We start from the raw sequence: 72,089 nt of genomic DNA, 5'->3' as shown, positions 1-72,089 counted from the left end.
TACTAAAGTAAGATGTGCAGCTGGAGTCACCGAAGAATTCGAAATCACAGTAGGTGTACACCAGGGAAGCGTCTTGAGTCCTCTGCTCTTTATTACCGTTCTTGATTACCTGCTCGAAGGCAAAGTGACGGACCCAAAAGTGCATCAGTTATTCTTTGCTGACGATGGAGCCATCATAAGTGAAGACCCGATATCCCTGCAACGAGCACTTGATGTATGGGTGGATGTTCTAGAAGGTAGCGCGAAAAAGACAGAATACCTATGCTGCCCATTTTCTGATCCACACAGGCCTATTCCTGACATTTATTTGAATGGTGTAGTGCTTCCCAAGTGTGAAAAGTTTAAATATCTGGGGTCTATGATAAATAACGAAGGTACTTGTGATGACGATATCAATCATCGCGTAAGCGTAGGGTGGATGAAGTGGCGGGAAAATTCTGCTATCTTCTGTGATCGAAAAATGCCCCCTAAGCTGAAAGGAAGGCTCTACACCGCAGTTGTGCGTCCAGCACTCACATACGGTTCACAATGTTGGACAATGTACAAAAAGCATGAGAGTAAGTTAACGGCAGCTGAGATGAAGATGCTTCGCATGACAGCAGGAGTAACAAAGCTTGATAGAATTAGAAGTACCTACAAAGATCCGAGGAAGCCTTCATGTTAAAAATACCATCTCCCAAAAAATTGAACACGACCGACTCAGTTGGTATTGCCATGTTCAAAGGAGAGATCCTGAGAACCCCGTCAAAAAAGCAATATCATATAACGTTCCAACACGAAATAAAAAGAAAGGTAGGCCTAAAAACTCCTGGTACAAGCAAATGCAAAAACACCAGCATTCAGAAACGGAACAATACAAAACCGGGAGGCTTGCCGCCGATTTCTGAGGTCAACCCGGCGAACCCCACAGGCGGATCACTAGTGTGAAGCAGTAACGTGGGAAGGTTATGATCCCCTCGACATCGAGATCATAACAGCGCACATAGGGGTATTTAGTCAATTTAGGCGGACAAAACACGAAATTTTAAACTGATCCAAACGTAAAAAATCAACATCCTGCTAAAAGTAGATAACTTGCTTAGCATTTTCTTATAGTTTTAAAATTGATTATCACTTCAGGTGACTAACAGCAGCGGTCTAGAGTTCAAAGTTTTCAGCCCAAAGATTAAATTAATTTTTTTTTGTAATTTTCCGTCTGTGCTTAAGTAAGTACTTTTTTTTTTAAGTGGATTTAGAAAAAAGTTTTTATGGAATATTGATAAGGAGATACGAAACTGTCTACTAGATGTTGTATCTAAATGTTGTATTACTTTATAAATAAAAAAGTGATATGTTGAATCTTAATATAAATTAATCGTAAAAAAAGTAAATTTCTGTGTTAGTAAGGAGATAAGTTATACAATTTCACATTATTGTGTGATAAAATTTTATGTTTTCTAAAGGTTAAACTTTTATTTAATTGAATCTGTAAAAAATAGGTGCAACTAAGTGCAACTTCGACACATTTGCCCTTCTTAAAGGTTTTAGGTTTTGAAAAATGGTTACCTTGTATTAAGTATCCATATTTTAAGTTTTTTTAAAGATTCAACTTTTTGAATTACAGAACCTGAATCCTAATGATTTTTCCTAAATTTTAAGACCTTTATCTTGGCGATACCATTAATAGAACTCCATTTATAAGCGTTTTAACAAACCATTGGGATCCATTCTTGACACTTTTTTGTTTGATCAAAAAGTGGTTTAGGAAGAAAAATGTTTTTGTTGAAATCAACACTTAAAACACTTTATTCCAGTACTAAATACCTTAGTGATGAAGATAAACCGGAAAAATAATTTTGTCCGCCTAAAATTGGTAAATACCCCTATGTGCAGCGCCGAGAAAAAGGAAGAAGAAGATTATTGTTAATTGTGGATATTATATTACAATGTATATATATAATTGTTGATATGATATTACAATGTATATGTAATTTATATAATTTTGTGTTCTTTTTCCGCATGTTTATGTGCAGAAATGGAATAATGAAAATAAATGAGGAAATAAAAAAACTTAATGAAGTTGGGGACCAAAGCAAAATTAAACATGCATGTGGATAACAGAAAGGGTTTTTATGAACCCAACAAAATAATTTTTACAAATACTGAAGTGATCTCAGCGAAAATATTAATAAATAACTTTTTTTTACAATCACTGGAACTATTTTTATTATCCTAGGAAAATAAATGTTCTTTTTTTAAAGTCAATCCAAGTAAAGAAAAAAAAAATAGATTCTTCGTTAATGTCATCTGAAATTCAGATGTTTTTTGCGTTCAACGTCAAAAAAAATCTGAACTTAAATTCAGATGGTGCGTTGAACCCGGCCATTTACACCAGCACCGGCTGTTATTAATAGCTTCTATATTCTATTCTAACCCAAGTTAAACTGCCCACCTGGCAGGAAGTGATTACTTGGTTATGTGAAAATAAATCTGATTAATTTATTATTATGAATGAATCATTACCACTTACTTGGTAGTAGTAAATGTAGCATGTATATCTATTGCATTACATTAACCCACCTTTCATTTAACGGGTTTTACTTTATACTTATAATAGAAGCTATTACCAAAATAATACAAACCTAAAAATGCAAATTTATTCAGTAATTCTATAAAATTCCACTCATAGAAAAAATTCCACTGAGGAACAACAAAATTAAGTTTCACGATTTGTAGCTTCTTCTTACCTTCATCATGTTTATGTATAATTACTTTTATTTAGCCCAACTATAAATTAGCACCTCTTTGCCCTGACCGACTTAACTATTTAACAGAAGTTCTACAATAAAAATATTTACATAGATACATAAATAAAAACAACAACATCGTAGGTACAGAACAACAAGTTGTTAAAAATATAATCATAATCATGTAGGTACAACAAATTGAAAAAAAAAAATATGACATCACCTCCAACAACTATCTGTGATTTAATATATTCCGATTCTACGTCCTCTAAATCTTTTCTATGAAATTCGATTGTTTTCAAGTTAAATGTTTAAGAATATCGTCATCATTATAATAAATGTCTAAACTAAAGTATGACTATGACACGGACACCTCTTTCTAAAATCAAAATATTGCAGTTTCTTTTGACCATTACCTATTTGTACAATTTTTACAATACAAATGAGTGTTCTTTCAAAGCTATGAGTCATAGTTTATCACTTTTTCGGTCTGCAAAAGTTGGCCTATAACCTTCGAATGATTGATTGTAATTATTATTTTTGACCTTACTGCTAAAAGCTAAGAATGGTATTTTCTTGTTTCTGAGGTAATCATTTATTTCCATTGATTTGAATTTTTTTTTTTTTTGTAATGAAGTAATATATATTTCTACGTCACTCTTTTTTTGTATTTGCGAGTGTGATGTCATCTCGTGTTTGGTTCAATGCACAGTGTTGTTATGATATTTTTGTTTTGCTTTTAACTGGAAACAAACCTGGGACTTTTATTATAGGAAAAGTGGTTCCAATCAGATTTGATGAAATTTAGATATGTTGTTTTTCAAAACGTGCTGATTAAAAGTTTTTAACAGCTCAACTCAACTCCTTTTTCAAAAATTATTTTGAGGTTATAATTTGATAAAAGTATTTACAGTTTATTTACACTGAACTCTAATAGCAAAATTTGGTTAAATATCGTTTCGTTTGGAATTTGGAGTTAAGTTTTGTGGTTTAATGCTAAAATTTTTTCAGATAGTTGGCACTTAGTTGGTGAATCAAAAAAATCAGAGGAGGCAATAGATTTTTGTGCATGTTTTTTTGTATGGAAAAGTGGAATTTGAAAATCTTAACCTAAATATTAATATTAAGGGCACACATTTTCGCCGTTTTCGAGGCTATTCTTTGATGTGAGGTAATTTATTATAAACAAATTTGTAACGGTGACAGATAATCTTCTTTCAAAAACTGTTTAAATTTTTCTAATATCTCTTTTATTGCTCGAGATATTTAAAGTTTCAGTTAATAAGCCACTAGTCACAGAATTTTTGCCACAAAAACCAAAATATATTTTTCTATAGGTTTTTTAGTTGCTGAACTCGAATCCACAATCAGAAAAATTCTATTAGCATCCATTCTTGAAATAAAACCGTTATAAAAAAACCTTTTTTTTTTTATTTTATAACGGTACTATTTCAAAAACGAAGGCTAATAGAATTTTTCTGATTGCGGATCGAGTTCAGCACATCAAAAATCTATAGAAAAGTATATTTTGGTTCTTGTGGCAAAAACCTTGTTGACCAGTGTAATTTTTCACTTGTAAGAAAAAGCGAATATTTGATGTGTCTTCAAACTTCTTACTTTAAGTTCATGAACTATGTATAATTAAATGAAGTCTGATGACTAGACGCTTGATCTGTTGCAAGTTATTTGACTGAAACTCGAAGTCCACTCTTTAATTTTTGGTTTGGTGATAACTAAATAAAATATTATTTAACAACTCTGGTATGTAACAACTCTGGTATATAACAACTCTGGTGAATATATAAAAATACAAGCTTATAACAAGATTCGTAATGAACAAATTGACCTTCAAAGTTAAAAATCTTCTATAAAGCGCTAGGATCATTCAACCATAACGATTCTTATTGTTATTGGGTAGTTGTTGTTATTTACATAACAATTTTACTTATTGCTTGTTTATAAAAAATTATTAATTAATTGTGTAAAAATGTGTTAGGTACCTATGTAAAAACATGCTAATTTAAAATCTTTTCTATATAGGTTTTCTTTATCAGCTAATCGTGCAACTCGAATCAATATTGCACGTGTGCAATAAATAAAAATAATAAATAAAATATTATCAGAAGTTGAGGTGCGAAAATATTTCATCATATGGCAATATATCTATTTTAAAATAAAGTACATTCATAAGTGTTTACTTATACTAATTTCTAAACAAACAAATCCTATTATCATACTTTTTTCCGGTGTGAATGACTTCAATTGAGAAAAAAATTTAAGATAATCATGTCAAAAAAAAAAAATTTGATAGTTTTGTTTTTGATTGTATTCAAAATTTAGAAAATATAGGAAAATTTGTTGGTATGTCTTGACAAAAAAAAAAATATGGTAATGAAGACGATAAATTACGATTTAATTTGATAGAAAATTTCATTTGGTATTGAAAAGATAGAAGAGGTACAAAACACAAACATTGAAAACAACAATATAAAGTAGGTATATGCAAAGAAAATGTGGTCATAAGAAATTGAGACTTGAATGAATTTATTATAAACTTATACAAATGTGATAGGTTTTTCATTTCCAATAGAAATAGAAACGATTTTCTACCTTTAATTATGGCAGACATTTAAATAATTCCGGGAAAAAAATTAATTCTTATAACTTGGAATGAATCCAACTCGATGTCTTCTAGTAACGACATAACACAATTGAAAGATACTTTTATAACACTTTTTTTTTTGTATGCATTTTGTGTGTTGTTAGTGTGAGTCATTTTTACAATTTGCGATTTTCACACTTTGATTGACAAAATATTATGAAATTATTTGGTCTCAACCTTAGCTTATCTATTTTACTATTATTATACATGAGTCATCATAAGTAGATTTATATTTTGAATTTCCATGACATTTTAGAAATTATAAACTTATGTCGCTTAAGAAAACTACTAAACTACCAACAGTTAAAATGGAAAAAATGTTTTCGAGCATTCACAAAAATTCGTTTGAAATAAAGACCAACTCATGCAAATTGCTCAAAAGGTATGCTTAAAGTTTTTTTGAGTAAGCTTTTTTTTTCTCTTTTATTTGGTATCAAAAACACAAATTCTTTTCTATAAAAATAAGAGGATCAATGTTCAAAAATTCAGCGATATTCATTCACATTAGATCTACTTTAATAGCATTTTCTGACAAACTATCATTTATGACTTAACCCCTTTGTACCTGGCGGCAAAGAATTTTCATTTATGGTGTTTAAAAAGAAGATATTATGAACGTTGCATAGATAATATGCAAACTTGAGTAAAGAAATAAAGATCAAAAAGCCGGATTTGAAGATAAACTGTTTTGGTTCTTCAAGTTAATGCAACTTTTTACACTGGTGTTATCGCGGTGCAAAAAGTCGACAATTGTATTTGTCGGATTATTTTCTTTTTCTAAACCTAAAATAAAGACGTCGAGACTTCATGATGCTCATTCAAAGAAGTATAATAATGATGATAATTTCTGACTGACCAGCGCTATTCTTAAGAAGAAAAAATCGGTTACCTTTTTAGTTTTTAAAGTTTATCTTGTAATTTGTTTAGAAAAAAAGCGCAGATTAAAATACTTGATAATAGTTGGCACATATGCTTTAAATTTTTTCACAGGAAAACAATATTAATATCAACGCCTATGAAAGAGCGTAAGGCATTTTCGACCACTGTAAGTTTTGATTTTCATACTGATAACAGTACAAAAAATAAACCTCAGAACTTAGCTGAAAACATTCCAGGTTATAAAACCTTACTACGGTCAAAAGCGAATGGATAATTTGTTTAAAGCTTATTTTGTTTTAACCGAAAATCTTTACAGATTTTTGGGACAAAGTTTGAAATTGAAAAAAAAAAAAAAATAAATCTACCTATAGAAAAATAGGTACAAAATATTTTGAGTAAAATTGTTAAAGGTAGTTCATTTAAGACAAAATTTTGAAAAGTTACTAGCTTTTCAGCATTCTTGTTTGTCTAGTTTCAATATTCTGGTACGGGATGAGAATTCTATTCCTTAATTCTCGTTCTCATGGCCTGATTTAATTTATTTTGTTTATTTAATAACAATCTATTTAATGATTCATGAAAGCCATCTCGAATGTTTTTTTTTTTTTTTTAGTTTTCATCAAAAAAAAATTCCATAGTAGCTAATTTGTTTTGACAACACGTCCCTGATTCAACCTCAATAACAAAAAAAAGAAAACTATGCGAACCAAAAAAGCTGCAGAAGAAGAAGAAGAAGAAGAAGAAGAAGAAGAGTAAAAAGAAGAGACAAGTAGATTAAAACAACAACAAAACCACATTCTACCGGCATGTTTTGTTTTAAACAAACAACAATCCACAAAAGCACCAATCCTCAATTTCCACTTCAACAGAATTATTTGTTAAATTGCCATCTTTTTCAAAGCAACTCAAAATTTCGAGATATAATTTACATACATATAAAATTTGACCCCTCTTTCCGATGCTATAGAATTAATTCGAAAATCATAGAAAGTATAAAGTGGAGAAGAATTTATGAGGTATCCGTATAAAACAACTTTAAATGCAAAGAATTCAAACATACGAAAAATATTATTAGGGTGATAAATCAAGAAAAATTACAATAACAATTTTCTTTTATTTCGCTTCTGTATAATAATTCTTTTATTTGTTGTTTTTGGATTATGTCATCGTTCATTTCAAACGGATTTATACTTTGATTCTTTTACATTCAAATTCAATGACGTGTTAGAAAAAAACTGCGATTTTAAAAAAGCGTAACGGAAAATAATGTAAAATGCATTGACAACAATTTTATTATTGTTGATTGGAAATAAAAAAAGCCACACCTTAAATTTCTACACACGAAAAACTTTAAAAAAAGAATTTGTAGTATTTTTTTTTTGCTTTTTCTTTTATTTTTGTTGGAATTAGTCCAAATAATTTCAACACACTTTTTGACAGCAATTATAATTTTTTTATTTAACAAAGTATTGACATTAAGTTAACTTGTATAAAAGCATTTATAATCATTTATTTTTAATTTTATTTTATTAAACTCTACTTACCGAGTGGCATTTTGATTTATTTTTTTATTAAAAACACTTGGTTGAAAAAATAATAAATTAGAGAATTTTATTCCTTTTTTTGTAAGCGAGACACACGTTAACGCTATGAAATTGCTGCAGATACTGATTTTGTAGTTGAATCAAAATCAAAGTCTAACCGGTGTGTTGTTTAGCTTTGATGTGGAAAAAATGCTAGAAAGCTTTGTCATGTCAACGAAATAGTTTGACAGAATGTGTGAGTGTGTCTCATGCCTCTCATTTATCCATGGGGACGCTGATGTTGATGTCATCATATTCTATTTTTGTTTAAAAACAGGTGCTTTTGGATCTTGCGCATGAACGAGCATTTGAATTATTAGAAATTGCGTTACGTTACGTATATAACTGTCAAAGTGTATGTACAGTTTTGATAAAAAATGGGATTGTTTTATTGATTTTTTTTTATTTATGTTACACGTAAGAAACTATCGATGGATACTTTCTTGGTGATTATAATTACATATTAAATTGGCTAGCATATTTGTTCTTAAAGTGAAGGTTTTTAAATTTTAAACTTTAACTACTGTTAATTAAGAACAAAAATAAAGAAAAAAACTTATTAAACTCTCTATGAAAACAACTTATATAATCCTTACATTTAACGCAAATCGTTAATATTTCATAGTTAAAATTTTTTACACGCGTGTCTAACGCGTTTTAAAAATTTATTTTGTTTCCTTTATTTTTCTCAAAAAATAATCAATTTAAAAAATGAATGAAAATGTGTTTATGACTTATAAATTACAAAAAAAAAGAACCATTTTTAATTTTTGTTTTTTCAATTCTATTAAATATACCTACCTAAAATTCTGTTATATAAGAAATTAAATGGCATAGTTTCATCATTGTTTACTTTTTCTTTTGAAAAAGCTGTTATATTCCAGGAAATTTTACAATAAAAGCATGAACTTGCTAGTTCTACAAAGTTTAAAATTATTCGGTCACTGTGGCGTATGCGTAACTTTTTTTAAAATTTTTTTTGTTAATACATTTTTGGGGCTTTGGGGTATGAAAATTTTCTTTTTGAATAGAATTGTCAGGGCCCCACGCAAGATTGTATTTAGGGAAGAAACATGATGTAAATAATAAACAACGAAACAAACAGATACCTATAATGTGCACTCAGTTTCCTAATTTTCACCTCAGATATCTTTCTTAAAGACTTGAATCAACAGAAACAGGATACAAATTAAAGGGTTTTTCGCGTACCGTACTTGTCCTCGGGTCTTGCTTGTACCTAGCATTATTGGTCCCCTGTACAAATAAATGGGTTTTTTAAATTCCAAATACAAACTTAAATTATTTTTATTCCAAAATCATAGGCGATCTTTTGTGAGCTTTTCCACACAGGGGCCCCGAAATAAATAAAAGGGTATTCTTTTGGATGTCTGCAACATGTTTTTTTTTCACCAATTATATTCATAAGGAAAATGAGAGCGAATGTTTCCAGTTTCAAAAAAAAAAACTCTGAATTTCTGAATGCATGCAAACAATCTGAACTAAAATTCAGAACTTTTGGAAATAAAAAAAAAGTTTTTAAAATTAAAGAACAAGTCTCATAAATCTTTTTTTTTTTAAATTAATACAGGATTATTTTAATTAATTCTTTTGTCTATAAGTCTAAAACTCAGGGGCCCTTAGTAATAGACTCGAATCTAGCAAAACTCGATTTTAGCAAAAAAAAAATAATACATATGTAGTAATATTGTAGCTAACTTTTTTTTTGTTTGCGTGGAGCTGTGGCGCGGTGGCCCCTTTTATCACTTTGCCACCCGGGCCTCTATGCCCCAATCCGACCCTGGGCAATACTTGTACATCAGATGAGGTTTAAGTAAATTAAATTTTTAAACAAACTATAAGCAGTAATGTCTTTGGCTCCTCATGTCCTTTATGAAAATATAAATAATTTATTAATAAACATAAATTCAGAATTACATAATTATCTCTTTTTTTAATTTAAGTTGAAACTACAAAGATAGCTCTATTCCCTCAAATAATCCACATTTCTTCAATACTTCTTTTTTTTAACTTAAAATGTTCTTCCATTGCAAACATTTTCATTTAATATTTTGACTCATTGCCCTTAACCTTTTTTTAGATAATTCAAATCACAAGGCTACTTTGTCTTCGGAGCAAATACCACATAGCTGAAAATCTAAGTATTAAAAAATGTTTAACAAATTAGGGATCTTACTGTTTTAAATTTCCATTTTATAGTTTTTAAAATCCTAAATGTATGCAATATCTTGAATTTTTATAAAACAAAAAAATCTAAATGATTCTTAGGAGAAATCTTATTTCAAATATTTTTAAGATTGCATGCTCGACAATTCAATATAAATGTGCCAACATAGAAATTTCCCTTTGGACGGAAATTGGAAACTCCAGCCATTACATGGCAGTGGCACACAAAATGCAGATACGCTTTCCATTATCCCAATTTAATTTTGAACTGCATTTTTTAGTACATAGGTGGTTGTAGAATCAATAAAAAACGCATTAACTAAAGCTTGGGCTTTCCTGTTATTTTGTGTAAAAACTGAGAACAACATATAGCCTTTATGAGGTAAAAATCGGACATTCTATAGGTACCTATATTTTTTATAAATTAAATAAAAATTTTGTTAATAATTTTGTTTTAATTCTTGCAAATTTTTGTCTTATTATGCATTGAAATTTGAAACAAGAAAGTACAAATTCAAAAAAAACTCGATTGATGGGTGTAATAGTTTTTTTTTTTGTAGAAATATATTTTTTTTTTTTTTTGTGAAATGCATAACGTTTTCAATTATTATATAGCCACTTAAAATATGCGTTGTTTCACTTTGTTCTTAAAATTTACTCCATTTTTGTAGAAAGGTTCAATAGGATATTGAAAAAAAAAAATAATAATAATCATGATAATTTCCTTTGTTCAAGCAAATAATTTATCAACATCTTAAACTTTTATTTTGTTGCCGGAACAAAAAAATACTTTTCTGAAGGTTTTCGGTGACTACGAATCCGTAGTCAGAAAAAATTAATCAGCTCCCGTTTTTGAAATATTACTGTTAGAAAATGCAGTACTTCGGGCCTTATTCTTTTATATAAGGTAAATTGTTTGAGCATATTTAATAATGGTTTTTATAATAACTATTTCCACCTTTTTAAATCTGTTTAAATCTTTCCGATATCTTTTTTACTTCTCGAGATATCCTTAGTTGTTTGCATATTTCATAAATTTTATAACGTCATTATCTCCTCTATGATATATGAAGCCAAAGCCACTTACTTCATTTTAAGATATCTCGGGCAATAACAAAGATATCGGAAAGATTTGAAAAGTTCTTGAAAGACGGAAAATAGTTTTTATAGAAACCGTTACTAAATAGCTATCTTCTTAAATTTTCCTTACATTAAAAAATAAGGTCCGAAGTAGTCAAAAAAACGTTTTTTTGTATTTTGTAACGGGAGCTGATCAATTTTTTCTGACTTCGGATTCGAATTCAGCACACCGAAAACCTTCAGAAAATTATATTTTTGTTTCGGCAACAGAATCATTGTTAACCAGTGTAATTCATTGAAAGGTTTTTAGAAAATTAGGTATATTTAAAAAAAGTAAAATTTTTTAAATACATTTTTTAAAATCTTGATCAATAGCAATAGCTTCTTATTTTTTGCTGAAATATCTATTAAAAAAAATGTTCTGCGGAAAATTGTGTTCATTTAAAAAGATTTAATTCATGTTTTAACTTTTAATAAATGTAAGTTATCATCAAATTGCTTAAGAGGATATAAATAAATAAAAAAAAAATTATTTCACATGAAAAAAATCCTAATATAAGCATTAAACTTTTTTAAAGATATAAGAAGATATAAGAAAATTGTTGAGTTTTGGTTGTAACATCTAGGATTTGCATATTTGAAGAGAAGTTTGTTAAAACGGATTCAAAAATATAAAATTGTGAAATCACACAGTTTGTAATGATAAAACATCACCTGTGAGTCAAAATTTGTATCTACCAAAAAATCTGAAAACAAACCCCCAAATAAGATCAATTTTTTGACCCAGAGTGTATCTAGAGTGCATTTATATAAAAAATATTTTTAGATTTGATAAAACCAAAACGTTTTGCCATTGAACCCATATAATCGCAATACCCAATATCATAGCAATCCTTTATCCTTCCTTCCTATCCTTGTCAGCAATCCTAACCTACTCAATAAAATCCATGAGATTCGTCACGCAAACCCAAGCCATTAATATCTTTTGCGATTCATTTGCTCATGTCCAAGTCCAAAGAGTTTAGTTTGTGAAAACATTTTATCTCGGGAGGGTGTTTTTCTGTTCGTTTCTTTTCTTATTTCGAGTTCAGTTTTGCTTAAATATCCATCTGGTTTACGTCAATTTATTAAGTCTAAGCATTAATTAACTTGAATTAACTTGTGTTTTTTTTTTTTTTTTTGTTAAATTAAATTAAGTTCAAAAAGTTGAATGTTTAATTCACTTAAATGTAAAAATTGGTGCAATAGTTTAAGTTTTCATTTTCAGTTTGTTCGTCACCTTCAACAAGAAGCACCACGCCGACGGTTTTTGAGTTGTTCAAGTAAGTTAAGAATTATAGAATATGTGCGTGTGTTGGTTTGTATCTTTCACATGAGTTTGTTTGAGGTTCTTTGTTAGTTGGAAAGGTACAACAAAAAAAAATATTACCTGTTAGCATCATTTAACCTGTCCTCTTGTTGATATGTGCAACAATTTCTAAAATATCAAAATTGTGGTTATGTTTGGATAGACACTAGACTAGAGTTCAAATAAAAGCGGAATCATTGCGTTTGATGGTCAAGAAGGTAAGAGAAGGGAAATTCTATTAAATACACGTTTTACACACACATAATAACAAGTATCAAGGGAAATGCTCTCGCATCAGAAATGTGTGTGAAGTGTGGTGAAATATCTTTAAAGGTTATTTCGATAAAAGAAATAAAATACTCACAATCAGACAACACATACATGTTGAATTGGCAAGTAAACAAAACATTGCCGGCAGTAGGGTTGGTGTTTTTTGAACATTTTAGTTTTTATTTAATTTTGTTTCGCTGTAGGTATGAAATATACCTATTAAAAAAGTTAGTTAGTTACATTGGTCTTTGCAAAAACAGGAAAATATTCTTAATGACCAACCTGCATATATCTACAGGGTATTTTGCATAGTAAAAATTTTTACTTAAAAAAGAAGGAAGTTTAAGATTTTTTTTCGTATTACCTATCAAAATTTTGTAAAGGATTTTTTCTTATGAAATTCTAGCGGAGCTTAATTCAAAAATGTACCTTTTGGTTCTAACAAATATTTAATATCTACTACAAATAATATTAATATCTAATACAAATAGTACAGTGTTAGTACCTACGCGAAAGTAGGTAAAATTAAAAACTAAAAATTGTAGGTATTATATGTATATTTTTTTCTAACATTTCCGCTTGGGCTTAAAAAAATAAAATTAAAATGAATTTCAATTTTGGATGGATTGTTGAAAATTGTAGAAACGTTTTCCGTTTCTCTACACCGAAAAAAAATTTGATAATAACAGCTATCAAATTAACATTTTTGAGTGAAAAATTCCAACAATTAGAGCCCCCGCACACTACGAACTTTCTATCGGCCGACAGTTTAGTCGGTCTCTTAATCAGTATGAAAATGTATGAAAGTGCGCACACTACAACGATTAAGTATCGGCCGATCAAAAAGTTTGTTTGATCGAAAAAAAAGTTTGTTTTGCTACACAATTGAATTCAAACTAAAATATTTCCTAGCGACCCGACTGTTTAGTCGGCTGCCTGTGCGCGCACTAGAAGCCCAACCCTACTAAACTATCGGCCGATAGAAAGTTTGTAGTGTGTGGGGGCTCTTAAAATAACAATTTTGATACTGGATGATGAAAATTCCACTTTGACAATTAAAATTTCAATGTTGACTAGATTTTACGTCAGTTTATTAAAATAATATTTCTTTTTTATTATTTTTATTATTTTAAGTATTTTCTTTCTTTTTTCACTGAAAGTGAATATTCTTTATAAAATAGTGGTGGTATTATTTTTTCGATGATAGGTGATATAATTGTTTTGTTGTTTTCTCCAAACTATGTGAAGTAAAATCTTATTGCCGATCAAATTTTCTCAGTAAATCATACATTTTACTTCGAAAAAACACAAAGTGCCTCTAAACTATTATACATTAAGGCCCAATTTATTCACACCCCATTAAATTTAAATTCTCCATTAAAAACAGGAAATTTTAAAATTTGTATGTGATTTGACAGATTTTTTATTTTTAATGCGAACTTTAAATTTTTTTAACTTTAAGTTTTTTATTTAATATTTCTCAATAATTTGGAATGAAAAATTGATATGATAAATTGATAATTAAATATAAAAAATTTCAGAAATGCGATATTTAAATATCATCCTGATAATAAAAATTTTGATATTTTAATTATATCATAAAAAATGTTAATTTGATATTCAAAAAATGTTAAATTGATATTGGTTTTTTTTCGATGTAATTTATTTTTAAACTCGTTGTTGCAACGCCCATACAATATTTTTACTTGAGATAAAACAAAAAATAACAGATTAACAATACCTCCCAACTTTTTATTCTAATTTTTCCCAAACGATTTGCTAAATTTCAGCCAAATTTTTTTTAAACCAATGCACTTATATTTATAGTTTTTATATATCAAAAATAATATTTTGAAAACAAAAAATTTAATTTTCTTTTTTTTTAATCAAATTTTCGAAAACGTTATACTGAATTGAAATTTTGGTTTCAGATGTTGATTATCAATTGCTGCACAATGGCATACCAACTTTATTTATTTATTTTTTTTTTTTTTTCAAAAAATTATTTATGAAAAATTAGTTTTTTAAAAAACGATTTTAACGTTTTGAAACCTTTTTTTTTTCTAAAAATTCATTTTAATAGAAACATATGCATACGATCTCAAAGTCATTAACGTAGTTTTTACTTAAGCAATTTTTTTATGTTTCTTAAAAATCGCAAATCACATTTAGGTATACAAATCGCAAAATTTTTTTAGATTGTTGTTGACAGAATAAGACGAAAAGATTAAAATAAAATTTTCGACATCTTCCTCGTTTTCGATGTATGGATGTTTGTAGATTATGTTCCATATAATTAAACTGATTTGCCTGAAAAGATTTTAGTGCACATGGAAACACAAATTAAGTTCCGCTATATTGACAATGTATTGCACAATGTGCGCCCCTGCCACAGAAACTTACACAACGAAATTTGAACTCTAATTTTTTAATAGACAACGTCACAACGTGCAGTCAAGCAGGTTGTGGATTACCAAAACCCTACTTGAATACAAAGTAGATAAATGGGTAATAGCATCTCAGATGAGCAATAGTATTTTTTTTAAGAAACATTTTCCCATTTCCAAGCATTTCAAGAATTTTTAAATTTTATAACATTTTCGTTATTGATAAGTATTAAGTAAATATGCCTATATAGAAAAATAAGAATTTATATCAACTCATGTTAAAGAAACTCAAAAACAATTTTTCATTCATAGTATGACGGACCGAAGTCAATGGCATTGAAAAGGTCAAAAATTCGTAACATTTTTATTTGTTCTATTTTACTATACATACATGCTCATAAATTATATCTTCATACATATATTTATAAAAATTCAGCCAAAATAACTCACCTCAGTGGTATTGGCTCTCCTTAAATATTTAAGCGGAACGAAAAATAAAAGCTTTTTTTAAACAAAACCATCTCCCGTCGGGTAGCATTTTTAGATAAACAATTTTTATTTGAAGAACACGAGCAATATATAAAAATACCACGTAGCAATAAAAACTTGTCCGTTGGCTATGATGACTTTGACTATTCACTCTCTGGTTTTCTGTAGTATTAAAATAAAAAAACACGTGAGTTGGCAAAGGCATTTATATTTAACAATGAATGTGACGACGAGCCCCCAAAACAAATACACTTTCAATTTTATACACCCACAAATAAAGTACATTTTATCTATGTCTTTCTATTAAAAAAATGTGCTGAAAAGTTGCTTTCGTATCTATGACGATTGCATCAGACCATGAATAAAGCTATCACAAGGCAAACAAGCTGTGTCTTTAAAGTGGCACCAATATTTACACGCTCCCTTCAACAAACCAGTTATGAGAAAAACCTTAATTGCTTTATGAGTAGATATTTTATCTCTTATTTTTTGCAATTTTTTTTATCTAATTATAAAAAAATAAACAATATTTAGTCTAATTGGTTATTGGATATGGATTTGCTGCGCATATTGATTGGACAAAATCATTTTATATCAATTTCAACAATTACGCACAAATAAAAAAAAATATTGTATAGACATTCGATCAATTTATTTTGTGTCTGGTTCAATTAAAGATTCATTTATTGCATCCGTCAAGCTTAAATACGATTTCAGTATCAGTATCATCATTCAGGGTTCCTTCCATCTCAACATCAGTGTGTGTTGATGATTTGGCGCTAGGTTTTTGGTTTATTCAATTGGAATCATACACGCTTCTAAATTGAGATTTCCTTTTTCACTTTTTAAATTGCTTTTCATAGCTTAGACTTGTAAATTTTGTTGTTGTAAGTAGATGCATGCATGCAGGTACTATTAATACATTGTTGTTTGTTGTATAAAGAAGATGAGAATCTAAATTTTTAAAACTTTAAGTATACAAGATCCAGCCATATGTTTCTTATTTCATTGAATGTGACGCTAAATTTAGCAGGGAGTGCTGAACTATTTTGCTAAAAAAATACAAAATATAAAAATACAAAATATTAAGATGCATTTTTAGAGCTATATTCTCTTTAAACTTGATAGTTAAAAGTTTTGGGTGATTCCTTAGAGGACAAATTTATTTTTTTTTTACCAAAACTAACGATACCTGTCATATAACGGAAATAGAAAAGTTAATTTTTTTCAAAAACGCCTCTTACGATTTTCATTAAATTTTTAGTGTGTAGTGTAACACATAAAAGCTTCCTTTCGAAATAAAAAAATATTTTTTGTACCGTTATTAACGGTACATACCATAGAACGGTTTTTTATGAATATCTCATAAACGACCAAAATTTTATACAGAAATTTTAAAACAATCATTATATATAAAGGACCCCGCACATTTTGTATGGGAAGTGGCCCTCGTTGAAATTGTCTGAAATTTTAGTATGTTGTTCTCTTGAAGCTCTTGATCAAATATGGGCATTTAATATTTTATCCTATCACTTCGAGTTTTTGAGATAACATCAAAAAAGTAACGAAAATCTTTTTTGAAGTTATCTCGAAAACCTGACGTGATAGGACAAAATAGACTTCGAATCTGGTTTCAGCGACCCAAAAAACATGTATCAAACATAGTCGCACTTCCAGATCAAAGAAAAAATTTTTTTGAAACTGTGAAATTTTTTGAGGTTATCTTGAAAACCTTACCTGATGAGGCAAATTGGACTTCGGATTTGGATTCAGTGACCCTAAAAACCTATGAATTCTACTAAAAAATGACGCAAAACACAATATATAGAGTTACTATCCCTTTTAAAAAGTTTGAGATAGTCATCGAAAAAAAATCCGTTATCTTAAAAACTGTCCATTTTTTAACTTTCTGCCCATATCGACTTTTGATCAAGAGCTTCAAGAGAACAACATACTAAAATTTCAGACAACTTCACCGAGGGCCACTTCCCATACAAAATGTGCGGGGTCCTTTTTTAATTTTTCAAAAAACACATTTTTGGATTTTTAAAAAAATATTAAAATTTCTTTTTTGAAAAATCGATTTTTTGAAAATGGGTCGATGAATTTAATCGAAATTTCGTTTTTTTATTCAAAACCAAACTCGGAACTTTGGTCAAAAGATATCGGCTTCAGAATTTAGGAAAAAGAAAGAAAAAAAAATGTTTGGTTGGAAATATCTCAGGAACCAGACCTCCAAGAAACTTTTACTTTTCAGTTATGAATATGTAAAGCTTAAATAGACCTTTTTTTTATGTTTAACTCAATGGACTTGGAATTTTTAAAAATGTATTTTTTCGCAGTGATACAAATTGCTAGTTAAAAAGAAATCGAAGCTTATTATATCCAGAAATAAAAGCCATTTCCTCTATTGTCACGAAGTCTAAACTAGTTGACCAGTGTCGTAATACACTAAGGTCCCTAAACATAACGAACATAGTTACCCTTCGATGGGTCCCAGGACATCGTGATATACAAGAGAATGAAAGGGCAGATGAATTGGCCAAAACAGGATCAACACTTGATCCGTGCCAAACCGTTCCATGGGTGCTTATGCCAATGGAGCATGAAAAAAGCAGAATAAAGCAAAGCTTCTTGAACTCTGCAAACGACAGATTGTCAGCTCTTGAAACCTGTCGTGTTTCAAGAAATCTGTGGCCGACCATTTCTAATAACAAAACTGAAACCATACTTAAGCTAAGCAGGCCTCAGCTGTCCCTATTGATTGGTATCCTTACAGGTCACAACTCAATGGGAACCCACATGAGTAGAATGGGTATTGTCTCATCAGACTTATGCAGAGGGTGTCAAGACGAAGAGGCGGAGGAGGGCTCATACAACTTCCTTTGTGAATGCCCCAGTTTAGCAAAAAGTAGGAAAACAACTCTCGGAGATTACTTCTTCGATGAGTTACATGACGTCTCGTCCTTGCCACTGAAAAACATAATGAAATTTATCCAAATTTCAGGATGGTTCAGGGAGGCCCCTAACAATAATTCCAACACCTAATTCCCAATAAACCCTTCCCTTACCCATCCTCACTCCTGCCCACCCTAACCCTGGGGATCACAATGGATCCATCGAGATCCGAGTGGGATAACTCGACTTGTCGGATTATCACCCCGTTCAACCTAACCTATATATGTGGGAATTTGAATGCTCTACAATACAATTTTGTTGTAGATTTAGCCATTTGTGAAATAACGCCGAAATAAGATCTAAAAAACATAAAAATCATGAAAAAAATGGCTTTGGCGACCTATACTGTCTCACTGGTGGAAGTTAAAGTTACGTAACCTAGTGCATTTTTATATTTCGCTTAGTCTTTTATTTTTGACTCGTTGAAGTAGCATAAAATGCAATGCGCTAGGTGAGTGCTAAATCTTAATTTCAAGGGCCCACATTTTGAGGGAATTTTTCGTTGGGTATTTTCAACAACATTTTTAAATAGGAGTGAAAAATCGTGGTTGTCAAATAAAAAAGTACCATTATACATTTTAGGAGATTTATACATTTGATTTTAAAGATACTTGCTTAACACATTGTAGCAATATCTTAAACTACAAGACAAAACTTTCCTTTTCGTGTTATTTTTTTTTTTTTTTTTAATGAAATAGATTACATTTCTCCATTTAAGATTTTTTTTTCTTAAAACCCATGATAAAAGTTCTGTATATTTATATGAATATTCTTTAGCTCCTCATTATTCATAATTCAAAAAATTGATCAGTCAATCAAGAACATTTTCAAGTTCAAACTAGATCTATTGATTAAAGTCTCTTATGCGAACATAAATTTGCGGTATGACAGTAATTTTAACTATTGATTGTGATATTTGACGTAAATAAGCAAACAGGTGACACAGAGTCTATTAGCATCTTTGTTTAAATTGAGCCTAGAAACAGTTGCTTCCATATAGCTTAATTTCTAATTATTGGTTTATTGTTAGGTACTGTATTATTTTTGTAGTATTGTTCTAAAATTAAAACTCCTTATATTCATAAGAAATATTAGAAAAACGAAATATAATGTTCACTTCTTTATAAACACGCATCCTAAGTATCATAAGATATCATGTGCGTCGTCCTCTGTAAATTGGAATCAATTAAATGATTTTTAACTAAAATATTTTCCTCCGTAAACTTTGAATAAATTGATTAAATGAAATTGTTTTTGCAGTGGCTTTGATAAACATAAAAATAATTCAGTTTAGTTACTGAAATAACAAAACACATTTTATAAGGCAATAATTTGTTTGTTTTTATTTTGTTTATTCAAAAGTATTGATTATACCGGAAATAAGATATAGACAATAACGTTTGCGTTTATACGTGTTTGATGTTCTATATTTTTTGCCAAAAACTTAGCAGTTTTAAATTTTGCACCACAAAATGAATATAAATATTAAGGTATGAGATACGGGTTAGTTTAAATTTTATGTTTGGATGCTTTATAACATTTACATCAAATTTCTCTGATAATAATTAGTTATTATAAAATCCAAAGTATTGGATAGTGCCCACTTTGACTGTTTTCTCAAAAGGATAAATTCAGTGGTATTAAATTCAAACAATTCTATTCAGTTATAAAATAAAATCTCATCTAATCGTGTTTTTCTTTTATTTACCAAATGTCGAAGAGCAGAAATAAAATTTTTCACTTGTCGAATTAAAAAATCTAGGCTATATTTACCATAGTAAAAAAAAGGTATGCCATAAATTTATGTTCGTTTATTTTTTTCTTAGCAATAAAACACTTATTTAGTACTTGTAAACTTTAATTAGATTTAGAACTTTATGTTGGCAATATAAATCTGTCTGATCTTATATAATCCAGTCAAATAAGGGTTTAACCTCGGAATGAATGTTAGTAGAAATTTTTTTTGCTCAATATCTTCCTTTTGCCATTCTATAACATATCTCAAAAGTCTAGAAAAATCTCATGTGCGCTTGTCGCGATTTCAAGGTCAAATCGCGAAATGGAGATTTTCAAAATTAGCAAAAATAGGCTATGGTATTATATACACATATGATACATGATTTCAAGGTATTTTTTAATGCTGATTCCAAAAAATCTAAAATCAAGACAATCTGACGTCTCTGGAAAAAGTTATACCTGTTTTTCATCTGTCAACTCATATTATTATAACAGTTGCAAACTTACTGCCGAAAAACCCTTAAAAGTTATGGTAGATGAACCAAATTTAGCATGAAGATTTTAGAATCCATCATTATTAAAAATCAAAACAATCCATTACAAAAAATATATATACCTACGAAATAATGGTATTTTTTGATGGAGCGGCAAATTTTGGGATATGCACTAAAGAAGATTCTTGTTCATCTTAGGAAAAAGTGATAATAGGCTAATTTTTTCATTTTAATCTTTGTTTGGATATTCTTTAACTACCCTCAAAAATCTAAAAAAAATCTCATGTCCGCAAGTCCTAATTTTCTTGGTTTGAAAATAAGGTGCAGATTTTAAAAAATTAATAAGAAAAGTTTAAATTTTTATATGTATACCAACATAAGCGACATGATTTAAAGGTATTTTTTAACACTTATTCCAACAAAACTCACAAACAAGTCAACCTGACCATCCCTGAAAAGTAATGCACCTTATTCATGTTGATCTGACACAAATATCTGAAGTGTAGTTTTTCAATTTTTTTAAATCTGCAACTTATCTTCAAACCAAGAAAATTAGGACTTGCGGACATGAGATTTTTTTAGATTTTTGAGGGTAGTTAAAGAATATCCAAACAAAGATTAAAATGAAAAAATTAGCCTATTAGCACTTATTCCTAAGATGAACAAGAATCTTCTTTAGTGCATATCCTAAAATTTGCCCCTCCATCAAAAAATACCATTATTTCGTAGGTATATATATTTTTCGTAATGGATTGTTTTGATTTTTAATAATGATGGATTCTAAAATCTTCATGCAAAATTTGGTTCATCTATCATAACTTTTAAGGGTTTTTCGGCAGTAAGTTTGCAACTGTTATAATAATATGAGGTGACAGATGAAAAACAGGTATAACTTTTTCCAGAGAAGTCAGATTGTCTTTATTTTATATTTTTTGGAATCAGCATTAAAAAATGCCTTGAAATCATGTATCATATGTGTATATAATACCATAGCCTATTTTTGCTAATTTTGAAAATCTCCATTTCGCGATTTGACCTTGAAATCGCGACAAGCGGACATGAGATTTTTCTAGACTTTTGAGATATGTTATAGAATGGCAAAAGGAAGATATTGAGCAAAAAAAATTTCTACTAACATTCATTCCGAGATTTACCCCTTTTTTCTCCTTATTTTACTGTATTATAGTTAGTTGATTTTTATCTTATAAGTACCTAATAAGTCAAAATAAACACTATATACTTTATAGGTATAATTCAAAGAAAACTAGGTATACGAAATATCCATCACTCATTCATATCATATCATAAAATATTTTTTTTCAATTATGGTTAAACATAAATTCATGACTATAAACTGAATTAATACAAAATATTGTATTATATTTGATTTAAAGTTGTGAAAAATAAATACATATAACAATATGTTAAAAAAAAAGAACATTAAGTATTTGAATTTTTAAAGGTCACATAACTAAATACACATTATTATTTACTGAACAGTTAAATCTGTAAAGTTATATTAATTATTTAAACATATTTTTCATTTACAATTAATCTCAATCATTTTTCATTTCATTTTAGTAAACCCTTGAAAAAATCAAACAAAACTATTTTTTGTTTAACAAAACAATATTATTTTACTATTTCTCTTAACAAGGAAGTCGTTAAGATTTATTGTAACATTTTGTAATTGTTTTATTTCATATAGAAGATATATCTTATAAACGTGAACCTACAATTATTATTCTTCCACTAGATACGAAAGTTTTTACAATCGAAAAAAATCTTAGATTTTAGATTTAAAATTAAACAGATTATTTTATTTTTTGAAAATGTTATTGAATACAATATTCTGCCAATTTTGACATTAATCTTATTTGGTATTGTTTTTTATTAAAAAATAACCTTCATAGCTTATAATTTTTGCAATTATAATTTAGTTTTCTTTGATTATTTCGGAATTAGTTTTAAAAAAAACTTTGATATTCTTATAAATTTTGCTTAAACTAATTTTAGTACCTATATCTATCAACTGCACTAAATATTTCATCAGAGTAATATAAATCAGAGTATATAAATCAGAGTTAACTCGGTGTTAGTAACTTCAAAATAAATTAACTAGGAATTACTTAAAAACCATTTTCAGTAAATGCTTAGACAAGATTTCTCACGTTAATATCAGTTCACCTGAACCAATTTTTGACTGACTGTGACATGTGTTGCATTCGTTTCGAGTAAGCCCAGAACGAAGGATTTCATACTGAAAAACTGGATCGCTTAAAACATAAAAATACATAAGTGTCCAGTGTCCATTAAATGCACATTGATGAGTTCCTCAGTACCTACTTGCAAATTTCAAAAAAAAATTTAAAGAAGTTAAATTTAATTTCTGCTAGTAAGACTCCTAAAACATCAAAACTCACCGAAACAATGAACTTTTTTAGGAAACCAGAACAGAAAAATCCATCTTTGTAAACACATATTCGTCTAGAAATTAAATTGAATAAACAAATCCTATTAAAAAAACAATTAATTTCTATTTATAATAAAAATAGTATCTTTATAATTAAATATCCCTAATTACGAATAAATAGATCAAAGGCCGACATTATAAATAAAATTTATTCTGTTAATTTGCCCTTGAAATTTCAAATGTCACGTCCGTTGTTGACTTGAATCTTATCTTGTGTCAAATTTTGTCTACATTTTTTATAAATACATACACGTACATACATCTCCCTTCCATCAGAATATTTATCTGTGATTCTCTTGCAATATAAAAAATTATTTGTCTCAGATAAATTCAATTGCGTGACCAATCAAACGTTGGTTTTTCTACGTCATCGATGAAGCTGAACACACACCCTCTGTTTTTTTCATTGTTGAATATTTTTCACTTCTGTTGCTAAAGATATGTGAAAGCTTTTTCTGATACATAAACAGTTTTATGGTGTAGCGGATTAATCATTACAAAAAATTGTGAACTTCTGAAAGGCTCTGAAAATTTAGCGTTTTATTGTTTCAAGATAAGATTCAAGCTAAACTAAAGTCTATTTACACGGGATTGTTTAAAGAAAATTCTTCTTCTTCCTTTTATTCAGCGCTGTTATAATCTCAATCTCGAGGGGATCATAACTCCCTCACGTATCTGCTTCACACTAATGATCCGTCTGTGAGGTTCACCGACCTCAGAAATCGGCAGCAAGCCTCCCAGTTTTGTATTGTTCCATTTCTGAGGCCAACTGAATGCTGGTGTTTTTGCATTTTTCTTGTATCAGCAGTTTTTAGGCCTACCTTTAATCTTACTTCGTACTTGTTCATAGAAAATAAACCATAGGTAAAAACAGTTATGATTTTCATGGTGTTGTGTTAGACATTAATCTATTATGTCTCACACTAACCATAACCCTCCACAATAATTGAATTTAATTCAAGGGCACCAAGAGTAATTCGCTGTGTAAACAAAACAAACGAATACTCAAATTAATTGGGCCAATAATAATTGTAAACACCTGGCCAATGATTCAACTTCAATAATAAGTTGAAGCGACGGCAGGTCGACGATCCGGTGACAAAACATACTGGATCGTCACAATTAAAATAAGCGAAAGAAAACTGCTGATGGGTCATATTGGTTATTAAGTGTTGATGGCTCATATTGCGTCACCAAGAAATTGAGGATGACGCAAAGTAAGGTAAAAAGAAATTAAGTAGGTATAATTTAAAATATAGGTTAATAAATAATAAGCAAAGAATTGCCCAAAATTGCAATGTATGCAATATTAATTTTGTAATTGGGTAATTCTTTGTATTTCAATTTAACAAATAATAAATAAAGTATTAAAGTATTACCCAAGATTGCGATGTAAGCAATCCTAGTTTCGTAATTGGGTAATGCTTTATACTTTACATTGTATACTTTAGTTTTATAAGTATTAGTGAATAATATTAAAAGAAAGTTGTATAAATAGTCTAAAAATAATTAAGAGAGAGTTCAGAAGTTCAGAAGTTCAGAAGCTCAGAAGCATAGAAGTCAGAAGCATAGAAATCAGGAACTTAGGCGATTTCCAGAGGATCACTTTGTAAACTTTAATTCAACCCAAATAAACGTAAGAATATTGTACAAACAAATAATTAATCTTTTATTTTCTTGTTTTCAGAAAGTGGGCCTTTGTTGCCTCTAAATAACTGGCCTCCAGTGTGCCTAATAGCTGGACAATAGGGAAACGATAGGGAAACGATAGGCAAATAACTTTAAAGGGAGAGGAACCCATTTGTCGGGTTCACATCCCCTGCCTTTACGGCAAACCGTTCTCAGTAATATCCGTTACGTATGAAAGATTACGTAACAATGGTAAGAAAATATGCGGTAAGGTTCAACATGATTCAACATTATGTTAAAAAATTTAATTAGAAAAAATATTACACATACACCACAGTGACCTCTTGGTTTAAATTAAATTGAAGTTTGCACTTACGAGAAGAAATTAATTCCACATCGGCCCGAACAGCTTTTTTCAACGTCTTTAAATAAAAATATGTACTTAAGCCTTTTTGTGTCAAAAATTGCAGCATTTGCCATATTGGTTTTGAAATTGAAAATTAGAACTTTGTGAACATACAAATTTTAAATTTCATTAATTAAATGATACCAAGAGATTGCCGATGCTTTTTAAGAAATTCTTTTTAGAAAGTCAGATATTTATTCTTGTCTCTTAAATTAAAATCAATTAAATTGAGTGAATGAAAACTCAGAACTTTGATAAAAAAAATTAACCTGCTTTTTTCCTAATTTTGTACCTTTAAATGTACATATGTATCCCTTAAAAATATACTGAACATATTTGCTTTTAATTGAATTTAGAAGACAAAAAGACCCTTTGTATTAAAGTTTAACAAAAAAAAAAGTCATGTGTGCAATTCACACGTGGTAGAAGTGAAACCTTAAAAAAAAAATTTCTAGCAAAAAAAAAGAAAAAATCTACCTATTTTTTATTCTATCTCCTTTAAATACATTTTTTTTATATGAATACCTACCTATATTAATTTTATATCATCTAAAAGCTTATTGTTTCAACTCAAAATATTTATATCGTCCATGTCTATACAACATCTACAAAAAGAGCTTATTTTTTTTTCAAACCAAATCATTTTTCATCAAAAAAGCAAAAAAATTAATCTTTTTTCTCTTTTAACACCATTAAATATATTTTTTTTAAATGACAACCTATAGTAAATTTTATATCATCTGAACGGTTATTTCACCTTTTATATGACATATGAATCATATTTCTACCATGCCTAGAAAAAAAATAAGAATTTTTTAAAGCCAACTATGTCAAATTTCAAGCTGAGATTACGGTACTTCCTACACTGGTCATCGTCAATAGATCTCCACAGGTATTTTGAGGATTTTTTTAAGTTTTTCAATTTAAGATTGTGTAACTTGTAGAGCTCGTACAGTTAATTGTGATATATATATGTATATATATATATGTATATATATATATATGTGATATATATATGTTATCAGCATGCGTGTTAAAGTTAAATCAAATATGTATGTGCATTTGATCAAAAGATATAACGTGTGTAGAAAAAGAACATCTTTTTACCGTTATATCAGAATTTTGAATATGAAATTAATTGAAATTTTGTGCATTTAGTTTATTATATTACCTATCTACAGTACAAATTTCATTCATCTATCTATTAAAACAAAAAAGTTATAACAAGTTGAATGTTCGTGTCGCGTTTTTGTTTCATCTTGTTTCAAATCACTAAGATACTAAAGAAGTTTTCACTTAAAAAAAAAACTATTCAAACTATTTGCATTTAACCTTCAACAACAGAGGGTAAAATAACGTTATGTTTAAATGTGAAACTTTGGAAAAATTAAGTTTAAATTTTTCTTATAACATTTTTGTAAGAAAAATTCAAAAACATAAAGAAGTTTTCAATTATGTTCTGTTAAACCTGTCTGTGCTTTATAGACTTTAAAAAATTTTTGATGATTTTATTTCTTACTAATATCTTCTTCAAATATGTATGTAGTATGTAGGTACATGTAGAATACATGAGCAGTTTACAAAAAAAATATAACCTCTTAAAGTATCCAATTTAATTGTTTTGTTTTTTTAAGTATTTTTTTTTTTTGAAAACTTCCTATTTTCTCTAGTTTTTTCTCATTTCTAATGCAAATCCTAAACAATTTTTTTTTTTCAAAATCGCGTATGGGAATTCAATCTTTAAAAAAATGATTTTATCAATTTTTCGAAAAACAGGGATAATGATCTTTTCAAATTTGTAGGCAATCTATTTCTATATTTTAATATTACCTAAGTCAAAGTAAGAATACTTTATTTTAAACATCATTATAATAGCTCTAATTTGCCTTAAGGCCCTTTCTTTACTATTACAGCCCTGATCTTATTTCAGTTTATCTTTAAAACTTTTGATGTGTTAAACTTTTTGTATATTTTAAACGAACAAAGTTCAAGCAGTATTCGACGTAAATTTCTCAAATAACTTTTCTCAGCACATGTGGTTTGCTGTAAGTTTATGCACCAAACTTGTATAGTCAACAACTTACTCATGCGCTCAGCTCTAAATTTCAACACTATCTCACTTTTTTGTCACGTCATTTTGTGTGGATATTTGAGTTTGTATCTGAATTTGAAAAGAGAGGCAAAATTATATTTTTTTTTCACCAAAAAGCTATTTATTGCAGTGGCCAGCTGTTAACGCTGAGTATCTTTGACTTTACACTCAGTCAACTCAGCTGTACTAAAGATACAATCATTTTATTTTGTTTTATCGTACCACGACTTTATAGATAAAACTCCGGTTGACAAGAAATTCAGTCAGTTCGAACGGATCGTTTGTGCTAAGAATATATTTCTTTTTAAATACCTCGGAGATTTAATAAAAAAAAAATAATAATAAAAGAAAACAAACTCAAGTGAAAGAAGTGCCTTTTATATTTTAGATTGTCTCGAAAATAAATAAAAACTTTAGTCCTTTTTAACAGGATCTAAATCACCAATAAACGTTCCAAATAATTCTAATAATCTCAACCGGAAAACGCACTTCAAAAGCAACAACAAAATGTCTTCTAGCGGGTAAGTTGAGTTTTTTATTTATTCATAACTTTTTCAGTTTTTAGCTAGTTTTTTTTTTTTTGTAAATTTATAAATAAAATTGCCGTGTGCGAAAAAATGAGGAACAATATAAAAAAAGCTTTAAATGAGGTAGTTTAATTTTAATTTTTTGTTTATGTTTTTTTCTTTTTTACTAAGAAAACTTGCGATTTGTTGCGTAAGGTAAATTTAATTTTTTGAAAAAAAAAACATTTTATTTTGCTTTAAATTTTTTTATTGGTACAAGTTTTAATCACAATAAAACAAAAATTCGTGTTAAAAAAATCGTGTTCAAGCAAAACTGCAACTCAGCAAATTTTTTCGAAAAGTTCTTGTATCTAATTGCAATTACTTCACAATAGCTCATTGAGATCGTATTTATTATTTTTTGTTGTCAAAAGAGTCTTTGAATAAACTAAAATATCGAACGATTAAATGCAAATTGCAAAACATGCAACAAAAGTTTATTCACATGACTTTTAAAACAATTTTAATGATTTAACTATCAACCCAGTATCGTTCCGTTGAACATTTTAACAGAAATATTGGTTTTATCTTTGTAAAAAGAGAGAATCAGCAATAAAAAAAAAAACATTCAAGGAATAAACGTTTTTGTATTTTTTTTTTAAACTAATAAAATTTAAATGTTTACAACCAATCAGCAGTTTTTTTTTTACGATAGGGGTTTTAAGATGAGAAGTTTAACAAGTGAAACCGAACAGAATAGAAGTTATGGCTCGAGGAATGCTAAAAGAGCGCAAACCTCGCGCCGTGAAAAACTGAGAAATATACGATAAAATGTGGTGAATAATTACGAATTGATTCGTTAAGTTTAAATCGAATTTCGCTTTTGATGAGTAACTGCATCAAACTGAATGCAATTGATAATTTGTTGTGATTATTGAAATTAGATTTACTTTTATCCAATCAATTGCATTAAAAGTGACTTTTTCGTTCATTTTCATGCAATGAACTTGTAATGGGGGATTGCTTCTTTTCGTTAAGTTTTCTTTCACTTTTAATTTTCTAAGAAAGCAAAGTCAATTGTAGCATTTAACTTAAAAAAGTAAGACAGTTTGGTTGTTACTGTTGTCGCAGCAATTAAAAATTAATTTAACATAGTTTTAGTGCATAACGGTCAAATTGATATGTTCTCAAAATTATTTTTTTAGAGTTTTAAATACCACTTTGGACATATCGCTTATGGCATCCAATAAATAACCAATGATCTTAAATTAAGTACAAAACGTTTACGAAAATGGTGAAAACTAAACATTTTGTTATTTTTTCATTTTTATGAACGTAAAATAATCAATAAAGTAACCAAAGCGAGGTAGTTTTGAAACATATCGGAACTTTATTTGAACTGATGTAATATTCTCTTCATAACGCAGTATTTCAAAGCTTTTTTATGCCAGTGCAAAATGGGTATACCACAAATGTGCAAATAAAATGGACAAAACTGGAACTAGAACACTAACTTGTGGTACCCCAGAAACTTTTTCTTGAAAGTCTAAATACCTACCCGTTTATGAGTCCTAGAAGTTTCCAGAGTCCAGAGAAGTTTGGTACACCAAAGATTAAATATCAGCTGAACAATCTTAGGATTTTAAATCTCATAGTAGAGTAACTAAAGCTCAAAAATTAGGGAACCCGGCTGAACAGCTTACATTTTGATGATCTTTAAAAATACTTTAAAGTCTATAGATTAAAAATTGCCGGTGTTGCCGTTTTGATTTTTTAAATTTAATTGGAGATTTTTGTGAACAAAAAAATTTGCTTTCAAATTTTTTTCTTAAATTTCATAAATTAATTGATGCCAAGAGGTTGTCTAGGAAACTCAAGGAAAAAAAATATATGGGAGTGAGGGACAGTCTTCCATCGTTGAAGCGGTAGATGCAATTTTCTTATTAATTTTCTTATTAATTGACTTCAAACACAAAACAAAATATTTGAACACAACGGCAACACCTACAATATTTAAATATACATTATTAAAAAGCTAGAAGCTTAGTCGCATTTGTAAAATTAAAATTAAGTTAATTGAAGTAAGGGCTTTTGAAAGAGTGGTAATTGAACTCAGATTTTTGAAAAAAAAAAAAATATTAAAAAAATTTTAACATGTCCTTTTTAAAACTTTTTCGTAATACAAAATGCATTTATTTTTCAAATTTTTTAGGCCACATTTATTATTATTTGAAATTATAAAATTAAATGTCAGAATGTATACAGTTTATTCAAAAATTAAAAAGTATTTCATTTTCGAAGAACTTTTTTTAATAGAAGTTTTGAAAAAAAATTTAACTTATTTCTTTTTTAAAGTTCAACATTTAAATATAAAGTTATTTTTTAATTGTTCAATAGCCCTTATTGTTGAAAGTTAAATAGCAAAATTTTAAAGTTCTTATTTGCCAAAATCTTTGAAAATTATTTCAATTATTTCAGTTTTTATCAAAAAAAAAAACCATTGAAATTGAAGTAATTTTTAATTTTTTTTTTTTCAAAAGTGTGATATATATTACCTTTTCTGCTTCGGAATTCAACTAATAATATTTATGGATAAACGTTTTTTTTTTAAATAAATTCATATTTTATTAGAAAAAGTTTGGAAAAAAGTCATTTTAAATTTTTTAATAACATTTTTTTTTTTAACTCTGAGTTTGAGGACCATTTTTCAAAAACTCTTAGTTAAATTTAGTGGATTTAAATTTAAGAGATAAGAATGAGCTCCTGGCTTTTTAAAAATGTATTTTAAAATACTGTAGATGTAGCCGTTGTTTTTAAAATATTTTTTTGTGTTTGAAGTCAGATTGTAAGAAAATTGCATTTATCGCTTAAACTATGGAAGATTGTCCCTCACTTCCTTACATTTTTTTTCCTTAAATTACCTAAAGAATCTTTTGCTATCATTTGTTTTATGAAATTTGTTTTATGAAAAAAATCGTCAAAATCAGAGCTGTTCTGCCGGGTTCCCTAATAATTTGCTTTAGTTATCCCACTATCAGTCAATAGTCAACATAGTTTAACTGAAATGCTATGATTTCATAAGCAATTGGAAATGTATTATTTACCATCAAAATATTTCAATATAAGAAAAAATTACACATACGCCACAGTGAACGTATCTGTTAAAACGTTAAAAATTAATGCTCAAATTGCGTTTTTATGTATAAGCGATCTGTTACTACGTTAATAAAGTAAAAATAAATATGTTAGTGCTTGAATAAATTAACAGTTTGAAAAGAACAATGTTGGACACCAGTCAAAAATATTAATATTTTAAACTCTAGTTAAGGTATGTCAAGGAAAGTCCTTTATCGTCAAATTAGATTTTTTAGTATTTATGTCAGTCTCCAAGTAAAAATATGCCATACATAACAAGATAAAATACATTTTTTGCGCGCTATTAAGGGACAATCTGTATCATTGAAAAAAACACCAATCAGTAAAATGAAACAATTCTCTCTTCCTTAAATCTAGCAAGTAAATCGTATTTATCTAATTTATTCAAGAATTTCTTTATCTTGTTTTGATGACATTTTTCAATTTAACCATTAAAACTCAGCTCATAGCACGTGTTTAGCAAAAGACAAATCTGCAAATGAAAACAATCAAGTTGATTAGAAAATTGGCAAAGCAATTGTAAGCTGTCACACTGTAAAAACACTTTTCCTAGCTAAGTTAATCCTCTAAACTGCATCACTTAAAATATGGTTGTACTTTTAACGGAAGTAGTTCGTCAACCTTTGTAAAATGGCATGGGCGGGTGGGCTGGTTGCACGTTATCATTACTTCATTGATATAATTTTTATAGACGTGAAGCCATCATCATCAGTGAGAGTGGAGCACCCTCAACTTGGTTATCTTATCAGTCATCACAAAAATGAATCAACTTTTGTTTATTGGAATTGAAAAATTTATTTTGAATGAAGTGAAACAGAACCATAAACTTAAACACAATCTGACCAAAAATAAAGTTCTAAACGAAATTTTGTTGCCAACTTGCTAACCATTTGTTCAATTCTGATTTTGACAGGTGTTGTTTATCTGGCATTGAATTTGGCTTGCATTGATCCTTGTTGACCTTTTTTACTTCGTCGAAGAATGCTTACCAAATGTTTCAAACTTAGTCAGTCACGAAAATAAAGTCTGAGAATTTATGGTTGGTTTGGTTGAAATACACAATTAAACATTTATGTTTTTTATTGCACTTCAACAGAATTAAAAAAAAAAAAATAAAAGTTCTGCCAAAAGTTATTTATTGTTGTTTTTTTTTTCTTTCTTTTAAAGAAACACTTTTAGATAGGTTTTCAGGCGTAGCTATGCATGTACATATGTATTTATTATTAGTTTGGTTTTTGCATTTTTACATGTACATATGTATATCATCAATTGAGAAAAGTTATTTAAACACGTTCCAATACAGGTACGAGTATATCAACGTTTACAATAATGTTTTGTAATTTTAGGTGAAATTGTTGAAATTGCTTTTGCCGCCTTGTAAGTTGACATTTATTCATGGTATGAACAAAATGTTGTTGCATTTTGAAAAAAATTTACCTTTCAAATATGTCTCATTACTGACAGTTTTTTTTTTTTTTTGTTTTTATCGTAGTGTAATATTGTTATAAATCTTTGTTTATTTTACTGAATTTACTATATTAAATTTTATTTTTTACAATTTCAATAAAATAAGAATTGGCCTGGTCAATGAACGCAATTTTTAAGCGTTTAACCGCGCCACCAATTTTTTCAACTGTGAAGCAGAATACTTCGCTTAAGGGGTCGGTTATAGCGATCAGGAAAAAAAGCATTGAAATAAAACATTTTTTTCTTGATAGTCATTTAGCAATCAGGAATATTATGTCAGTTGGCAAAGCCACACAATCTACCTTTTCTTTTTTCTGATAAAGAAACACACGAAAAAGTTTTTCGTTGCAGTTGTGTTGGTAGAAAATGAAACTCATCAGAGGAACGATTTGTTTTATTTTGTTTGAAATATCAATAAGCTGGCAAATTAAAAAATAAATTTGTATCTAGAATACAAAAAAATACAATTTTAGACAAAAAATTAATGTTAAAATGAAAATTGTTTGCAATAGAAATTCTTTGAGTCAATTATATTATATTTATTGGTGTAAAATTTGTTTTTCAAATGTAATAAAAACATCGCAAAATATTAATTTGAATTTTTTCCTGATCGGTATTACAGTAAGTTAGGTGAATTTATAGGAGATCCATTCCAGATATGAATGAAAAACACACACAGACGCCCAGACACACACATACACACACACTTACATGTAAAACTCACTGTCAACAAGTTATTTGATGAAATGCACTTTTGTACATCTTTGATTCAAAGTGATGGATCGAGCTCTCCAGCGATGTCGAAAATTGCAGTTTTCAAAAGAGTAAAATCTAAACCACATTTGAAGAGAAGATTGTGTGTATACCTACACTCGATTGAATTTACACTTTTCATTCACAGAACATGATTTTATTTTTAAGTCTCACCATATTAATTTGATGTGATCGCTGGGTTATTTAATAAATACACATAGCTTAGGTACCTTAATGTCATTTTGACATTTGTCACAAAGTAAATTTTCACTCTGAAAGAAGTAAAACCTAAAACTCAAATATTTATACTTTGAGTACATTTTGTGGGCAGATAGTTTTAATTTATAACTTACCATAATTATCTTATCAGACAAAATTATCCATTTCTCTGCACCATTTTTTTTTTTTTTTTTGAAAAACTGCATTGTTATTGCACTTTTTTCTCGTCACCGCCCCTAAAGTATACAATTAGACGAATGTAGTTCAAAATATCATTCATAATGGGTTAGATAAAAAGTGGAGAAGATAAAAATCTTTTTTTAATAAAGTTTCCGCAGCAGGATATTCCAAATATCAACACTGAACAAAAATGTATATGCACGCAGCAAGAGAAAGGAAAATGTAAACTTATACACCTCGTCAAAATTCTATCCGCAGCTTGGTTTAGCTACTACTCCTGTCGACAGCTGCGTGTTGTTTTTGTAATGCTTGTAAACGCCAACTTCAGATACGGATAGCTATGCTAAAATAACACAGCTGTTGGTGTTTGTTATTTGTTTGTCAATTAAAAAAATTGTTACTCATGTAACAAATAAATTAAGGATTAAGGCATACGCGAAAATTTAAACAGTTTTTACTAATCCCTTGTTGTTAAAGTTATTTTACTAAAAGAATGGTTTCTGTTCATTGATGTATCCATAATTTTTATTAACTAACAGGGAATTTACATACCTGCTATTTCCCTGCTTTGCTGTTTAAATTCAAAAATCCTAACAACATTAATTCTCCTAAAAGTAAACTACAAAAAATAAGTAACAGAATAATTTAATCGTTAAAAACCAGTTGAGCAAAGACACAATCCAACCTATACCGGTATGTTGAATGAAAGAAGTAAGAAACGGTTTAATATGTTAATTAATACCAAAAAGTATGCAATGAAAAATATACGTCTTAAAATCCGTTACTACTCGGGAAGTTTGAATTAGATTCGTGTTGATTTTTGCAATTGCAATTTCTTTGTATTTGTTTGTGTAAGAAGACATTTTAAGAATAATTTAACACGATACATGAATAAATTACCACCAACAATACAAGACAAATTAATATTTTTATAAGTTTTTTTTTAATTATTTTTATTTGAGGTAAAACTTGTCAAATTGTATGGATTGGGAATTACCGCCCTCGCGTGCGGTATTTAAAGTAAAATGGAATCCCCATTTGTTAAGATGACATTTTGACTATTAAAATAATTATGATATTATGCACTAATGTGAAAGGTAATTAATTGTTCTTCATCCTTTTAGGTTTTTAAAACAAAATTTTCAAGAATGACAACTGTCAAGAGAAAGATTCACTTAATGTGTTACAAAATAAAAAAAAAAAAAAAATACCAAAATATCGAAACCTCCATGGAATTTATAGATATTTTACAAATAATTGTCAAAAATATGTCTACAATTCATGTAGTTCAGTGCCAAACTTATAATATTTTAAAAAATGCCATTACTTGGTCAAAGAATGAATTTTGGTCTATCGATTCTTAAAGTTTAAACTTTCGGGTCACTGTGGTGTATGTGTAATATTTTTTTTTATTGAAAACAATTGAATATAGAATATTGTTTAGTTGGCGAAATAATGAAAATATGTAGTTGACTTTTATGGGTCATTTGTTTATTTTCAAGTGAATAACTTATAAAAATGTTTCATTCTTGTAACTTCATCTCCCTACAATTATTATAATTAATAAAACATCAAAAAACCAATAAACCAGGAAAATACATCTCATATTATGTTTGATGTCATTTAACTCAAATTCAACAAAATAGCTATACAATGTATAGATAGACACACGACCTTAATAGATATCAATTGCATTGAAAAACAACATCTTAAAACAAAACCAAAACCAACCACCTAAAACCAAAGTAATTAACTTTAAACCGCATTTACTTCACACAATTATAAAATGTTTTCTTTGCAAATAGAAATAACCACAGCGTCCGCCAGTCAGCAAAGTGCTCACGCTTTTATACACCGATACTCTTACTATCGCTAACCACAAAAGGGATTTCATTGAAATATCTCAAGGTCACGTTCAAATGCATTTTCCCCCACTTTTAACTGGCGCTGAGTTGGTTGCTGCATTACTGTATAATCAAAAAGACTCTCGTGCTATATCTAAACTGTCAACTCACTTGTGCTGCCATGTTACGCTCAACAGGTTGACGTCCGCAAATTATACACCTAGCACATGTGTGTATACAGTTGACATGTAAATCACCGTGTTTAGTCGCTATTGTCGTTTTCCCATTGGCTACATTCTGGCGGTGTGTCACGTTAAAGTTTAAATACAACAGGTTTTTTGTCTATGTATATTTTGATTTAATTTCATATCTATTAGCGTTGAAATCACTTTTTTTTTTATAATATCGCTTCCATCTACTACACATTCTGTCATTAATAAAATTAAGGGGAAATTAAATAACAATTAACCAAGTGAACTACACTCGTTTTGGATTAAGCCAAAACCAGAGTTGTAGCGTGAATTTGTTACGGTTCCATTGTTTGTTTCGGGTTCAAGTCTTAGCTGCGCAGTAGTTTATGAACTTAAAGTCTGTATAGAGACTATCTATTTCTATACTTGTCAGTTGGTACTTACCTGTACGTTGACTTTGACTGAAACATACACGTGCCTGAAATCTAGTGTATTTTAGGTCACAAATAAAAGGGGATTGTTTTGGTTTTATTTATTTTTTTTTTATAGAAAACATCATTAGTGAAGAGAATGAAAAAAAAAAGAGAAAACAATTATGTATTTACAAAAGATCTGCTACACGTTTCGTTTTTGTTTACTCGCCTTAAGCCTTATTTTCTAGTTTTTCGAACGTGAAATTAGGAATGATTAATTTGAGGTTGTGGGCTTTTGTAGTTTTTTTTTTTTGCATTAAAATTTGATTTAACAAAATTTTGCAAACAAGTTTATTTAAAAAAAATAATGAGACCTGTCTTGAAAGTTTTGTTTTCATTAGATTGATGCTAGCGTAAATAATTTGATGGTTTATAATGATAAATTAATAATTTAAACTTTCCTGATGATGGAATTTATTTAAATTCGTAAACAAGCATCTTTAATTTAAAATTTTTATACAGCTTGCTTTAGTAGAGTTAAATTAATAAAACGTGTGTGTAACTTTAGATAAATCTTCAATTTAGGTTGGATTTGATTTATGAATGAGCTGCAGTTGTATTTTGAAATATAACTTCTTCTAATTCTAGCTTGGGTGTTTTGCATGTCTTACAGAAAGTTCAGTAACGCCTCACAGCCAATTCTTATTTTCTGTACTATTCTTGTTTTAATGGAAAACCTCTAGAATTTTTTTTTTAATAAAGACCCGAAATGAAAAACATAAGTCAGTGTCGCTACCATCGCTATTGCTATCGTTAGTATCGCCGAAGTCATTTAATTTTATTTACAATTTTGAAAAAATAACGTTTTTTAATAAATTTAATGTTAGATAGAAATAGAAAGAACATTTTTTTTAAACGGCTCTAACGACTTTGAAAAGATTCCAAAAAAAGGATGACCGACTCATTTGCAAGTTTTTGTTCTGGTGGTAAAAATTGTTAATACATAATTTTAAAACATTGTATGTAAAAATTCATGAGCAAATAATTTTAATTTGATTTAATAATAATTTTAATTTTTAATTAATTACAAAATTTTGATTTGTTTTGCCATCTTAAAAAATATTAATTATTAATTATACAAAACAAAAATTTAAGAGCATTTTTATGGCTTAATGCTCTTGAATTTTAACCTATTCTGTTTCCCATTTCTTTCTATGAAATATGAGGAAGGAATTTTTGTATGAAATGAATTGTTTAACTTAACATAAAAATAAACTTTAGTATTTTTTACTCTAAGATTGACTCGATTTTATTGTCTGCTCATTACAGTTTATTGTTCGATTCTAATACCAATAGATCCCACCAATTTTTTTCAATCGCATTGCGAGATGACAAGATAGATAACTATTTTATGACATTTTCAGCTCAAAGCCAATTTAATGGTGTTTTCGTTTGGTAAAAAAATCAATTTATTTCTTGATCTAAATCTGTCAAAAAAATGTTGTTGTGACTACTTAATTGTAGTTGAACAGATCAAAACTTGGTTTTTTAACAGATTTAGATAAAAAAATAAATTGATTCTTACCAAACGAAAACACCATAATTCAAACAACGATTGTCAAAAAAATGTTCTCCTCTAAAAAAATTCAAATTGCCAGTTTTTTTCTCAACTGTTTGAAATAGTAATAAAAGAGTCACCTGAAACTATTTGTTTTACACCTTAATAAGGTCAAGTTCTAAAATCTGAAAAAAAAATGATTTGAATCATAAAGTTCACAACATCTGCTCAAACATTATTGAAGTTCAAATACGGTTGCATGAATGAATTTTTAAATATAACTTCAATGTCTTTTATAAAAATAACTCTGACATTGAGCTTATTAAGATCTTATTAAGATATCAATGCCGTTCTCTGCATTTTCAAAAAAAAAAAAATGTTTTCAAGTTCAAGGAAACAAGTGATTATACAATTGTTATGCAATTATAAAGACTTCTAACAGTAAGTTGACAGGCCTAATTTTTGTATTGTTTTGAGCAAACACATGCGTTTGTAGATAACGAGTTTGTAAATTAATGAAACATATGTGTAATTAATTTTTGTACAAATAGAAGATTCATTTATCAAACAAACATCGTAATATATCAAATTTAGAACTGATATGAAAATGACAAGTACTCAAATCTTCTGGATTTATAAGGCCTCTGTTTTTTTAATGGATTTTTTTTGTTTGCCAACACGAGGCAAAGGTTGCATATGTTCTTTTATTATGAGAAGTTTAAACAAGAGTTAAAAGATAAGTTTGAAAGTAATGGAGCTGCTTAGCAGATTACCTTGCCGAACATAACTGAGCTGTCTTCTAGTAGTAACATTAAAATAAATTTATTTTTGTTAAAAACAAGATCTTACTTTTTAGATTAAAAAAAATATGTTTTGAACTCTTATCAACAGTATCTATCATAAATAAAATTTCAAAAACAATTATTTATATTATATTTTTTTAATAAAATTTCAATTTTTTTTTTTTTTTGTAAAACCAATTTTTTGAATATGGATCATTTAATTTTTTTGAAACTTTTGTTTTATTAACGGATTTTTATTTCCTTTTTAATTAAATATAGTATAACCTACTTTTTTTTAGAAATTTTATAAGTAGGTACCTATAATTTTTTTTTAACGGCTCCAAACATTTCTGAAATTATTTTTTCAAAAAATATTTGTTTTATAATAAGAAATTTAATGGCAAACGTCGTTTGGAGGTCAAAATAATTAAAAATTTTGTTTGAATTTTATGTTATTTTCCTATAAAATTAAATATATAATTTTTTTTTATGAATTTGCACATATAAAGCTTGGATATTCTATGCATTTTTTTATCATTAAAGCAAGTACGTGCATTTTATTTTCTAGGAACTCGCACCAAGGATAGATAGTATTATCTTCTTCATAAATACAAATTAAAGTACATTATCTGTTTTTCGTTTATCTTTTTTGGATAAAATAAGGTCAAGCTTAAAATTCTGACTTGTTTAAAGAATCAACTTAAACTTCGAAGCACACAAATAAAAACACCTGTTCTAACAATTTTGGAGTTCAAATGCTGTTACATGAATATTTAATTTTAACTTCAATGTCTTAGGTTTAAAATTAACTCTGACATTGAGCTTATTAAAAAAAATCTGTATCAATGTCCTTCTCTGCATGTTTTGGAGTTCAAGGAAGCGAGAGAGATTATAACTAAAATAATATGCAATAAGCGACTTCTAAAAGTAAATTTATGTTTGACATTTTTTTTTGTTATGTAGTAAGCAGTTTAAGATCTGTGCAAATATGTGCGCTTAATTATGAAAGTGGACTAAGTCACTCCTAAAAATGGCCTCAAATCTAGCCTTAAAATAATTATTATTTAAGGGGTAAAGTTTATTTGAAAGCGAAATTGCAATAAATAAACTTTTTTATTGCTCCTCTAGTGATTTCATAAAAGAAATATAATTAAATCGTTATAAGAAAATTATTATGTAAGTTTTTCTTTAAACAATGCAAAAAGTGACTTAGTCCACTTTCATAATCATGGGCACATATAAAATCCATTTAAAAAGCAATATAAAAATCACAAGAACCCGAAATTTCTAGGTTTATGAAATAATTTTTTTTTGAACTTTTGTTTGACAACACGAGGCAAAAGTTTAAGGTTTTTTTTTTTTTTATTATGAGAAGTACAAAAATATGACTTAAAAGATTAGTTTGAAAGCAATGAAGCAACCATAAATCTTCATTCTTTATTTATTTAGCAAACTACCTTTGTTAGATAGATTGTGGTAAGATCCACATGTTTTTATTAGCAAAGAGTTTGAGCAAATACTTGCTTTACGTCAATTCTAGCCTTAATTTTTTTGATATACAAAAATCACTTGGAGATTTAGGATTTTGTACTAAGATAGCTGATTTTGTTTTCTTTTTTTATTTCATGCTGTGATACTGACAATCCATGATGTTAAAATAAAAAAAACAAACGAATTTCGGGAACTTTCCTGCCTTCAATCTTTCCAAGCAGTTTAAATACTTTACTTTTCTCTGATCCATTTTGAGTACCTAATTCTCAAGGATAAATTATCATAATAATTTATTAAAGAAAAAATAAACTATACATAATTCCTGTTTAAAACCTTAGTCATCCCGATTATTCTGTATATGTAATTGACAGACATAACTTTATTTGCAAGAAAGATTTTTTATTGTCAAAGTCAAGATTTATCCTGTATTGTAAATGTTATTTTAAATAAACTAGTATAAATTAGTAAAATTACAATGATTTATAAAGCAACGTGCTAGATTGTTGCAGCTTTGCAGTTTTTCATTGTAAGATCATATCAACGTGATTTCCACAAAACAATCCGAAAAGAATAAAGCTTATTAAAAATTTATATATATAAATTAAAAATAAAAGTTCACTTTAATATAATTAAACACACTTTTTATCAGTTTAAATTGTTCACATATTATACAAAATAAATGCATTTTTAATTAAAAATTAAAAACAAGTTTTTTTAGTGTTTAATTTCCCTGGGCGATAACAAACCCTAATTATTTAATCACTTAAATCATTAAAAAGTTATCTATAAACAAATAAAGTTAAGATCTTATTCATAGTTTCGGAATTGCATTAACTATAATTTGTTTTATTTTAAATCTCACTTCCTGAACTTATCTCTCTTTAGGTAGATTATACAGACAACACAATAGAACTAGCTCTCTATCGCAAAATCAGCATCTTGTTTGAAACAAAAACAAATCACTTGTTTTCTATTTATCCATATCAAATTGTGTGGTGCGGTTGCAATCAAACTTCATGGTGTTTCTTAAGATTTCAAGAAAACTGTAATGCCAGTGAGTCCGTCCATCAGCTGGCTTGGTATAAGTCTATTGCACTGCACTGCAGTGCTTCGATTAAGTTTGTTTTGTCATTGTCGTGTTTCGAGTCGTCATAATTATTATTTCGTCTAGAGTAGTAGTAGGTACTGGCTTAATCATATAAGGGAGGAAGTAAAGGCTTCGATTAGCCACAGAGTTTGATTTAAACTTTAGTTGTCTGTCTGACTTTGGCCGGCTTACACCGCTTAAACGACACGTATTTTGTGCGATTAAATGCTAATGAAACAGAAAAAAACGATTTTAATTGCGATAAGTCTCGAGAGTGTCTGCTATAATAAAACGCCACGAACGTCACTCAAGTCATCATATTATAATAGAATTACACAAATCAAAAATAACTACACAAAGCGGTACAACTATACAATACATATAGCAAATTAAGCGTTTTGATTGTTTGCACTCTTTATAAATTTTCGTTTTGTTGTTGTTTATATATTTTCTAACTCAAAAGTTTTGAGTGCAAATTTGATGATAACAATCGGATTGTGAATTCATTGTGTACAAAATTTTATAATGTGTCATTATTATAATTTTTTGCAAAATTTTGTTGACTTTTTATTGTTTGTTTTTTGCTGTGATACCCATCTATCATGACACCAATACGATTATAAGCAATTAATTTTGAATCAAGTGTAACACTTGGCACGCAACCGAGTGTTGAACAAGTGTTGTAAACAATAGATAACCTTGTTAGTGTCAAAGTGACATTTGCAAGAAGAATAGAAACATAAAAAATAACAAAAATAGAAAAATCAAAAACATTATGAAAAAGAGTGCACATTCAACAGAAAGTTTATTAAATCGTTGTGAATAACATGTAAATGGTTTATCAAGTTATTCATTTCAAAGCTAAGTTTTTGAAATATGTAAAGAAGTTAAGCACTCGGAATACCGATACCCTTCATATTCTATTTCAGTCCACTAAGAAGTGTCAAGCTCAGAAGTTACCACTGTCGTGTTGAACCTATAGGATCTATTTTATTTATTTCCATTTATTTTAAAGTTTCCCAAAGTTTTTCAGCTATAACATCTTTTGCAACAGGAAAAGACAAATAAAATAATTTTTGTCGATAAAAGGAGCACTCACATATTTTTCCCCCCAAAAACAAAAAAAAACGCCAAAACTTTCTAAGGCATATATTCCAATATATTCCTGTAGGATGCAGGGTTGCCATGTATTGAGAATTAATTTTTGTTTATGAATATAAATCATACCCATAAATAGTCTATGTTATGTATAATACTTTATTTCATGAACATTGACACAGGGCTGCCTTAACAAATTGAGCACTTAATAGGGTTTACCGTGATTTTAAAATATTTTTCTACTTCTTGTTGATTACCATAAAAATTGTGCTAAAATTATTCAATTCGGTTTTTAGGAACTTCATAAAAAGGACTCTATATACTTGTGAAGCGTACTCAAGATGGAGTCATACGTAGCAGTTGTACAAAGATATAAAATTAGTGTGTTCTCATGTTCATAAAATCCTAAATTTAAACTAAATTTGACAATTAAGTCTTTGAAGCTGAATACTCGACATAGCTTATGCTGCAATATGTAGTAATCAAAAATACTATTGACTTGTTTTTTTAGAATTTAATATTTTGTTTTGTCATTTAGCTGGATTAAGCGAAAGACCATTTTTACCACACCAAACACAATAACTGTTAATATCGCTTTGTAGAAGGATACGGCCATGGCCAGAATTAATTTCTTTGAATATCTTCATATTAGCAGCAAATATCACTTGAAGTTACGGTTGCCAGATATATTTTGACGAAACTAGTAATTGAGATGCAAAATCCCGGACTTTCCCGGACAAACAACGACAAAAAAGAGTACAAAACTAGGACAAACGAACGCTTAGATGAAATAAAAAAAAAAGAAAACGGAAAAATCCCTCCCTGGTTCCCGTACCAAAATTTTTTTTATATTTTTTTCACAATTAATAGAACCTTGAGACAAAGTTTGGCATTTCCTGTCGTATACTTAGAGCCGTTTGCTGAATCGAAACTAAAGCATTTAAGTTCTACATAAATCCCTATGTGACAGTTTACGCGGAGGAAAAAGAAGAGAATAAGAATTTATGTTCAACATGGCCCTTAGTATATGAGTATTATACTAAACTTTTGAGCTAATATTACAAAAAATTAATAAAATGCTAAAGTCGTTTTAGTTAGTTACTTAGTTAAGAAACAGTCTTTTTTCGACTTAACAACTTACTTACTTAAATGGCTTTAGCATTTTCCTAAATCGTGTTTTACAATAATTGGTTAATTAAGTTACTAATAAAACTGGAAAAGTAAATTTTCTCACGAAAATTTTTTAACATATTGTATGCAGGACAATTACAATTGTTTTCTTTCAGGTTTCAATGCTAATTTTGTAGCTCTTAAAGTTACATGAAAAAATCGGAAGACTCCCAAAAATACCGTTATTTTAAACTAAATATAAAAAAAAATGTGTTGATTAGATAATTCACTAAGCAGTAGCTCATACGCAAATTTTTGAGTTTTGATTATATTGGAACAGATTATAAAACAAATTGACCATATAATAAACCAAATTAAATACGCCTAGCTTTTAATGAACTCTGTTCGTTCTTCGAACAAGCATACAAGTAGTGAGATATTAAAAGCTTGAAAAGAGTACAATCCCGGACAATTAATAGAAACTATCCCGGACGTTCCCCACACACCAAAAAAAGAGTACATGTCCGGGAAAACCCGGACGGATGGCAACCCTACTTGAAGTGATGCACGAGATTTCATTTTTTATAGCTAAAATTAATAAAAAAAGGTCCCAGGTGACTTCCTTGAGGGGCTCCAGAGTTGAGTTGGCAATAAAATGATCTGAAAGACAGTTTCAAAATTTGACCTGATAGAATCTTTGGTTGAGATATGATTCTACCCACACAATAAAAATAGGTGAAAAACCAAAAGCTTTTAATTTGAAGCTAATTATTTTATGACTGAATTGATCAAATGCCTTTGAAAAAGTCATTGTAAACGCAGTCAACTTCATTACTCTTTTCTAACGCATTTGAACACTTATAAAATGCTAGACTATCACAAATACATTTTTTTCGAGTAATGGAATTATTTTGACCATGATTTAGAAGCATTTTTTTAGTGCTGCTCTACTACATTAAAAACATATAAATTTTACTATTTATAGTCCGATAATTTTTAAGGTTCAATTGTTTAAACATGATTAAATACTAGGTATTTCGGATTCAAATTATAAACATTCTCATTCCTCTCAAAAAATACCTTTTTACCTATACTTTTTTGATTCTTTATTTTTACTGGCTTGTTTTACTTGTTGTACTGAAAATGTATTCATAGCGTAATAAAGGTTGTACATTTAGTTAAGGGTGATTGTTTTCAATTATCTTTGATTTTATTCGTATTTAAAAAATATCTTAAAATAATGTTCCATATGACCAATTTGCATCAGCATACATTTTTTAGCTTGTTCGACTAAAACCTTCTCTCCTACTCTTGTACTTTAAATATACGATTTTATAAAAAAAAAAAAAAAGATATCTAAAGGGATCAGCGCCCCAAGAGGGTGAAATACTGCATCGATTTTTTTTTACTGACAGACTAAATTACTTATCTTTTCTTTTCTATTTTTGAACTTTGTAGGCTTTTAGGTTTTTAGAGTTCTGACCAGAGGGTTTCATTTAACATTAGAATACCCTTAGCAAAAGTCCATTTTTTTGCTTTGGGGTGCAAGTCGAACTTAGAAAAGTATGCATTATTATGTGCATTATTATGTTGTGAAAAAAAAATCAAAAATTTTTAAAAGTTAAAAATTAAATTCTTCACTGATAGTCTTATCTATACTCAGATCTCACAGGAGCTTAATTGAATTATTGAACAAACAGATTAAACAATTAATAGATAAAGTGAGAAGTACTTGTTGATAAGAGATAGGTCTTCGATTAGTGGTCTGCAAAAATGTATCAAAGAAAGTGACTCATTGATATCATTCAAACAATTTTATAGCTTATTCTGTTTTTGTATGCTTACCGAGCAGATGGTTTAAAATCTAAAAATATTGATAAAAATTTCTTAATTGGAGGGAAAATAACTTTGTTTCTATTAATTGATCACATAATCTTAATTAATTCTTATAATTATCTCATTTAATAAAATTCTATCAACAATCTAACAAAATAGACACTTGCTCTAGGTATCTATTTACTCTATAACTGGCTACTATGTTATTATTTTTAATATTTTTAATAACAAAAAATTGCTGAGATTACTAATTGAAAAAACCGGTAGTTTGTATAGTTTTTTTTTTATAATTATAATCACATTGCACACGAAACATTATTTACAATATATTAATAAATTCTATTTCCGATATCAGCCAAACAAAAATAAAAAAAAAAAACACTCGATATAATAATGCTTATATGCACATTAACATACTGGGAAATAAATTACTTATGCACTTTTGTTATATGTAAACATTAAACATTCATAAAAAGTTATACAAAATTATATAAACAAATTACTTTTAAAACTGCAGCATAAACATACTTTTGTATGTACTTTTAATAGACTCATAATGCCGACATTTATAACTTTGAGGGAAGTGAACCCAAACGAGAGTACAAAAACGTGACTTCTTTTTATGATTTTATTACAATAAATTTACTATTGTTTCACCTTGAAATTATTACGAGATAGTAATTCAATTAGTTACTGGTATAGAATGTTAATGTATTCGGATGACAAGTGGATTATAAATTAATAATAAAATTGTTTTAGTTTTTTTGAGTGGCTATTTTTAAATGCTACTGAACTATTTTGAGCTACGAGATACGAGTACAAGTTATGAGTCAATAGTAGAGAGTGAAATTGAAAAAAAAAGAGTACTGAAAGAGTTGTGATAAGTGAGTACCATAGAGACAGTCTTTGATTTTATAATATGAGTTTTAACTCACCATATCGCAGAGACATTAATTTAAAAACTTTGAAAAAAAAGATTGGGGTCAAAATTTTGTATGTGCCAAAATTCGGATTTCAAAATTCTGTATTTTAAAACTCTGTAAATTCGAAATTCTGTATTCTAAAATTCTATAAATACAAAACTCTGTATTCCAAAATTCTGTATAAAAATGCACACTTTTTTCACTTACAGAATTTTGGAGTACAGATTGCTAAGAAGTAAAGTATTTCCCCAATTAATTTGCATACAATTTAAAAGAATGACATACCCTCTCCAATACTCCAAAATAACTTCTATTCACCAGATTTCCGAACAGGCCTTAATTAGAGCCGCCATTTTTACCAACTTAACTGCTGCTGTTAGTCGTTCAGTTTATGTTTTTTTTTTTACAATTTTCAATTGGATTCCACAAGTATATGTTTTGTCTATCATTTTATTAATGATCTAATAGTTCTAACTCTTAGAGAGCTACATATGTAGGTTAAAATTCATTTTTGTCAACCTGATGCATTAAGTCAGAATAATAAATATTAATTGTTTTAAAAGTGATTTTTAATATTGCAACAGCTTATTTAAAACAAAGTCAAGTAGATACAAAATTTTAAACTAATTCTTATTCATTATTCCTCCCAATTTTCCAATTCTGATAAGATAAATATCTAGCAATTGTTGTGAAACTCTATAATTCTATACAAAATCTTTTCTGGCCCATAATAAATTGGGCGTTTAATTAGTATTAGCAAACTCTCTGTCAATCGCTAAGTTTAAATCAAAAACATGTTGTCCTAATACCAGGGGATTTTTGTAAAGTTACACACAGTGATTGGAATCTTGTTTAAATGTCATTTACCTGATGAAGAAATCTATTAAATCAACAGAAAATTCCCATTTGCTTCTACTCTACTATATTAATAGTTCACTACGGTGTATGTGTAACATTTTTTTTTTAAGTGGAACAAAATACTACGTACCCATATGAATTTTATTTCCTACTCACATTCACGATAGTTTTTTTTTTCATATTAATTATGACTAAAAATAAATTCTTCATAATGTCATTTCCTTTATCGGAAAGTAATATTAATTTATGTATTATTCTCACGACAATTTTTTTATGACAAAAGAATGACATTATATTAGAAGTAGATTTAACTTTTCTTAATTATATGACAAATGTTTTAATTGAAAAATGTCATTTACACATTAAATATCAATTTAAAAGTCAATTAAATGACAACACTGTATTTGCTTCATAGATAAATCAAATTAATTCAAATATAAATGTGCATAGATAGTGTTTGTAGGTGAACAAATTAAACTTTTCATTGTTTTGTGATATTTACGCATTTTTATGAATTAAATGTCTTAGAAAACACAATAATCTAGACTTAAAAGCAAATTTTTTGGTCTTGAACAAACTGCATTGTTCCATTTAACAATACTCGTATTTGTTTCTTTTTCTAATTATCTACTAAATTAAAAAAAAAAAACTAAAAAAAAATCGGCCCATTTAAAAGTTAACAAATAACAAAATTTTACCCAAATGTTTTTGTTTGTCTCGAACTAGAAATTTTCTATTTATTTTAAATTATTTTTTCAATTGTTAAAACTTTCTTACCAAACTTTCCATTTAGGTTTATTGTTAATAAATAAAGTTTATTGTTCAAATGGAAAATTTTGTACTAAAAATTATTCAACCACATTTTCTAAATATTTGGATACATTTTATTGCAAATAACAACATCCTTTCTTTTATAGAGCAGCTGAAAAAACAGTTTTGTTTTTATCATTTTTTAAAAGTAAACGAAACTCAACAAATACTGAACAGTTTTGTTTTTATCATTTTTTAAAAGTAAACCAAACTCAACAAATACTGAAAACATCATTAAAGAAGGAACAATTACTTTCCTCAAAAAATATTATTAAAAAAACTGACTGTTTATTTAAAGCCTTGCCATGGAATGTACTTAATTTGTCTTAAACTAACAGAAAAAAGTAGGTATTTAGAATGATTTTAAGCTCCATATCCAATGAATTGTCAGTTTCACTCGTCTCACCTAAACCCTTCAGACTAGCTAAAAAATTTTGAAACTCATTAGAAGTACCTACATACAATTCATCTAAGAGTTTAAATTCACAATAGAACTGTCTACTTTAAAAAATAGGAATTAAAAAAGCTTAATGTAACGTTTCCTTGGGTGCCTTTTTTTAGAACCCAATCCTGTTCGTACCAGTAGACTAAAAAACACTACAAAATTGTTCAACTTTATTGTTTTTTTTTTTTAAGGGAAAGTCAATTAAGATTTATGACCATTAAATTTTCATATTTACAACCGATAATTGTTTTTAATTTAATAAATAAAAAAAGTGTTTAAAAAGTTGTATAGTTTGTATGTGCAAAAATTATTTATCGATGTTCTTCAGACACGTTTTATCGACGAAAAAAAAAACTAATTACCATAAATAAATAATTCATTTGAAAATTTTAAATGACAACTATACAAATAAACAAACATAATCATGAATGTGTTTAATTTTGAACATTCCTCATCCACACAACTTTTGGTTATTATTAAATCACGGAATATTTTGATAGATAGTTAATTGAGAAGTGTTAGGATCTAACACATGATTTGAATTTAATTGTCGAATTAACATATTATATGTCATTTTTATTTAAATATGATTTAATTAAGTTAAAATCAAATAGCAAAACCGCATAGTGATTATCCAATAATCATAACGCCATTTGTTACAAAAACACGATCTAGTTTAGAAAAATGTATAGAAAAAACTTGTTTTCAAATTTGCCAGCGCTAATTTAAAGCAAATTCATGCTCGAAAGGGTTATTTGCATTTACAAAATTGGCAATATCAAATTAAGCAATTTGTATCTGACACCCTGACTTTATTCATAGTTTTTTTTTTTCAATAGTTATTATAAAAAAATAATTTTGATTGGTGAAATAACAAAATAATTTGTTCAAACTTTGTTAAATTTAATGAATATTTTAAGTCATTTGCTATAAAAAAGAGGGAATCGCCTATTAAAAAAAGTTAAGGTTGAAAGACCTTGATAATACATCCAAGTTCAAATATAGAGGATTGGTGAAGCCAGAAATTCGTACCGGTTACAACTTCGTACCAGTTACAACTTCTCAAAATTGGAAGAAGAAAGTTTATTTCATTCTTATATCTTACAAAAATCGATTGAAAAACTGCAACTGAAAGATAATCCCACAAAGGGCCGGTGGTGGCAGCCAAAAACATAAATACTCTCTCATGGATAAAATCGAGGCTTTGTTAATGTTACGGTGTGAACTCTAACATTAAAGTGCTGATATATCTATCCAACGGTCTATATTTTAGGAAATAGGTACATTTGAAGGTATTCAAAGTCGTTTTTAAAGAAAACTTTTTTATTCCATACTCTCCTTTCAATGTACGTCTTGTGCACAAAAGTCTACTCCAAGCTGTCGATCATTTACTTTATGCTTAGGTGTGCATTACACTGGATCTGCGATTTTAACTTCTGAGTGTAATATGAACTTAAGTAATGAACTTGAGTATTATTTGCGTTAATATCACTTTTGTTAATCAACTAAAAACGTTATTCACACGTGTTATTCATAAATTCATTCATTCATATTTCTCCAAGCCTAAGTTTTACAATATGATGCTGTTGATCGTTCAAAGTACCTACTTATTCACTTTTAGTAGTCTTTTGTCATTCTAATAGTATGAGTATCATTTCACAAGTCACAAGTCTTCTAAATATATGATCGAGGCCAGAAATTCTATAGCAAATTTAGCTCTGATTTAGACAAGAAGAATGGATTTATTTTTAGAAAATACGTATTTGTACTAAAGTTAGCCTCCTCTTATAATGAAAGATGAATTGAATTAATCTTTTTTGCAACGCAATTCTTTCAATTCACTTTTAAATTCCATTGAAGAGATTATTGAATTTAAGATGCTCATTCATGAACCTGAAGATTAACAGCGGGATCACTTCACGGTTATGAAAATTAAAAAAATTTATCTTACTTGATACTCCTTTGACAGTTTTCCAACTTCAATTAAATTTTTTTCAAGGTTAGTTCCGAATGGTTTTTAAACTTTAAACTGACCTTATATAACTTTCTCTAAAAGAGCTTGAAGAAAGTTTCCATTTTTTTTTTTTTTTTGTAGACTAAGGATCGGCCCCACTGTAATTTGACATGCTAAAGTAAGGTGGACAATCCATTCGTATATTGCCCTTTAGAGATTTAACTCAATCAAAAATAGTGAGTGACGTTTGATAGCATAGACAACAATTACAAATGTACAATAATATAACGTCCGACAGGCTTTGAAAAAGTTGTATACTTTTTTTTTCTGTAGTTTAAATTACATCACAGTTTTGAAGTTTTTATTAGAAGAATGAAAAAACGTGCACCTAATCTTGTTATCTGAAATTGTACTTTTTTTTAATAAATATTTCATTTGAAAAAAATATACTTGTTAGAAATCTTGTTACAATTTCTTTTTAAAAAAGTTTTTGAAATTATATAAAAACAAATGAATTGGAAATGTTCTCATAGTTTTCATTCAATGATATTTTTTTGATCATTGTTCGATTGGTTACGCATCGAAAACACCCTTGAAAAAATTTAATTCAAAACAAAACTTCCCGAAACCCGGAAGGTACACTACTCGTAGTGCAAAATATCCGATTCGCTGAGTAATAAAATCAGACAATACTATTTTTTGTCGACTACAATTTTTTTTTAATCAGATCACGTCTTAAAATGCAAAACATTACTGACCTTTTGATAGAAATTCATTCAGTAGATACGACAGCCAAAATTTAACTCAATACAATAATTGTATATTACCACTTTACTTTTTGTAGTTGTTTGAATTAAAAAAGGGTGAAGATGTTTGTTAAACAGTGACGAATAGTTTTATTTTTAATTTTAAAGTGTTGTCGTTTTTTTTAAGGTGGGTCAAGATTTGTATAGACTATAGCCTTTATGAGAAATTTGTTGTCTACTGCAAAGGATTCGTCACTGCTTTTATGTTTCGTATCATACAAGTAAACACTTCAAAAATTATGAATCACATACAAAGCTTGAATATGGAGTTCTTATTCACCAAATTGAACATCAAAAGAATCAATTTAATACATATTAATGTTTAATGAGAGAACTTAGTCTATATTATTTATCAGTAGCTTTTTTTTAAATTTGTAGTTAAAATATTTGATAAAAAATTTAAGCTTTTGGTTAGTGGTATCATTATTTTCGCGCGTTTAAAATTGTTCTTTCTTCTAAGTTTGTCTTACAAACTATTTTTAATCAAACAATTTATAGATTATTCCATATTTAGATTATGGTTCAACTTGAATAAAGGTAACACTTTTATTGAACTCAATTGTGAGTCATGGTCAAGTAAATTTTAAATGAAACGATAATTCTTTGGTGGAAACTAAGTTTCAGAATTTCTCTAAGGATGAATAAAATAAAATGCACGACTGGGTCGCACGAACTTGCTCTTAGAGTTCAAGTTGCTTAAATTTTTAAGACTTTTGATATAGAAATTTAGAAAATGTAGGTACCTACTATATGGGTACAGAAAAAAAAATATAAAAAAAAAAATTAAATTCGTTTATTAAAAAAATAATATAAAATCTGAAATCAAATTGCCCCCCAAAACAAGTATGCAGTTTTGATTGATATATTAAGATGCATTTTTAGAAAAAAAATTTTCAAAATCGTTAGAGCCGTTTTTTAAAAAACTAATTTTTTATAAATAATTTTTTGGAAAAAAAGTTTTAAAATACAACTGGTATGCCATTTTGTAGAAATCACTGATCAACATCTAAATACAAAATTTCAAAAAAATTCAATGTCCCGTTTTCGAAAATTTGATTTTTCAAAAAAAAAATTTCAAAATTTTTTTAAAAATCCAAAAATTATTTTTTTCAAAATTTTATTTTTGGCTTATATTTAAATTATATAAATGCTTCTTAACAAAAAGTTTCGTTGAAATCGAATAAGAGGTTTCGGAGATAATCGGATTTGAAAAAAACGGTTCTATGGCAGGTACCGTTAATAATGATTCTCAAAAAAAATTTTTTTCATTGAAAGATAGACCTTAGCTTAAAACTAACATTTGAATTTTTTAAACAAAATCGTTGGAGCCGTTTTCGAGATATTTCAATTTTACTAGAATCGGTATATGACAAGTACCGTTATTTTTGGTCCAAAAAAATTAATTCCAAAAATCCCTCTGGAGAGTCGCCAAATAACGCTACATACCAAGTTTGACATTAATCGGTCCATCCGTTTAGGCTGTAGCTCCTTATACAGACAGACAGACAGACAGACTGACAGACTGACAGACAGACAGACAGACAGACAGACGGACTTCCGGGACCCACTTTTTTGGCATTGTCTACCATCGTAATGTCATGGAAAAATGTTATCTCAACTTTTTTTTTTTGTACGAATGCATAACTTGATATATAGTACCTATATCGCAAGTAAAAATCAATTTTGTGGAATCAAATTTTTGGAAACAGAAATTTTGCAAAAATTGTTGAAAAAAAGTACCAGTTGTCAAGTGCAAGTGAGAAGATTTGCCAACAATAAATCTTTTTCATTGTTGTTCATTTTAAACAAATTGAAGAAGTCTGCTAAATTTCTGTAGGTACATCAGTTCATTTCGCAATAGGTACTTGATGCGGTATTACCTAAACAATACTGGTAACAAAATTATCAACAAGGCGCCTGGGAAATTCCTAACGACGAAATTCGATTTAATTTTTTGATACAGATAAATTTATAAGATTTTGTCTTCGAATCGTTAAATTAGTGTTATTTATAATCACAGATAATGTGACGCAGTATGAAAGCAATATTTTCGCAATGAAAAAATAAGAAATGATTAGATAAAGTAGTAATTGTATTATTTTGTTTATTGTCCTAAATCTATATAAACAATTTAATCAATCATCATCTGTAGGAATAGTTGACTTTATCATATATTTTTTATAAACAATGATTTTGCGAATAATATTGATCTATTTCTGGAGAAAACTTAAGATTCGTGATTTTTGAAAAGCCTTTAGTTAAAAATTGGAATTGAAATTTAAATTTCAAATTACGTTATAAGTTTTTAAGGTGTTACCTCATTTTTAGCAAACGGCAAAATATTATATAAAATTATTTTTTTTTATTTTCTATGATATAATTATAATAATTATTTGTATTTTCTTTCATTTTAGTAAATTTTACAATGGCCCTCAGAAGTAAGTTACTCTCGGATATTTCAACTTATTATTTTATTTCATCAATCCTTAGGACTCATTGATAAAAACTGTTTTTAAAATATGAATTAATAGAAATACTCTAACAGTTCATTTTTGTATTTCATTTCACATATTTTCAACCTTTAACCTAACCAAGGGACTTACTAATTAAAAACCTGTTAAAGTGGATTATCACGGTTTTTTTAAGATAGCCTTCCCTACAAGATGGGTGCTTAAATAAATTAATTCATATCAGTTTGTAATTGAGATATTCCACTAATTGTTCACACTCGGAGAAAAAACACCACCTAAAAACAAGCGGATTCTGTATTAAACTAAGCGGATTTCTGCATGGTTTCTTGCCAAGATAACTTCCATCATAAATTAAGCGGGCAAATCTTCTTAATTTCTTGAATGTGCAATTTTAAAGAAATATCATCATATTTTTATGTGGAAACGTTTCAACTAAAAAGCTAACAGCCACTGGTGATCGACCCAAACACTGTTCTTAGTTCGACAATAATTTTAAAATTTTTATTTTTTGTCGGTTTTTTTAAGATGAAAATTCATATTAAAATGAAATGAAGTTCGCTTAAATTAAACAGAACTTAAGCGGATTCCACTTATTTTCAGCGGAAATAGTATTAATTTAAGGGGGTCGGACGTGGGAAAAAGTGTGCGAACAAAAAATTGTTAACATGCTCTGTTATTATTGCTTGAGAGGATTTACGGTGGTTGAGGATGATGGATATATTTTACCCAATAAACCCACATATTCGTGAAAAGACTTCGTTAGAACTTAAAAAGTTAAAAATTAAGTGTTAAGGTTAAGACTTCAAGCAAACATTACATCAGCGACAGAAATTGTAAAAATAGTGGGCCCGGCAATTCTTTCACCTAAAACTTTTGATAATTATATACTGTCGAAACCAGTACCTAGTTGAGGTTTCAACTAGAAAATTATTACACCCGCTGATCAGTGGATTTCACTGGAAAATTCGAATACAAAACCGATAGTTTTTATTTTGTATACACAGAGAAAAATATGACCCGCTAAAAACTAACAGATTGCCATATTGTTTTACCGTCCATACATTTCATAAGGAAATCTTATTAAAATCAACGATTAATAAGGTTTTTTTAAGGAGATTTCTTATTATTTTTATAGAGAAAATCTTATTAAAATTTGACTGAAAAGTTGATTTTTTTTGCAACTTAGCACTAGAACAAAAATCGCGATCAATATTTTCATGGCAGGTTGGTTCAGGTGGTAAGGTGGGCGACTAAAGATTTGAAGTCTCCAGTTCGATTCCCAGCCTGGTCATCTTTTTTTTATTTGTTTGCAGATTTTAAAACAATAAGGAAAACCCGATTGTTTTAATAAGGTTTCCTTCTTGGATGAAAACCATAGAGAAATCTTATTGTTTTTGTTCTATTTTATGTGGTCTATTTTTCTCTGTGTATGTACATTTGTTTATATGCATTTATAGCCCAAAAAACGGCCTTAGTTTTTGGAAAGCAACATTGTCGAAAATGCAAAAAATTTCCAAAACAAAATATCCTAATTTTTTTATACTTTTGTAGATTTAACCTCTTAAAGACGTATTTTTGGCAAAAATGGCCTCTCAAGGCATTTAGTTCTGTAGTTTGAGTCTAAAATGGAGAAATAGTTTCCGAGAATATTCTTTTAAATTTTGTCATTTTGGTAAAAATCGATTAATTTTTTCAATACAGTAAGAGGTGATTTCGCTTAGTTTTTATTGTCCAATATTACAAAGATAAATATTTTTTTTTTAAGTTGTGATATCATTAATTGATTTTATGTTCTTTATGCCGGTTTTGTTAAATACCGAAGATACCTGCTTATTATGCAGGAACGTGTTTAAATTAAGCAACAAATTGATGAAAGCTTATTAACCCATTTCCGGCTAACGTTGCGTTTTCGCAACGTCATGTTTGAAGACTTCTGGAACATAACTGATTATATTTTTAAATAAACTAAAAAATTATTTGGAAAGATAGTCAAATTATCTAATCGACCTGTTTTTGGATTTTTTTGTAAAAAAGTTTGTTTGAGCTTTTTTGGGGCTATGAAAATTCGAGTTTTTCAAAATTTTGAGGTAAAATTTTTGAACCTTTGAAAAATATAGTCAAAATTATAATTTTTCTAAATAGTCTCAACTACAGGTAAATAAGGGTTCAAATTATATTCAGATCAAATAGTGCTGAAGTAATTTATTTGAGTTGCCTGCTTGTCAGGTAAGATGAAAGCATTACGTTGCGTTTTCGCAACGTTAGCCGAAAGGGGTATCAACATTTTTGAAATAATTTTTTTTACATGGAGTATGAATAAATTTTATTTGAGTATTTTTATGAAGAAATGAACCAAATAAAGATACACTGGGTAGTGAAAGATCGTTGAAAATAAAATAACAAGCTATACATTATAATTTGGTAATTTTATGCTTTCAAAGAATGGGATTTTGTGCGGTATTCATCGAAGTATTTTTGATGAATCTTGGAGGAAAAGCACTTTGGTTAGAACACTTACAACGTAGCAATGGAGCACTTCATTGGGATTTCCTTCCGTTTGGATATCTGGTTCATTGTTTGTTTCTGATCGCAACAGGGAATCTACAACAAATATTTTAAATTCTAGTTTTGGCATTGGTGTTTCCTTACCAAACTTTTTGCAAATGCCATATATTTTCAATACTTTTAGGAACGCTTCATTCAGCGCATTTAATAGTCAAAAAAAATTGATCAGTTCGAATCCGATAATTTGCTTGTAGCGTTATCATATAAATCAATTAAACCCATCGTTATGATGTTTTCACGAATTGAATTTGGCATTGGAATGCTGACAAGTTTTCCCTTTATTCGATCAAACCGTTTTGCCTGATATAGTGGTGAGTCCATCAAATGATTTGATAAGACTGTTACAATTGTTGGTCCAGCTAACAGGTGCAATTTCATTTTCGTTATCGAATGCAAAATCAATGAAACAATGACTTATTCTCATTTGTTTGAGTTCGGTCAGCTCTGATTTACCACTTCTATTCTCACGAACTATGAATGTAAATAGAACACAAGAGTTGGTTTTTTGCTCTGCATTGAGAATAAATCAAATTACCTGTAAGAAGACGGTATTCTAGTTTGTGAGACTTAAAACAAATTGTCGATTGTTGGCGGGTGCTGATTTGGTTTATCGATTTTTGAAAGGAATCAATTCAGGGAAGTTATCACTAAGTAATTGCACTACGATAAGAATTGAATGAAGTAGTCACTTTTATCATTTTTTTGACAACATCAAACATACTGTCACCAAAACGATGTAGCAAGTGTTTCTGACTATAGGTTTTTTTTTGCAAGAAATGTAATATCTTGATTCATATCCAAAATGCTTCGATGAGTACCTACCACACAAAAAACCTTTCTTAGTAAGCATAAAATATCAAAATATAATGTTTAACTTATAAGAAATTTTGTTATTTTATTCAACAACCTTTTATTACCCAGTGTATGTTTATTTGGTTAATTTCTGCATAAAAATACTCAAATAAAATTGATTCATACTCCATGTAAAAATAAATTATTTCAAAAATTTTGATACCCCTTTCGGCTAACGTTGCGAAAACGCAACGTGAATTTTCTGGAAAACCAAAAGCTTTTCCAAAAATTTTTTTTCAGATTTCCTCTAATTGGGCCAAAAACAGATAGTGTGTAAAATTTCAAGTTTCTAAGTCAACTGGAACTGGTAGCCGCCGGAAATGGGTTAATATTCAAAATAAAAAAAAATAATACTTTTTTGGCTCTTTGTAGTAGCGTAAAATATCTCTCTTAATTCTATTATTCGCACTTAATTTATTCATATAAATGAACTCTCTTTATTTATTGGGGTAAAATATTATTTTTTGACTAAATTATTGAATATTGTTTATAAAAATAAATGAGAGGGCACGTATCCTCAAAGGAATATTTTTTTTTTAAATGACATCTAATGACATGTCTAACCTGTTGTATGCAATATTACGCCGCAGGTTGTTAAAGATAAGAAATTAAAAAAAACACAAAAAATAATTAACCTATCCAAGTTATTTAAATTAAATGTGCATTTTTAAAAATATTGTTAACATATCACTGCAAAAGTTGTAATTTTCTTATTCTTAGATAAAGAATTTTATAACCAATTTCTAGTTCAACCCTCTGTCTGTGTATTCTATATCGACAAAAGTTGGTTGGTTCTGGTGATATTTACACAAGCGCTCATTCTAACATCAGAATCAAACTAATCAAGTCAGAGAATAATAAAATAATAACAATAAAAAAAATCATTCTATTCACTTCGTTCAAACTCTCTTCTACATATCTTATTTTGTATCTCTGTTCTGTATATCGTACAGTTTAATCGTCAGAATGTGTCGAGATACATTCTACATATACTCAGTTGTCGTGGCAATTTAAAAATATAAAAACCATTGCTAGTTTAGCTAACAGAAGCATTTGAAAGCTGACCGTTTTGTCAGTATGATCGTTTGCTAGCGAAGAGAGTATAATTAAACCAAAATAAAAAAAATGAATTATTTATAAAACGAAAAGAAACAACATTCATATAAAATAATAATAATATATAATTATATACAAAATTGACTATTTTTTAACTCAAAAGTGATAAATTGTTCTGTTGAACGTGTACTTAAAAACAAAAGAAACAAAATTAAATTCTAAGTGTTTTTGTTATTTTTTTTTTTTAATAAATTATTTTGCCAAATATTTTGCTTGCATTTACAAAAGTATTATATTATAACAATAAGCGATTTAATTTTTTATTTCTATACAAAATTCAATTTAATAGAAATTAACAAAATAATTAAACAAATATTTTAAGTGAAAATGATTAGTTTACGTGCCCTCCCTTTGGGAGTTCTATGTGTTTTACAATTGGTTTCAAACCCACTGTTGGTTGAAGGTGCTTCTATTGCTTCGGGAGAAAAAAGTGAAGTGCGAAATTACACTTTGGGTTCCTGGTAAGTTAAATTTGAAAAGAATATATTGTACGAGATGTTTATTTCAAGGATATATGAAAACATAATTTCAAAATGCAATACAGAATTTTAATGCTGCTATGAAAAATTTATAAATTTTTGAAAAAAAAAAACACTTTTCAATGTTAGCAAAGCAAACCTTCCCAAATAGGTCCTTATGAAATCTTAAATATAACTATTAAAAAAGATAATTAAAAGGGATAATGTTAGACAACGTAAACCCATTGAAAAAATATTTGCAATTTACAGCAATAAGGCCACTTAAATCTTGATTAGTTTAACGAGTGAAAATGAATGATATACATATTTCAAATAATTTATTGACGCAAAGCTAATTTTTCTGAAACACGGGTTAGATTAAAATTTCATTAAAAACTTATTTCAATAAATTTAAACTCTAAAATGACAAAAAAAAAATTTTATATCTAATTTCAGATTTTTTCTTTAAGAAAAACTTGAATTTTGATTTTAAAGAATTTTTTCATTTAAAATTCGTTTTCGAAAAATGAACTTGTGATTTGCTTAGGATTTTATTTTTTTTAATTGTTGATTTTTTATATTATTTAAATGCAATTCCAATTTATTTTTTAAAAATATAATTGTATTTATTTTGAATTTTTCATGACAATTATGAAAAATATTTTATTATATTTTTATTATATAATTATGTATTATATTTTTTGTATTACAAATACATACCTCGTTTTCAAATCCAGTCCCAATATCATTTTAAAATTGGTTTATTTAATCTTCAAAGTACTTTTTTTTCTGAAAATATAATTAAAAAAAATAAACAAACATACTTATAATATATAAAGACAAATTTTCGACCGTTTCAATGTTTAAAATAATAAAACGTTATCTGAAAATTTTGCAACACAAAAGTTGTTGTTTATTTCATTTAAAACCCTTGTTTTTTTTTTTTGAAAACATGCTTTGTTACATTTGAATGTATGAAACCGTAATTTTTGACGTTTTTGCTAAAATTTTAATCAAGTTTGATAAGAATTTTTGACGGTGGCGCAATGCATAAAAATACAATACAATTAATTTTATGAATTTTGGTTGTAAGAATCATTTTCGAGAGCCATTAACGTTGGAAACGAAAATTTTATTACAGAATAAGAAATATTAAATTTGTTCCCTTGTTCCGGGGAAAAAAGGAAACATTTTACCCAAAGCCAATTTACCCATATCTCAAAATTTTATTTTGGCCTTCTATAACCTGGCGTTTTTGTGACCAATAAGGTATTGACTTTTAATTAAGTTTCTTAAATATATTCAGTAACAATTTTAAAATTTAATTTGTTTTGCAAGATAGCTAATTAGCGTAAGGGGTACAATGGTTGGCACCCCCGATTTTTATACCAATTATTGGCACCCTTCATGCAATAAAGCATTTCACAAAAACTACTATGCCCAGGAACAAAAGTCATGTTATTTTCATTAATTGTATTAATTCTCTACAATTCTGCATTTTTATTTAAGTCTATTTCATTCTCAGTTCCTTTTAATTAGTAAAAAAGTAAAGCCGTTCTAAGTTCATGAAAAAAGTGCAAAAAATAAATGTGTTCCCGCTGAGGACACTGAACTTGGTAACTGTCCGCTTTTGATTATTTTTTAAGTTTTTGGATGAAGATTAATTTTTTTTAGCTTAACAATATAATAAATTAAATATTTTTAATTGTTAAAAAAGGGGTGCCAATAATTGGTCCTATATAAAGTAGTGGTTTTATTATTGGCAGAGAGGTGCCAATAATGCGTGCTTTGGGACATCAATCGTTGGCACTGCCAATAATTGTACCTTTAAGACTGCTAATAATTATACCGGGTATCCGTTATAAGTTTTTTGTTTGAAAAATGGGGGAAAAAGAGCTCAAAAGGATTGATAGATTTGCCAAAAACTCGTTACAGACGATTTGTACGTGATTTCCAAGACCCGTTTTTATTTTTTTTTACTATCTCGTTCTTAACGGATATATCCTATATAAAGTTTTCAAGATATTGCAATTTTCTTGAAAACGGCTCCAACGATTTCGATTAAATTTGGCGTACGCAATGTTCTAAAAAAATTCTAACAAAAAAGCGTGTTTGGTTTTTCTCAAAAAAGTTTACTGCAGAAATATGACGTTTCTCTTTTTTGCGAAAATGACATAACTTTCAGTTAAATTTAAACTTAAAAAAAAAACATTTAACTTCCAAAAATTATCTAAGATAAAGGTATGTAATTTGAAATGCAAGAGCCAGTACATACGACTCAGTCGTACATTTTATTTACATTTATTTTAATTGCGTCAATTGCAGATTTTTGATAAAAACTATCATGAAAAACACTTGTATTTCTTTCAATTCTCTTGAGGGTGCCAATAATTGTACCCTCGGGTGCCAATGATTGTACCTTTTGGGTAGCTTTTCTTATTTTAATATTTTAAAAATAGTTTTTGTATTTTAAACATTTTTTTCTAATAATATTCAAGTCAGAAATTCTTTAAACTTTAATTTGACATATAAAACATATTCCTAACTCTTTAAATGCGAGAGTAATTCGCAATTCAAAGTGAAAAAATGCTTAGGGGTGCCAACCATTGTACCCGTTATGCTATATGTAAATGATAATGCATAATAATTTAGGACAAACTTTTGCAGTCAGCAGATGTCCCTAGAGATCAAGGTTTAAAAAAAAAAAACACAAGTATTATTTAATCAGATGAGATCATACATGAAATAGTAACGGAGTTATGAATAGCAGAGTTATGCACGTCAAAGTTATGAAAAACCAGAGCTATAAACACCAAAGCTTTGAAAAGTGGTTTTTGAGTTGACAACCATTGATTTTTTACCAACCCAAAAACAGCTTTTTATAGCTCTGGTTTTTTATAACTTTGGTCTCTTTCACTCACAAGTTCGTGGCGCTGCCTAAGACTTCTTACAATTTCAGATTGTTTTGAGATTACACATACAAATGAGGTTAATTTATTTATTCAATCATTATTAAATTTGTATGAAAATCCCCAGTGGAAAACAGCACAACGTTGCATACTTTTAGGATACATACATATACATTTTTCAAAACTAAATATAATACTTTCTCTAAAACTCTTAAACTATTCCACACAAATAGGTTCAGGACAAAAAAATCTATGAGAAAAGGAACTCAGTTAAAACCAATTTTTTTCACAACTGAAAATTTTAGCATCTAGAAAAGATGGTCTAGCTCTAGGTTAATCAAAAAATTGGAAATAAGTGTTACTTCATTTATTTAATTCCATTTGCATTCTAATTGTATATATTTCCAAATAAAGAGAATTCTTTAATAATAATCATTAAATATTTTCAATTTTTTTTTTCAGCGATGTCTACTGTACGGGCAAACTCCTTGACTATGTCCAAATGAATTCGATCTTCAAGGACTCCAAGACTTTTGTTGACATGAAATTGAAAAATCCACCAAATGTAACAATCGAAAAGTTCGAAGACTTTTTGAAAAGTAAGAACCAGAAACCTAGCAAGGCTGATCTCGAACAATTTGTGAAGGTATGCACTCTTAAAGTTTTTCTTCCATCGAAAGAAATTCTTCATTAAATATTTTATTTTATTTTTCAACTAAAAGGACAACTTTGATGATCTTGGCAAAGAATTTGAAACATACACACCCCACGATTGGATTGAAAGACCACGTTTCTTGGACTTAATTCGTGATCCCGATCTCAAACAATGGGGTAGCGATTTGAATGGAATTTGGAAAATTCTCGGTCGTAAAATGATCGACGATGTACACAAAAATCCCGAATACTATTCCATCATTCCCGTCGACAATGCAGTTATTGTTCCTGGTGGACGTTTCATTGAATTCTACTATTGGGATTCCTATTGGATTATTCGTGGACTTTTGCACTCACAAATGCACTCAACTGCTCGTGGTATGTTGTCCAATTTCTTGTCAATTATTGCCCGTTTCGGTTTCATTCCCAATGGCGGTCGTGTATACTATGCTAAACGATCTCAACCACCACTATTGGCTCCAATGATCAAATCTTATGTTGAATTCACTGGCGATGATGAATTTGCTTTGGATAGTGTTGAGACTTTGGAACATGAATTCGAATATTGGATGAATAATCACACTGTTCAAGCTAAAGGTTATAATTTGTTTGCCTATGGTGATGCTTCGGCTGGACCTAGACCAGAATCTTATAGAGAGGATGTGACTAGCGCTATGAGGTTTAAGACAGATGAGGAAAAACAAGCTTATTATTCAGAACTTGCAGCTGGAGCTGAATCTGGAATGGATTACAGTAGCCGTTGGTTTATTAATGAAAAGGGTACCAACGAGGGTAATTTGACAGATCTTAAATGTCGATCAATTATTCCAGTTGAATTGAATGCAATTTTGTATTGGAATGCAAAGATTATTGCTGAATTCTATACAATGTCGAATAATGTTGCCAAGTCAGGTGAATACGAACGTAAAGCTAAGGAAATTCTTGAGGTACAATTTATTAGAAATGGAAAATTTTTGGAGGAGTTTTTGAAATTTTGATTTATTTTCAGGCAATTAATGCTGTTTTATGGAATGAAGAAGCTGGTGTATGGTTGGACTACGATATGCTCAACAATAAACCACGTGAATACTTCTGCCCAACAAATCTCTTCCCTCTGTGGACAAAGGCATACAATCCAAAGGATTCGGAAAAAATCTCGAAATCTGTTCTCAAGTATATTGAACAAAATGGCCTTGATAAATACCCTGGTGGAGTACCAAATACTTTAGTAAATACTGGAGAACAATGGGACTACCCTAATGTCTGGCCACCAATGCAACATACTTTAGTCGAAGGTTTAGACAATTTGAAAACTCCAGCTGCTATGAAATTGGCGAAATCCTGGGGCTACCGATGGGTTCAGTCAAATTTTGCAGCTTACAAAGATTCTCAAGCTATGTTTGAAAAGGTAAGTTTTTTTGGAAACATAAAATAACAATTTTTTATTTGAAAATATTTTCCAGTACAATTGTGAAAAATTCGGAGGACATGGAGGCGGTGGTGAATATGAAATTCAAACTGGTTTCGGTTGGACCAATGGTATCATTATTGATCTCCTGACAAAATATGGAGATGACATTACTCCAATGTCAACATCCAAAGGTGATAACAATGATACCAAACATTAATTTATGTTCCAAATGAGAAAAAAAAAATCCCCAAAAGACACACTTTCAATAATAATTTTACTGACGTCCTTTAAAATATGTGTGTTTGTCCAACGTCCATTAAAGAATAAAATACAAATTTAGAAAAAAAAAAAAAAAACAAAACAATATCTACACAGATCAACTACATACACGAAAACATAAAAAAACATCATAAACAACAGAACAATGAACATGTGATAATTCAGGAAACAAGAAAAAAAAATATATATCAAGGACTATTTAAAAAAAAAATGAGCTTCTTTTTTAAGGTTCTGGTATGCCAAAATTATAATACATAAATAAATGTTTCATGATAACGTCACTCTACACTCTCATCATTATAATACACAACCAGCACCGATTTTCTAAATTTTATAAATATCCTGTTTTGTGCAATATTTGTATTTTGTTTGTCTTCAACCACACACATATATATAAAATATCAATGTTTTATCACAATTTTTAATTCAACAAAACGAGAGATGCTGAATTAAAATCGTTAACAAAAAACAATTCAATCCTGACAACGTAAGTGTTTGTTTCGTTTATTCCTTTTGTTGTATGTTTAAATATTTATTAAATGCTTATTGTCAAAATATTCAATGTTTTTTGTGTACTAATGCTTTTTTTGTTTTTATAATATTTTTTAAATTTTAATTTTTAACAATTGCTTGAAAAAAAATTTAATTTAGTCTTGGCAACTCTGCAATAGATAAGTTTATTCCATTTACATTTTAATAAAAACATTTAGGACAACCATCAGCTGTTAAGAATGGCTCCAGCTGCGGCACCAAAAAGTCCACCGTTCTTATAATTATTTGTGAACTAAACGTACGCTTTTAAAATTTGCTTTGTTTTCACTAGACTAACGAAATTCCTTCGAAATTTCGTTTTTTTACTTAGGTTAGGTATGTTCTTTAACTTTTTTATCCAAGTTTAACCTAGAAACCACACAAGCACATAGAGCTGCTTTTTCCAGTGTTACTGCCCCTACGATGCCTTAAAATAGTTACCATACCATAAGTATAGCTTGTCTAATTTTGCAAAATTAGATTATTTCCATCCTAGGTAAGAGCAAACAGTATATTAGTTGAGATTTTAAGCCTTGGTAATAAAGAGACAGATTTACTTCGAAGACTAAGACGGACTTAAGAGTCTCATAAATTAATTGATCAATCTATTACCCATATTACTCATTCAATTTTCCTTTTTTCTGAAAAAAAAAATATTAAAAAAATGACAGTCTGCAGAGTCATCTAAAAATATTTTACCTAAACCGCATTTTTTAGAGTTCAGTACGAAAATGCCTTTGTTTTTACATTTTACCAAATTGTTCAGTAATAACTATTGTTGTATCATTAAATGATAGCTCTTAAATATTAAAACAGAAATCTAAAATTTTGTTTCAAAGTACTTTTCGATAGGTCTGACCGTTTAAGATGAAAAGCCGTTAGTTTCAACATTTTACAATTTTTAAAATGGAAATACATATTTAAAAAAAACAGCTTCCACAAAAAACTTTTTGGAAGCTTCCAGCAATCGTTAAATTGTTTTGTACCTACGAAAACCCACTATTTTCGAAATTTCACTTTGAATTACTTTATTCATTGCAGACATTGAACTCTTGAAAGCTTTTGGCATTTTTTAATGATGTAGTAAAAGTCTGTACTAATTTTCAGCTGTATGATAGTTTTGTCTCCGGATAATGTCTGGTTTGACTTACTTGATAACCTGCGTTGGTTTTTCTTATTTATAAAAAACATTGCTGATAGCTGAACTCCGAGTTCAAAAAATCGATTAATTAACGTTTTTGAGATATAAAACCACAACATATTTTTTTTTTTGAAAATTTCAGTTTAAGTACCTATCCATGGAGCATTTTAAAATCCGCCATTTAAAAAAAATTAGCTGTCTTTTTTAATTAACAATGAAATCTTTGAGTGTACCAGATTTTATTAATTTTCGTCAAGAAATAGCAATGCAGATGATCTTTTCTTAAGTGTAAAAAGTTTTTCATTTTTTTTATGAAAAAGTTTTTTCGTTATATCGTCGCTGTAGTTCTAATACCTCGTAACCCACAAAAAGGCGATTTTGGACTAATGGTGCAATTATATTGTTGAAAAAAATCCGGATGTACCTAATAGAAAAGACCCTGTTTGCCTAACATCGATATTGTCAGAGCTACGCTTAATCAAAACCAGATCATTTGTATTGATTCTCATACATTTTATACTTAGTTTTTTGGATCTCCTGAAAAATAGACTTTTCTGGATTACGAGGTATTAGAACAACAGCGACGATATTTCATTTTAAGTATATACAGGATAAAACTAAACAACATTACCGCAATTACTTATATTTGGAAAACAAAAAAATACTATCAACTGTTTCTTTATTTCTATTAACCTTATAAGCTTTTTACTAACGCTATATAATGCACTCAAACAATGCTTGCTGAAAAAAAACTCTTTTAAATGATTAAATTTTTAACAATGATTTTATGATCACTTTCAGGAAGTATGACATCACTTATAAGCTTAGTTGCGGTAGCTACAGTTGCAGTTATCGTGACAACAGTAGGACGATTCCTATGGTGAGGTAAGTTCAATTTTTATTCAAAATTTTTCAAAATATTTTTTCTAATAATACAAATTTTCTATTTACAGATATCATACATACCATCTCCTAAACAACCAGTTAACCAATAAAAAAAACATTATCCCTGACTTTCTGTTGATTAATTTATTATTTAATTTGTGTTTGTTTATAAAAAAAAAAAAACAAAGTCAAACAGCATGTTTGTGTTATTGTTGAATTCTTAAGTTTGTATAAATTATTTCTTTTAATTTTGTTTTGCTTGTTATGTTCTCTTTTTTTTTAATTTTGTTTTTGTTTATAAAAATCAAATGTAAATTATTTAAATAATTTTTAAGTAATTTAATTTAATAATTAAATAATTATTAATGCAGTATTAGTTTTTAAATATAATACACAAAAAAACAACAAATTATAGCAATAAACTATATAAATGTATTGTATATTTTTGTTCCTCGCTATTAATTGCCTATGGTTAGTAAAAACAAAAAACAATCAAATACTAACCATAAACATTTAACTACTTAAAAATTGAAGAAACAAAAGACATTTTGTCAATAATTTAAATTTATATATGTACCTATGTATAAATTAAAAAAAAGGTTAATTTTTAAATTTAAATCTCTATCTCAGAAAATTATTGTAAACGAATCAGTAATAGCAAATTAAAAAAAAAGAATAAGTTTTTTTTCGTACGGAAAAAACCACAGAAATTGAAAATAAAAAAAAAATAAACTGTACATATTTGTACATAAATAATAATTTACGATTAATGTGTTCTGTTGTTTTATTTTTTCTTTTATTTGCCTGCCTTCCTGCCTGCTATGTTGTGTTTAACAATCTCAATGTCAAACGAAATTTTGGATTTTTTAATTTGATGAAATAATTTTATTTTCATAGGAAATCATGGAGTAGCAGATGAAGGATGAAATAATAAATTTGACATTTTTGGAAATTCCAGTTAGCTGATTGATTTTATAAAATTTTAACTATAGATGCAATATAGAGAATAAATTATTATAAATTAAGTATATAACTTGTGATTTTTTTTTAAACTCACTTACACAACACAAAACACTTGATTTATCTTGTGTTATCTTACAAAAATGATGGAATAAAGTTGTAGGTAATAATTAGATTGACAATTTTTTCACATAACCTCAAAATTTATGTGAAAAATTCAAATAACCGAGATTTTGGTTTTTTATTTTTATCTTTTTCAAAAAAACATTTTTTTTTTCTACGAAATTTTGTGAAAACTTACATTATTATGTCCCAAATACATACACTGTAATTTATTTGATTTAAAATATTTATTTTTTCACCTTATTTTGACCTAATATCAAAAAACAACAACCTAATTTTCAATCGAAAATTCACGTGTCAAAATATCAGCTTTTTTTAAAAAAAGTCGGTGGGCATTTCGTCCATTAAAATGTCTACTTTCTGATGGTGTACAAAAAATTTACATTAGTAAAATGCAAAAAGTGAAAAAAGCTTGAATTTGAAAAATTTGTTACATGTTACAATGATAAATCTTACGGTTTTTGAGTAATTAAAAAATCAAATCAAAAAAGAGGTTGTCTGTAAAGCCGGTTTACGGACGATGATTTTACTTGATAACGTCGTAAGAAAACAGGTTGTGTGCTTTTAAAGTGAGCCATTTGAAGGGTTTATTTATTTCAAACAATCATAATTTACAAGAAAAAGCTAAAAAAAATAAGTTTTTTCTTTTCTCATTATATTAATTTTTTTTATTTTAAAAGCTCACAAAAAAAATTATACCATTAAAAAGCCAAATATTTCTTCTAAATAATAAAACCATTTTTACAATCAGCAAAAAGTATTAAAATAATTTATTTAAAACAATCATTTTCATCAAAAAAAGCAAAGAAAACATGTAAATTTATCTTCTCACACTATTAAATAAATTTTTTTTTTAACAATCTATAAAATTTTTTACGCCATCTGAAATCTTATTGTTATTGTTAGCTAATATATATATATATAGATCAAGTCTATGAGACATCTACAAAAAGAGCTAGAATTTTTTAAGCTCGATGCAATTTCATCAAAAAAAGCAAAAAAACATTTATTTTTATTTTCTCATGCTATTAAATGAATTTTTTCCCTAACAACCTATTAAAAATTTTATACCATATACCTTTCAAATGACGTATCAATCTCATTTTAAACATGCCTACAAGAGAAGTTAGAATTTTTTAAAGTCAACCATGTGGAATTTCCAGACTGAGATTACGGTACTTCCCACACTGGTGGCTGTTCATGGCGCAACAGATCTCCACTGGTGGTATGATGTTTTTCGCAAGTTTCTTGATTTAACATTGTTTGGCTTGTAGTTAGTCTAGCGTTATGTGTGATATACCAATTGAAAGGTAATTGTATCAGGATGCTCATAAATGTTTAATCAAATTTCTATCTGCTCTTGGTAAAAAGTTATAACCTGTTGAATTCTAAAATTTTATTTTACGGTTATCTCAAAATTGTGTTTACGAAAATGATTGAAATTTCGCACACATATAGTCGTAGGCATGGTCTATCATTACTCCATATATGTATAATATTCCTCTATCTATTAAAGAAAAAAAGGTAAAAATAAAAAACGATGAAAATCGGTTAAAAACGGCCAAAAAACATGTTTTTTAAAAACTTATTTTTCTCCGTATTCAGTCAAAACTCTTTTAACGATTCCAATTTTTTGCACATTTATGCGCATTTATCAGCCCTATATAACTTGAGATTTTTTGAACGCTCCAAAAAAAGCTAATAATCAAAAACTACCCAAAAATACCCCTAAAAAGTAGGTATTTTTCAAAAATTCATATTTCGAAACGCAGAGTGTTGGAAAAAAATCCGTATGAGACACCTAATTTTTTTTTTCCTTCATCTTTCACCTGACACCTTTAGAATTGTCAAAAAAAATTTCCCCTACCCATAATCAACATTTTGTCATACCCACAACACCTGATCAACGTTCAAACAAAACGTTATAGCGGAGTTCCAGAATTTTTTCTTAAATGTAAATATCCTTAAATCAGTCTCCTCTATCTATAACAAAAAGAATCAACTCTCTACGACCACCCGTTTAGATTTTAGCCCAAATTTCATTTTTCCGTTTTACCCCTGTTTACTCTATTAAATGACGGAATTTTTAAAAATCCTTCATTTGGATTAGGCTTTAGATTATTATCTTTCAAAAATAAGCTTTAGGAGATTTTTGTATCTCTAATAGTTTATTTTTAATATTGAATTTAAATTTTTTGCCGCACTGCGAAAGTGCGAGAGTGTAACGCTAGAAAATTGCGTCACTTTTTTGTGGTGGCTGCCATGGTTCATCGATTTATAAGACGTTATCACGTCAAAAAAAATTTTTGGACATGTTTTATACGCGTATTGGACGCGTTTTGGATGCATTTTGGACGCGTTTTGGAAGCTCTTGGACGCGTTTCGGATGCGTTTTGGACTCGTTTCGGACGCGTTTTAAATGCGTTTTGGGTGCATTTTTGACGCGTTTCGGACTCGTTTTGGACGCGTTTTGGATGTCTTTTTGTTTCAGTCTTCCACAAAAATTTTAAATCAAGCCATTTTATTGCATAGTTTTTGAAAAATTAATTTTCAAAATCAAAATTTTGAAAAACAAAAAATTCTAAAAAATGTTTCAAACTAATTTTTGTTCACAATTTATGTAGTTAAGTACTAATTTAGTTTTTAACGTTCGATGCACTTATTTGTTTTTAAACAAAAACAGAAAACTGGATCCAAAAATATCTTGTCATTTTCGAGAAATTAACAAAAAACCAAAACTACTTTTTTCTAAGAAACCTCTTAATTTTTTCAGTCTTAAATGAGGATACAACAAAGTGACACAGTATTGGATTAACCTTGAATTGATCAATTTTTTCCATTGATAACACCTGAAAACTTGATTAAAAAAAAAAAAATTCCAAATTAAGTCAATTTTTTTTTAATCATTTTAGAAATTCAATTGTTTTCACAAATGCACATGTGCATGATTAAAATCTATATGTCCTATAAGTGTATACTCCAAAATTTCTCTAAAAAGTAGTTGTTTTTCAAAAATTCATATTTCTAAATACTGGGCTTATGAAGAAATCCTTATAAGGAGCCTAATTTTTTCTATTATCTTTCCAAATAGTTTAAATCAAATTTCTGTAAAAAATTTTTTCTATACCTTCCTGTAATAGTTCTTTTGTTTTCATTTAAAAAAAAATATACCCTTCAAACTTGATTTTGAAATTTTTTAAAATTTTTTCAATACATTTCTCTACCTAACACTAAATTTATCTATCAATTGAAAAAAAAAATATCAACTCTCTACGACTTACCGTTTATAAAATAGTCTTTTTTTCAATGTTTTTTTTACCCCTTTTAACCCTAAAAATTCTTCATTTTAGGTATTTTATTATGCCATTTCTTTAATACCATTTTTTTTATTAGCACAATTTTAACATTTATTTCCCAAAAAAAACTACCTCTTTTGGCGTTCATAGTGGCCCTAAGACTTCGAGTTTCTCAGGCTGATAAGACATCATTCTAAACCTTATCATTCAGACAGTAGTAAAAACATAATATGACCAGTTTAACTTCAACCACGCACAAGACTGCACTTTCATTTATTGTAAAAAAATGTTTTTAATTTTCAAAATATTTCTATTCATAATTTTTTTCGAATTCATAATTGTAAAATCGGTTTATTCGAATCAAATAAGATCATTTCAAAATGATTATCAAACAGAAATCATATTAAGGCCCAATTTATTGACTCTCCATTAAACTTAAATCGCCATTAAAAAAGGGAATTTTAAAATTAAAAACCAATTTCGTTTAATTCAGTCTCTTTTAAGGATTTTTTTGATGTTTGGCATCATTAACTAATTGAGCATTAAATTTAAAAGTAGTTTTAGTTAAAACACCAAATTCGACCTTTTAAGAGGGATTTTTAGAGCTAATCTAGGTTTTAAACAGAATTTCTATTTATTCACTCTCCATTAGTGTCAAATGTCATTTCATTTATTTTTTTTATTTGAATTATTATTTTATTTGAAAAATGTCAAATGAGCTAAAGAATTATTAAAAAGTCCAGACTAGAATTTTTTGTAGGTGTATACACATGCATTTGTACCATAAAAAAGAACAAAATTCAAAGAAATTAATGCATTTCTTGTCTACTTCGCACAGATAATACTAGATCTACTAGATTATATTCTCCACTTCAAAACTAATCATTTTTGAGATGCTGCATAATACATACATAACATTGCAATTGAAGCCATGAGAAGAAGAGATATAAAGCTTACTTTTAAACCAATGACACGAGATGAATGCCGATAACACTTAAATTTAAGTTGTTATTTGACACCGATGGAAAAAATTAAAAATTTCACTTAACTCCTTCTTCTTCTCATGGTTTCAATTGTAGGTTGTAGCATTCTTTGGTTACCACTGGTATATCGTTAATCTCTTGCATTTTCTGGCGTTTTCAGCTGCAAAATACTTTCGGGTCATAGTTTTTTGGTTTTTCTTCCAATTCAAATCTATTTGATTTGACAAAATTGTAGCTTTTGACTGATTATTTTTCAAACAAAATAAAAAATCCCTAGGATATTTTTAACAGAGTTTTAAATTTAAAGTTTCCATTAAAAGTAAGGACTTTAACTAAAGAAGAGTGAATTAAATGAATTTTTAATGATGTATACTTAAAGGCGACAATAGTTTAACGAGGTCGTTAACTAAAGCGATAAATTTCAAAATTTAATGGAGGCTCAATAAATTGGCCCTAAGAGAAATTCTCAATAATAATTGGGCTTTGGCCGAAGATTTTATATGTAAAACATCACCAAACTATCCAACCTTCATTCCAAATATTATTCACAGAGTTTACGGTGATGGTGACT

The 72,089-nt window shown here is 28.3% G+C and overlaps 2 protein-coding genes and 1 long non-coding RNA gene across 9 annotated transcripts in view; 1 reads left to right on the top strand and 2 right to left on the bottom strand.

The window, feature by feature from the left end:
• LOC129917746 (uncharacterized) overlaps positions 1-8,003 on the bottom strand; it is a 15,116-nt gene extending 7,113 nt beyond the window's left edge. Inside the window, exon 1 of the mRNA XM_055997838.1 lies at positions 7,812-8,003. Coding sequence (XP_055853813.1) covers positions 7,812-7,821 — 10 coding nt within the window. The 5' untranslated portion in view covers positions 7,822-8,003. The remainder of the gene's footprint in view (positions 1-7,811) is intronic.
• Positions 8,004-12,290: 4,287 nt separating this feature from the next.
• LOC129917738 (trehalase-like) lies at positions 12,291-67,205 on the top strand. Of its 7 annotated transcripts, none has more exons than XM_055997824.1 (9): positions 12,291-12,436; positions 27,828-27,918; positions 53,299-53,322; positions 61,718-61,901; positions 61,978-62,856; positions 62,919-63,317; positions 63,373-63,511; positions 66,073-66,151; positions 67,054-67,205. In XM_055997824.1, the coding sequence occupies exons 1-9, from the start codon at positions 12,325-12,327 to the stop codon at positions 67,073-67,075; spliced, it is 1,929 nt and encodes a 642-aa protein (XP_055853799.1). In that variant the 5' UTR covers positions 12,291-12,324; the 3' UTR covers positions 67,076-67,205. The 7 variants fall into 7 exon arrangements, with proteins under 7 accessions (XP_055853799.1, XP_055853800.1, XP_055853801.1 ...); XM_055997825.1 differs by lacking the exon at positions 67,054-67,205 and adding an exon at positions 66,225-66,259 and having other exon boundaries at positions 66,073-66,156; XM_055997826.1 differs by lacking the exons at positions 12,291-12,436; positions 27,828-27,918 and adding an exon at positions 41,185-41,406.
• On the bottom strand, positions 23,398-25,474 carry LOC129917755 (uncharacterized). The gene is made up of 3 exons (XR_008772854.1): positions 25,276-25,474; positions 23,856-24,046; positions 23,398-23,794 (listed from the first exon to the last, which is right to left on the bottom strand). It is a non-coding gene; the product is annotated as an uncharacterized LOC129917755 (long non-coding RNA).
• Positions 67,206-72,089: the final 4,884 nt, after the last annotated feature.

Source organism: Episyrphus balteatus, chromosome 4, assembly GCF_945859705.1.
Source record: "Episyrphus balteatus chromosome 4, idEpiBalt1.1, whole genome shotgun sequence".
In the NCBI taxonomy this organism is placed as follows: Eukaryota; Metazoa; Arthropoda; class Insecta; order Diptera; family Syrphidae; genus Episyrphus; species Episyrphus balteatus.
This window is presented reverse-complemented; position numbering and strand designations above follow the sequence as displayed.

Coding starts and splice junctions, on each gene's coding strand:
- LOC129917738 (XM_055997824.1), top strand. CDS start 12,325: ATGTTTAATTCACTTAAATGTAAAAATTGGTGCAATAGTTTAAGTTTT. Junction 53,323..61,717: donor TTTTACAATGGCCCTCAGAA/GTAAGTTACTCT, acceptor TTTTTTTTTCAG/CGATGTCTACTGTACGGGCA. Junction 62,857..62,918: donor AAGCTAAGGAAATTCTTGAG/GTACAATTTATT, acceptor ATTTATTTTCAG/GCAATTAATGCTGTTTTATG.